This window comes from Glandiceps talaboti, chromosome 6 (assembly GCF_964340395.1).
Source record: "Glandiceps talaboti chromosome 6, keGlaTala1.1, whole genome shotgun sequence".
Classification (NCBI taxonomy): Eukaryota; Metazoa; Hemichordata; class Enteropneusta; family Spengelidae; genus Glandiceps; species Glandiceps talaboti.
Genome location: NC_135554.1, coordinates 25,073,092 through 25,124,260, shown reverse-complemented (window position 1 = coordinate 25,124,260; position 51,169 = coordinate 25,073,092). Strand labels below are relative to the sequence as shown.

General features: G+C 35.2%; 4 protein-coding genes across 4 annotated transcripts; 2 read left to right on the top strand and 2 right to left on the bottom strand.

The window, feature by feature from the left end:
• Positions 1 to 1,458: 1,458 nt before the first annotated feature.
• On the top strand, positions 1,459 to 11,133 carry LOC144437013 (uncharacterized). Its single transcript, XM_078125881.1, has 5 exons — positions 1,459 to 1,541; positions 4,311 to 4,452; positions 5,906 to 6,036; positions 9,563 to 9,674; positions 11,117 to 11,133. Exons 2-5 carry the CDS (start codon positions 4,383 to 4,385, stop codon positions 11,131 to 11,133), a joined length of 330 nt encoding a protein of 109 aa, XP_077982007.1. The 5' UTR covers positions 1,459 to 1,541; positions 4,311 to 4,382.
• Positions 11,134 to 12,860: 1,727 nt separating this feature from the next.
• LOC144436245 (uncharacterized) lies at positions 12,861 to 17,600 on the bottom strand. The gene is made up of 5 exons (XM_078124987.1): positions 17,463 to 17,600; positions 15,812 to 15,907; positions 15,298 to 15,363; positions 14,828 to 14,893; positions 12,861 to 13,826 (listed from the first exon to the last, which is right to left on the bottom strand). Exons 1-5 carry the CDS (start codon positions 17,532 to 17,534, stop codon positions 13,755 to 13,757), a joined length of 372 nt encoding a protein of 123 aa, XP_077981113.1. The 5' UTR covers positions 17,535 to 17,600; the 3' UTR covers positions 12,861 to 13,754.
• A 1,558-nt stretch (positions 17,601 to 19,158) lies between these two features.
• On the top strand, positions 19,159 to 24,275 carry LOC144436347 (uncharacterized). The gene is made up of 6 exons (XM_078125120.1): positions 19,159 to 19,175; positions 19,338 to 19,489; positions 20,871 to 20,966; positions 21,741 to 21,824; positions 22,431 to 22,499; positions 22,941 to 24,275. The coding sequence occupies exons 2-6, from the start codon at positions 19,460 to 19,462 to the stop codon at positions 23,010 to 23,012; spliced, it is 351 nt and encodes a 116-aa protein (XP_077981246.1). The 5' UTR covers positions 19,159 to 19,175; positions 19,338 to 19,459; the 3' UTR covers positions 23,013 to 24,275.
• Positions 24,276 to 32,931: 8,656 nt separating this feature from the next.
• On the bottom strand, positions 32,932 to 49,834 carry LOC144436258 (ATP-binding cassette sub-family D member 3-like). Its single transcript, XM_078125003.1, has 19 exons — positions 49,719 to 49,834; positions 47,434 to 47,520; positions 46,874 to 46,925; positions 45,721 to 45,879; positions 44,680 to 44,706; positions 43,807 to 43,877; positions 43,125 to 43,248; positions 42,238 to 42,347; positions 41,065 to 41,294; positions 40,480 to 40,577; positions 39,413 to 39,504; positions 38,419 to 38,519; positions 37,461 to 37,536; positions 35,936 to 36,077; positions 35,436 to 35,501; positions 34,936 to 35,049; positions 34,236 to 34,331; positions 33,583 to 33,744; positions 32,932 to 33,210 (listed from the first exon to the last, which is right to left on the bottom strand). Exons 1-19 carry the CDS (start codon positions 49,829 to 49,831, stop codon positions 33,133 to 33,135), a joined length of 1,998 nt encoding a protein of 665 aa, XP_077981129.1. The 5' UTR covers positions 49,832 to 49,834; the 3' UTR covers positions 32,932 to 33,132.
• Between the last annotated feature and the right edge of the window lie 1,335 nt (positions 49,835 to 51,169).

Here is a 51,169-nt window from a genome sequence, read left to right as displayed (position 1 = left end):
ATCTGTGACGCAATGGGAGTAATGGACGTATTACTGGGTTCAGGAAATGCTAGTGTATCCTTTAAAGTCAGACAGTCCATTAATTGCTACGTCTTTACCATATAAGTATTGCGTATTTGTAGACAACGTGTGAATTAATGTGTACACCGATAGCCCACATTTTGCACCAGACCATAGGTTTACTATATACATTATACAATGCATACATACATACATACATACATACATACATACATACATACATACATACACTCACCCACCTATCCATCCATCCATCTATACATCTCTCTCTTTCAGGAAACCATTTGTGCGTGTACATTTCCTTTTCGGGACAAACCAAAGTCGAAGGCTTGAAAGCTGTCGCTAATCCATGTTCCGAAAACCAAAGGCAAATTAAAGCTGGTATAAATTATGTGCCAGGAAGATATTCTTTAATGAAATCCATTTCTTCATGTCAATTTCTGAAAGCAATTAGTCGTCGCATCAGTGTAGATTAGATTTAGTTCTAATGAAATGACCTTATTTGGGTAATCCCTCATGTATATATATATACATCCTTAGGAATCTCCAAGGGCATATGTAAGCCCCGCTGATTGCTGTAAAAATGTTACCATTACATTAATTTGTAGTTAGATAAGCATTGGTATGAGGTACATGATCATATTCATGCATTTACTCCTCTCCCATGCATGTTTTACATAGGATGAAATGGCTTTGTCTTGGCAGATCTACTGCATTTGACACAACAAAGAGGGCATCATCGCATTTTAGAAATAATTCTGCACAAGATTAATTTAAAATCACATGAAAATGAATGAATGAATGAATGTGAATGAATGAATGTATGCATGCACAAATGTACAAAATGATGGGATGGGTAGATGAATATGTATGTATGTATGTATGTATGTATGTATGTATGTATGTAGGTAGGTAGGTAGGTAGGTAGGTAGGTAGGTGGGTAGGTAGGTAGGTATGTATGTATGTATGTATGTATGTATGTATGTATGTATGTATGTATGTATGTATGTAATGTTTATATGTATGTATGTATGTATGTATGTATGTATGTATGCAATGTATGTATGTATGTATGTGTGTGTGTGTGTGTATGTATGTATGTATGTATGTATGTATGTATGTATGTATGTATGTATGTACAACAAATTAAGTTTTGCAAACTAATTGTTCTTACGACATGAGGGGAGTGCGCTGCCATATCCTACGATTAGCGTAAACATTCGAACAAGCACACAGGAAAGCCGAAGAAGGATGGATACTAGATGTCAAAGCTTTCCTAGAGATACATTTGACGGTTTTCTAAGCGTATTAACGTGTCAGTCCCTAGGATCAGTAAAGCGAAATGAAATGTCATAGGGAATGGGTATCTTGCGTCACTACATTGACACGTGACCACAACACCACCAACTCACAATCATCATTGCAGCTCACTCCATCTTCTGCGATGTACGGTAAACCCTCTGTGCTTCATTTCAACACACCGGCTGTATACTCGGTATAGACAGATTATTAAGACTCAGGTATGTCTATCTGTTTATTTTCCCTACCATTCTAAACATTATTTTCTTGCTATTTCAAATCACTGACTTAGCTTATCTGGTATATCGCTACCCATTATAAACGCTTAAAAAGTGACTGCATTCGTTGAAATAATCTTTGAAAATTTCCCTATCTGATACACGCTTATGATTAACACGTGCCGTGGAAATCATGACAGAATAACGCATATCTTTTGACAGAATTCGCTTTACAATTAATTATACCTTTACTCGCCATTCCTCACACGTACGATAATGAAAGGAGGGAGTGGGAGGGGCGTTGGTGCAGTTGAGAGAGATTTGTATTCCTTTGGTTATTCCTCACGTTCTTTCCAGAAACCTATATATTTTAAAATTCTATGTTAACATGGCATGATCTTCGAATACGCTTCTGATATTCATATAGGACTCGAAACCTCTACTCTATAGATTTTTTTTATGTTAATGTTAGAAATTGTTAGTTAAAGCCTACACGATTTCCGCTTCTTAATTGCACTGACAAAAGCAATGACTTTTAACATTTTCACCGATTGGTGAAAACCCAAAAGCAAGGATAAGACTTTTAAATGTTGTACGGGTTTAACGAGTAATCAATGTTCCCTTAAGAGAGAGAGAGAGAGAGAGAGAGAGAGAGAGAGAGAGAGAGAGAGGGAGAGAGAGAGAGAGAGAGAGAGAGAGAGAGAGAGACATTTCAATGCCCAATATAGCTCCTCTATAACTTTTTAATGTGTATGACTGAAGGCAATCATTCAGAGAGATAAAGGCGAATCGTTATCGTGAAAGAAGCAAGAGATAAGGAATCAATATAATAATATTGATATCGAGGCCATGTTTCGAACATTATAACCTTTAGTATTTACACGATTGTGCTCATGCACGATGATTACTTTTTAACCGCCTCCATCGTTAACATTGTAAATGTTGTGACTGTGTGTTTGCTTTCATCAGATAGTGTTCTTTTGTGCTGAATTTCATTAAATACGGGTTGACGAATTTAGGCCTCCAATGATGAAATTGTAAATGAAAATGTATTCATAACAACTTATGCCGTTAGAAATTATTTCGTTCTTTATACACAACATGTCTCTAATCTACACGACTCCGAACTATTAAATTGGATTGTGACTTTAAATTGAGGTATCCTTTCAGTGTGTTTTTATATATCGTTTTATGCTAGTTGTTCACGTAACACACAAGTCTAATATTACAGCTTGCACTATTAGCGGATGTATGTACATCCCGTTTCAAGGAACCGTTCACCGACTCTATTTGATACAACCACACAGAAACCACTGAGAAACTGCACACGATACACTTTAAGATAGCAAGATTGAATGATATACCGTTTCTTCCGCCACTTTTTCTAAATAATAAGGTGATGCAGACATCAAATGCAGACGCCAAAACATTGGCGCCCGCTTGTCTGCATCTATAGTTGCAGTTCATAATGGCAACAACAAACTGTGTCTAGCTGTCTTAGTGCAGGATATGCAGTTTCTTATTGGTTTCTGCGTGGTTGTATCTACAGAGCCTGTGAACGGTAACTTGAAACGGACTGTACAGTGTCATGTGTTAGAAACGTTATACCATGTTAGGCTTCGATTTTAACCAAGTCAGTTGGCGAATTCTTATGAACACCAATAACTACGGTCTATTTAAAAGGCACGAATGACAATATGTTGACTCTCTCTACCTTCCTTTGTGTAACTTCGCCTTTTATCGAAAACGTTAATGGAACTGTATGTATGCCTACTATATTTAAAAAGAAACATTTGTCCTGTATTCATACTTCGTGTTTTACCTGGCTTCCGACTATTTTGCTTATGACGTATGGCATTCATGGGGTGACGTCATTCATTAGCTGTTTGTGTTATTCATACTTTTGCTTTCACTGTTGAAAATGTAACTCTTCAAATACGTTTCTTAGATAATAATTTGACTATATTCAAAATCAATCAATATAGCTTTCAGAAGGCAAATAGAAAGTCATTTGAAATGCCAATTAAGGGTAAAACAGAGCTGTAATGAAGGGTTGAAAACGTGTAAACGCATTTTGCTATAAGGGTGGGAGTATGCTATATTTTAAAACGTATGTATTGCTCACATTGTGTTGTCCAGATTCACACATTAGTGCTATCTCAACAGTGGAGCTAGAATGATATAGATCGTTTATACGCGGCCGTCTTTTCCGATAGTTCTTTGTGTTAAAGACAACTTGTTTTTTTCTTAATATCCAAATTGTAAGGCTCGTCTGACTTGCGCCCTTGAATGTTGTATTTTCATCTCTATGGAAACTAGAAGATTTCACGGTTAGCGTGAATTTAATTCCTAATCTGAGATTTTAGTCAGAAAATGGAACCACAGTCTAAATATTTAAACCAGTATCAGTGTTTTCTGTTGAAAAGATGAACCTTGTAAAACATATATGCGTAGCAAAGAATATTCATTTACGTCATACACAGGTGACCTATGATCTATCAACCAATAATCTTGTGAAAAGTACTTGCTAAATGTCACCAATAATCTAAAGTCAATTAAAGATAAAATATAAGCACAAATTAAAAGTAAATATCATCTAATCTCTTCTACTTCTCTGTAATTACATACATGCTTTCCTTAATTCACATTATCATACTTTCGGGTTTTTTGATAACATAACAGACAATGTTAAATACCACAGATGTCAGTTGCAATCAGTGTATCGATCTGTATGACATCATTCTTGTTAATATTTATGGTAATTTCTTGTAGGAGAGACCTACGTCATCGTAGTTAGACAGCTAGCAATCTAGGTGTACATGTTAAGTTGACAATCGTGTCGGGATGACACTTGTACCAATATCAGTTCTTGTCTTGTCACTTCTACCGTGGACGGTGCATGCAAGTTTAGAAGGTAAGACTGTTTTTTTTGTATTCATAATAATTGTTTAATTGTAAACTGTAGGTTTTTAATTTTGATCGTGGGTCTTAACAAAGTAGATATCTGTGGGTCGAGAGGCGAAATGATAAGAAGGTAGCTACAGTACTGTAGTCCTACGAAAAATATCAAAGTCCTAACGCGTAGTCGTGACCACGGTTTATTTTTTATGTATATTGTTCCAAGTCTTGTATCTACTATCAAAGTTAATAGCTAGAATGTATTATTTTCCGAGAGGGCAGTTACAATACTAAGTCTTTTACAACTCCAGGGGTCACCTTAAAATGTCACATCAAGCAGTACTTATTCACAAATACATCTGGAAAATAAAATCTCTACCCGAGCATCGTTGTAAAACGACAAACGTCATTGCAGTAGTAATATCAATACAAGTACCGCCACATTGAGTCAAAGCGACATCTGCTCTGTCTTATGGCTGCAACAGAGCTAATGATGCATGTCCCAGTTTGTCAATACACAAAAAAGTACCAGTGATTACTTGCACCACTGCACATACAAAAACACATTATTACATACATGTCTATGCAAAAGAGTGTGTGGTCGTTCCTTGTACACGAAAAGGTATGATCGCATAGCATGATTTTTATAGAAATTTTCGGTGGTTTTCGGATAAATATGATACTAGCAGAACCTCTCGACGCATGAGTGTCAGTGTGGGATTCAAGGGTACTTGCACTCGTGCTTGCAGTGTTTCCTGCTACACTTTCACTCCCTATACTCGTGAATATACTATATTTCGCGGAGAGAACATTTCATGCACTCATGCAAATCTCCCCTTGTGTCCCACCCTTACAATCACACGCATCACGGGGTTCTGTCTCATCCTCACATACTTAGTTAAATAGTTAAATATATGTGCTTTATGACTTATACTAATTCCTTGGCAATGAACAAATTGCGACTTTGCGCACGAAGATCTACCGGAGGTGACATGTGGAGGGCAGATAACAGCTCAGTCCGAAGGTGCAAACATCTATACTTGGGTTATAATATTTGTATTAGAACCAAGTGAATGGTTACATTGTCTGATATAATGTTATTCTTTTGATGATTAGTCAAAATATGACGATCTTTTGCGAGGTCACAATTTTTGACGAGGAACTGTTTTTTTTTCTTCTTTCACGTTGCCCTTGGGCAATATGAGCTCAGCCTGCCCAGCAAATATCTCGAATATTCATATTTGAAATAATGGCAAGACTAATTCCGACTTTTTACAGTAACAGCATTTACCTTACACTACTGTGTGATTAAGTAACATAGCAGATAGTGACAATCTTTTTAAACTTTACTGTATCAAAGGGACTGTATTCGCTGTCTACATAAATCTTCAAACCACGAGCAATATACTTTTCCATGACCTTAGGTTTTTTTCATAACATTCTGCCTGTTTGTTTTCATGTTGTTTAAGACCTCCACAAGGCCAGACAAGTCAATACAGAATTATCTGAGACGTGTTGGTTATCACAAAGGAGAACCAAAGAAGAATGCCAAATGGACTGTTTACGGGATAGCTGTTGTGAAGTGTTGGAAGCATATTCAGTAAGTAGACTTCATAATATGATCTGAATGCGAAATAGACACTGTTAACGATTTGTTACAGTCGTTGTATGTGTGTATGTGTGTATGTGTGTGTGTATGTATGTATGTATGTATGTATGTATGTATGTATGTATGTATGTATGTATGAGTGTGTGTGTATGTATGTATGTATGTATGTATGTATGTATGTATGTATGTATGTATGCATGCACATTTTGGCATAATGGTAATGGGTAATAGCGTTCAAAGTCTTATTTTTATTATGCCAAATGTTGGAACTATAATGTCTCATTCCTTAATTCAAGACAAGGTCATTTTTGAGTTGAGTATTTCCGAACATATTCTAATCTTTCTAACTAACACCAACTCTTGTTAATTTTGTAGAGATAAATTTATCATGTATTTCATGTTGATATACTTAAAATGTGACCTCAAAATACCCATCTTACCCTTCACGCTTTCTCACAAACACACTAACACACACCCCACTCTCTCTTACCTTCCCCTATCTTCCCTCTGTCCGTTAGAGAAGGTTAATTTTGTCTGTCTGTCTGTGTGTCTGTCTGTCTGTCTGTCTGTCTGTCTGTCTGTCTGTTTCTGATATTTATATATTACATGGTTATGATAACATTACTCAATGCTAAGTCAGACATTTCAATGGCGCAAGTTTGGTGCCTAATTTCCCCCAGATTGCGTTCAATACACGATACGATTCGTGAGCATCACTCTTAAGGCAACCACATACTTGCAATATCAATCATTTCTGTCTCTTGATCGAGTTCTTTTTCTGACATTATTTGGCCTCTCATCAAGTATCGATTCTACAGATAACCTTTAATGAACTGAGGTTTGATTATACATTAGTACCATGTAAAGTGATATTTTAAGAAAACACAATTTGCTAAATCTCAAAATCTAACTAATCAATTTAATTCAAAATTGTAGGATTAGTAAAAGTAATCTCCGTGTTTTGATTATAAGATCCTTTTAGGTTAATAACTTATTGCTTATAGTTGATATTCGGTTCAAGGTATGTGAGTATGGCACGTTATTAATACCTGACATCATTGGGGTTGTTGAGAATGATAGGGTGGTTTATCATGTTATCTAATCAGGATGATGACAATGACATGGCTACTAATAACCTGTATGTAATGCGTTGAACAGTTTAAATGAGATCACCTATGCAGTCAACTGAGTAAACAGGGGGTGTCACTATTAGGGCAACCCAAAAACTGTCATCATTCAATACACTTATTGAACAGACAAGTGATGTAACTTGTATTGTATCTGTTTGTTTAGTCACTATTATTCTAGTGCTGCTGATCATATGGCATGTTCGCTTACTTCCTTCTAAGCATAGAATGATAAACATGAACGACCTTAAAATGTAACTGGGAATGATTTTATATCCACTTAGTTAATCCCCTTACAAACACTTTTCAGTGATTCAGCTCACTTGCACAAAAGCAATAAATCACAAAATATTTTAATGGCTATATTAATCTAAGGCATAGGGTAATCTGCTATAGAAATAGGAATACACGAAGTCACAGTTTGCTATATTTTGGTAAATATGGAAATGTAAAATTTACATATCCAAACTATAGAACATAATAGAAGTATTGTATTTGAAGCGATGGTAGATTGTTTACTGCAGTAACATCAACGGAAAATTTGGTCCAGAAATACTACTACAGAATACAATGATTGGCATTTTATGGTGTGTTTTTCTTGCAGACGTTCTTTGACATTAGACATTGATATGATATATTTTAGGATGTGTACAGTAAAGATTTTCGCGAAGCTTTAAGTACATGCAACGATCTAATTGCAAACCAATAAGGCTATCCAATGACATTGTATTTACATATGAATTTCCTTCCTTCAGGATGTCGTTGAAAGTAGAGTTTTGTGAAAGTCTGAGGCGAATGAAGGTGACCGGGAGTATCTAACTTAATGTACACGACGTACATAACAGATAGATTAAGCCCTGTTTAATAACAGTTGTTTTAACTATTTACAATCCATAACGTAAAATGAGAGTCTTTGAAACTTTCCTTCTAACATTTGTCTGAAAATTAGAATACCAGTCGTAAATATTCAATGTCATAAAACTATATATCCATCAATACATGAGCGTGTACGCTTTTAAATATTCAAACCATACCATTTCCTTGTTGGAATAATTGAATGAAATAAATTCCAAGAGAAAGCTTTCCCGGATAAAAAGAGTCGATGTACAGCGGAGTAATATGTGTGTTGAAAAGAATGATTTGATATGTCATTTAAGTCAGTAGGGAGATGTTAAAAGCATGCCTAACCTACAAATGAATGCATCATAATGTAATAGATGATTTAACTTTAACATTTACGAGTTTGAAAACAAAACTAACCATAACGTGTGTGTGCAACCATTTGTTATTGTTATCGAATATTGCCTTTAGTAATTAAATGACGTTGATAGTTAATCGACGCATCTTTGACAAAATATTCGTGTTTCTGGAGACATGTATCAGGGGTTTGAATTGAATTTGTTATCAAATTTCTGAAAGGAGCGATTATCGCGTTGTTATAATCCACTTAGTTCAAATGGTAAAGGTGGGTGTGTATATGTGTGTTTGTAATGGCACCATTAACGATGTCATGTTTGATCACAATCTGAATAGTCGTGTTAAATAAACGAACATAATGTGGAATTATACATAGAATAAAGAGGTTTGACGCAAGTAAGCTTTACATTCTTCACTCAGTGGTTTATTTCAATAGTCTTAGAATACGTGCAACTTCTTCCATGAATGTTAGTCCGTTACCCAAATCAAACCAAACCAGGGTAATCAAACTAAACCTAACCAAACCAAATCAAACCAAACCAAACGTTGCCACAGCAATTAAAACTAAACTTAGTACGCAAATCATCCAGACCAATTTCTACCAATCTAAACCAAATCAAAAGAGACACAAAAGATAAGCCCCACAAAACAAAAGCAAATAAAAAATAAAAACAAAAAACAACCAAACCTAACCTAACCTAAGACAAAACAAATAAAAAAACCCAAAAACAACAACAACAACAACAACAACAATAATAATAATAATAATAATAATAATAATAATAATAATAATAATAATAATAATAATAATAATAATAATAATAATAATAATAATAAACAAAGTAAAAGCTTAGAGAATATAACAGAAAATAAGGATGAGAAGGTTTGGGAGTTTTTACTATTCAGCAGGCCTTCAGCGTTCAAAGTTTGTAGTCTTTTGGATCCACAATATCTCCCGGGGTGCATTTCGGATGCCTTAGAAGGGACCCAGAAAAGTCATTTTTCACAAATCCTGCACCTTACAACATAATTAAAATAGAGCTGTTTTGAATAGCTTAGAAGACGACAACTGTGAACAAATGCTAGGAACATCAGTCCTCTTCAGACACAATTGATTCAGCATTGTTTGCTATAATTCAATATGCTATTGCTTTTATCACGTTGTTACTTATTTATTTCTTCCGTTCTTTCAGGTTTTCCGAGGGGCTAAAATATTTCCATTTTACTCGTGTTACGCCTACAGAATGCCTCGGGGTAGAATTGAGTTAAAGAATTGCAATACCCGTTGTCCAGTAGAAATATGGTGTAAGTATGACGCCACTTTCGGCGAAAATAAAAAAAAAAGTTTGTTTTCGATAACTTGACTTCAGAAAACAGGGTAGGTAGGTCTGAATTTTATTTTATTTTACATTTTATCTTTGTTTTATTAATTCGTCCCGAAGACAAGGTAGTTAAGTATTGGTTGGTCACAATACTTCCGTAACAGTTGATGAGGTGTAAACAAGTAAATTAAGACAATTATGTGATTCGGAAGTAGACGAACACAATATGCAGACTGTGCTGATATAGGATGAAATGACATCTTTTCTCTCTGGACTATGATTTTCAAAAAAGTATTCAAAGATACTTTGGCGAGAAAATTAAATCTACAGGGAAAAAGAAGTAAACTGTCATAATTTTAGCTTTATGCATGTGAAACATATTTAGGGTCGACGACTATCGGAAACACACTATTTCTTGGATGGCCTTATTAGTCTTCAGGATATTAATACATTGAATTCTTTTTATGCAAAGTGTTGTATCTGAATACGTCCCCAACCGGTTGACCTGATTGGCGGCCATCTACAATTAATGCATGACCAATTCGAATTCGTTATAGGATAATATCAGCTTTGAGGCATTCGTTTCATTAATGTTGTTTATGAAGAAGGGGTTTAGAATGTTGTAAAATACTCCTTGAAAATAAAAGTCTTACATTTTGCTCTCAGTTTGTTCAAGAAAACTTTAATCCATTCGCTCGGTTAAAATCAATAGCAAAACATTAGGGATCATATTTTTGACATAGATGTTGCAATTAGTCTTGAAGTTAACCAATTTTAGAATCCAGAGTGTCCGTAGCAGACGATGACTGTTAACTCTTTTGGAAAATAAAAGATTGTTGATTCTCTTGTAAACGAGATGATGATCACCAAAATATGTTACATCATAGACCCTCCACCAACCAGTTGTAAACTTCGAAATGGTCGGAAAATTTAGTCAAAAACATGTCGGATAGCTAGCAACTATCACTGAGTCACAGTGAGTGTAAAAAACTTGGAAACGGACAGGAAATGCTTATGTAGCTTAATGTATGCAAACAAACATCGCATAGTAAACATTTAGAGAACCTTTGATGTTTAACGCAGTTGCGTATCCTGTTGGTGGATACATCAAAAGGACCTGGAATAACATTTACGTTGCAAAAGTTTGAGAGATACATTGTATGACAAACTCTGATTTTTAGGCTAGATTAGCTGAGTTTGCGCTTTCTAGAGCAGATCGGACGATTTCTTGGTTAAAAAAAAGCATTGCTGATACATGTTGTCTGTTTTCTATGTTGCTTTTGGGAAGCTGTACTCTTCATTTCACAATTTTTTTCCGATGTCGTGTACCTAATATATAGTTCTACTCCTCTTTTTGAAAAGTCATTTTGGATTTGAAAATGCCATCAAAATATTAACAACCATGTTTATTTTTCTATATTTCAGATAATTCCAAAGTTTAACTCTACTTCACTGATGTTACATCCAACTTGAACGTCTATAATGAGAAAGAAGACACTTATATTCCATAAACATTACTCTTTTAGTATAACAGACATCTACAATCTGGTAACGTCATCAGCACATTCTCCGTGCTTAAATTTTATTACGTGACGAGGAGCAATAACATAGGTGCTAAGTGTTTTCATTGATTGCCTGAAAATACAGCAAAATCTTTTACTTCATTAATCTTAGCATTGCAATGGAGATGTGTTATTAAAGTTGTACATTTACGTTGTGAAATACCGAGGATGAAAAATGCACAGTGTACGTTGCATTCTCCACCTTCTGACCAAAATGGCAGTATAAGTTATGAGAGGAAAATATTTCAGCAGACCGGGAATTGTATATCTCTTATATATCTATTTTAGCTCAAGTGGCCTTTGAAACCTACAAAATGTACATGTTTGTTCTTGGAAGAGGTACCGTGGCAATTAGGAACACAGCAGTTGGACAGCATGCACCATGCAATTTTTTAATCAAATGTTGAATCCATTGTACTATTCCGGTGTCACATGGGTCATGAATTCAAAGACGACCTTTGCATTGCATGTTCCATTGCATCCAACTGTAATTCTGATATAGATATTCTTGGGGGTGGTTGATGGGGGTGGGGGGGGAGGGGGGGAGTGAACCATGACTGTGATAAACATCAATACTGTGGATCCATGAATAATGATTTGTCGGCTATTGTGGGGACCGTGTGATTGACTTTTGTGAACACGATTTTACAGTTCTCTCCACATTGAAGACATTTCTTAAGCTTGGTATATGTATCCATCTTTGTCTCCATATCTAGGAAATGTTTAGACGAAACATATACCCATGTGGTTATATCTATTGAATAAATTACAGGTTCACTGACTGTCAACAAAGCCAAGCTTTTCTAAAGAACAGGATGGGGGAGGGACCACAATCACTGGAGAAATAAGAAACAACAACAACAACAACAACACACGTCGTAGGTTTAACTTGAACTGGTCTAATTTCTAATTAGAAATAAACAAGATACAGCACTTTGTACAGTGAAATTGCTTGTACGAAAAAAGTGCTTAAATCTATAAACGTACACTTGAAAATTACTGATGGCTGGTTGTGGCAAATAAAACTACTCAATGTTTTATACGCTTTAAGATAGAAAGATTGAATGAGTACATTTTCTTGCGACATTTTGTCTAAATGGTATGACGTAATGTGCCACTTTGCATACATCAACCAGACATCACATCATTGTCGTCCGTGTGTCTTCGTCTAGTTGCAGGTTAATTTTCATTTATAACACTTGTATCATGAAATTTGTGATATCACTGTCTTAAAAGTGTAAAATGTGCAATTTCTTTTCGGTCTCTTCGCGGTTTTATCAAACAAAGCCAGCTGCTGTGAACATTAACATGAAATCGGCGGTATATGTGTAAAGAACTTTAGCCATAGAAGTGCCCAAAAGTAAATGTACTCTTTGTTGTCAGTTATGTAACAGTGTTATTCGACAAGGATTGGGTGATGTAGATATTTTAAATCATTTCGATAACACATAATGCTCATTATGGCAAACATGTAATATAGTGAATATTTCTGGTATTACCGTACAGCAGAACACCACAATAAATATAGTTGTGACTATATGACCAGAATTATCCTTATCAATTATATAGTGTATGTATGTATGTATGTATGTATGTATGTATGTATGTATGTATACCATGCATGTATTTATATATGTTCAAATATAAAAGAACGGTAGCGAAAATGCGGCCAGCAACATTGTGTAAAAGTATTTGGAAATGCCTACACACATTCATCTCCACTACTACCACCACGCCATATTCTGTACTATCATTAGGGATTACCCTATACATACCAAGAAAGCTATCGCCGTGATGGTCAGTGACATAACAGAAAGAGTTGTGCGACATAATTTATGAGTAAGCAATCAAGCATGTAGTACTTTATTTGACCTAACTAAACTTATCATAATACTCGAACCATGACGTCAGAAATGACAACACGTGATGAGAGTGTTACAAACATTCATTTTCGACTCAAAATAACATTGGAAACTTATGGTATGTACTAATGATTCTTACTTTCCCCTTTCTCAAATCTGCATTGTCAATCAAGCATATATGTCTCTACAAGTTTTTAAACGCAAATTCAACAAGGACTTCATGTTGGCGTTACTATACTGTCCTTTTCACTAAATCATGTGTGATTTGATTAACATTGTGTATACAGCTACAACAAAACGTGTGATGCAATACAGTTTATAGTGTACGATATTACGAGTAAATTATTGTACCTAACAAAACATTGTCAAAAAACATCCCAGTTGCAGCTAGTACAGCTTGCTATACCTTGTGTCTCTACTGATTTCCATTGTTTGATGAGATTAACTTGTGTAATAAGGCTGCACTTTCCAATCTTTTAAGTTTCTTTACAGTCCCTATTCCCCGGGGGTGCTATTATAAATGCTAGTATAAATATCATGAACATATCTATTTTAGAGAGAGCTGCGATCTAAAACTATCGTAGAACGGTCTAACGTAATGGCTGTCGTCTTGTGCTTTGCGATGAATTTCGATGAACTTTAATCAACCAACGATTTTATTCTGGCTTCGAGATTAGGTGCATCCCAGTCCAGGTGTCTCTCCCCCATTACCTACAGGTGAGAGGACATACATACATACATACATACATACATACATACATACATACATACACACATACATACATACAGACAGACAGACAGACAGACAGACAGACAGACAGACAGACAGACAGACAGACAGACAGACAGACAGACAGACAGACAGACAGGAAGGGAAAGATATACAGAAAGGAAAAGGGTCCGTATAAGTAAAATAATTTAGGTAGATAAGTATTGGAAGGGATACACAATTAACTAACTATAAAGATAATATATACAATGTAGTAATGTTGTTAATATTATGTCGCGTCAGACGATAAAATGTATCAATGTCGGTAAGATTTTGTCACATCAGATGATCAAATGTAGCAATATGTTAGGTTTTAGTTGTGCAACACCACACGTTGTTTCTTGTCAAATTGCTTCCATTGTATATTACAACACGTACAGTGACAACAAATAGGAACCGACACTTTTTTGCCAGTTACTAAATATTTGTACAAAAAGTGGAATCGTTTTCGTCAAGATTGCAAGTATCTCATTACATATATAAACTCTCCACAATTTTTACGAGCTGGTGATGGGAATTTGTTTTTGTTATTGGACATAGAATGGGAAAACAGTCAGTATTCCAACAGAAACTGGTATTTCAAATGAGAAGGCAAGGGGAGAAGGGACTTCGTTTACAATGTGGACATCATTTGAACATTACTAAATCTAGTGGCGTGTAGTATGTTTGCTTTTATGGCATTATTCTAATCCAGGGTAATAACGAATATACACATGTTGTTTCAATGGAAGATACATGTACAGCTAAAGGATGAGATGGCAGTGTGGCGTCCGGTATACATATATGGGGGCAAGGGAGACGGATGCAGAATTTGGGGATAATTGGCATGTCGTAAAAATTTTCAGCGGGAGGGCGCATATGAAAGCCTTTCACTTTCTCTTTAAATCACCAATAAAACTATAAAACTAAGTCAATATTTAAGGAACAAGAAAAAGTACCTTACCTCCACTTGGTTCTTGAAGAATACGAAGGTTGGATCTTCCGTTACTTCATATCGTTGACAAATTCCCTACAGGGAAGACCAACAACAACGTATTGCCATATTGTTTACACTGTAACTAACTAGCTAGCTATTAAATGACCTTCCACACGTATGCTTAATACAACATAGACGATACAACTATAGCATATGTATATTTGTGTGTGTGTGTGTCTGTACGTACGTACGTACGTACGTATGTACGTATGTATGTATGTATGTATGTATGTATGTATGTATGTATGTATGTATGTATGTATGTATGTATGTATGTATGTATGTATGCATGCATGCATGTATGTATGTATGTATGTATGTAAATTGATAGATTTGGTTACAACGAGTTTTGTGTCAACCCAAGATCAAGAATATAAACGATAAGCACAGCAGGTTTAATCCTCTATTGATTTCTTTCGTCGTTTAGTTTTACTCACCCCGTTGTGGGATCCACTGAAATCCACTCTGAGGAATGTCGTAGTAGTAAAGTTCTTTGCCATAGGCTAAATAGAAATAAGGGGAAGAAATACGTCTATATGGTAATTATGAAAAACTATAGTGTATGTGGTGTATATACTAGAGTTCTCAGTTCACAATAATGGCCACTAAACCTGAAATAGCAAGTCGCCTGGTTAGAAATAATCTCACCAAATCTCAGAAATTTCGCATCATATCGTTATCTGGATGGACAAAAAATGTAAGTAAATTGCTACATTTGATTTCATTTTACGATGGATTCGAGCAAATAACAACAACACATATCTCTCTCTCTCTCTCTCTCTCTCTCTCTCTCTCTCTCTCTCTCTCTCTCTCTCTCTCTCTCTCTCTCTCTCTCTCTCTCTCTCTCTCTCTCTCTCTCTCTCTCTCTCTCTCTCTCTCTCTCCCATATGTTTACATTGCAGCGAATCCATAGCGAATACATTGGAGTATGTTGTCTCTGGGCACTCTTACCGGATACATATTGTGGTCGAAGTTGTTATTGCGACCCTTAGTAAAATAAACTACGATCAGTCTATCACTAGTCTTCAGTTGGAAGTCCAAATCATCCTGTATTTAAAATAAAGTTTAAAAGAAAGCTGTATACAAAAACTGATGAAATTGTACGATAAAAAGTACAGCTTGTTTTATGTCAGTATTCACTGACTGTATTCGATACAATCATGCAGAAACCAACAATAAAATGCATATTTTATACCAATATTGCAATTTCTTGCAACATTTTGTCTAAATGAATGAAACAATTTAAGCATACTACATCTAGATGCAGACACGTGGACGTCAATGTTTTGTTTGATGTCTGCATTTCATGTCCGCATAGTGGTACGTTAGTTCATTACATTTAGACAAAATGCTGCACGAAACTGATAAATTAATAAAAGTGTGACGTGTAGTTTCTTATGGTTTCTGTATGTTTGAATCAAACAGAGCTAGTGAACACTAGCATGAAACGAGCTGTAGATGGTACTGCACATGAATACATTAAACGGTGAGTAATCAGTTAGTAAGTTTGTTCAGATTTTGATGTGGTTAAAAGTCAGTGAGATTGGTCATCGTAACCATCACTATTTTGTAAACATCGTAAACATTGATTACACGAATTTTCTGTTTTAATTCTGGTTTCATACACACAGCTAAATATTACTGAATTATTACAAAGAAAGTTGATGTATGAATCAATTATATATATATATATATATATATATATATATATATTGATGTATAACTCCAAGAAGACAATTCCAATCCATTTACAGTCCAAATAATGAATAAAAAGGGTGCGATCAATGTATAAAAATTATGAATAGAGCAGAAAATATATTATCGAAATTGTCAATTTATAGAAAATCAATAGATTTGTTATTTCCTTGAAAACAAATTGTTGACTAACCAAACTTTAGTAATGATTTTAAAAAGAGATTTGAGCAAATTTAATTTTCAAACAAATTATTTCCCTGAGGCTGTGGCACATTCTCCTTTAAAGTGAATCACACTGTTGCATAATTGGTTTCTTTAATTTCTCTAAAGTTCCAAAACCTCTTGAAGTGTGCACCAAAATATTATCTTACCGATGGATGCTGCAAATTACTGGTATATGTGTTTCAGTTCGCAGAATTACATAGTAAGCAACTCTTCATATAAGGTTAAAAGTTTAGGATGTGTTTGGTATCTTTAAACCTGCGTACTAACAGCAACTGAATTTTTTTTCAAAACTTTTGTGGCTAAAGGTAATGGCTTACACTCGTAATAGCGTACAACCTGAACAGTATTGAATCCTCTGTGAATTACTTTTTTAGCTGTACGTACAATATGTAATAATAAACTGATTTTTGAATCTGCCCCTAAAATCAGCTACCTCAACGTGACTACGATTTCGACCGAGTACTATGCTACTGATGGATACGACCAACTAATAATTAACAATGCACAACATCTCATTATAGTTTTTTTTTCAACCATTTTTAGTAAAAATTAATAAATCTGCAGTTGCAGGTAGTGTCACTTTAATATTGTAGAATCTGATCAAATCAGACTCTGAAACGTATTTGAATGTAGAAATACTAAACGAATGTATTCTTTCTGGTTTAACTACTCATTGACTTACCTGGGAGCAGATTTCTTTTACGGTGCCCATAGTCGTATCAAAACCTGTATTTTTGCAGCAACAATTAAACATATCAGCAATGCCTGAAAATGAACAGTCGCTCGGGACTGCACGTGTTTATATACCTTGATGTCGTGGTATTGGTAGGGTGGCGATATATATCACCGATAATTTAACTTTTTCAAAAAGTCATTAATGTTCCTTGTTAATGGGAGAATCAAAATTAATGAGAAAGTATTTGTTTTTTATTTGTAGATCGTTACCTGGGCAACGATTAAAAGATATCATTAAATCAGTACTCAAATAATAAGACTGTATTAATTATCATTAGCCTGATCATATTTTTACTATTTGATGTGTTAATTCTTTCCTTACTTGTAACGCCAATGGTGTTCATTTATAATTCATTGTGCCTATTAATATACACAGAAACAAAACTAAGGAATAAAATCTATTATAAAATAGTCTTCATAAGTGTTGGATTTTCATTTTTTATTATCCTACTAACTGTTTTCACTTCTCCAATCTCTCGTCTTTTCTGAATGGCAATGCTTACAAGAATCTGCCTAGTGATAAAGCTCAAAGTGTTCGTACTTACATTATCGTTTGTCAGGCTAAATCTTTAACAGCAAATTACAGGAAGAGGCACTCAGCTGACAGAAAGGCGTCGAAGTCGGCGAGTTTTATGCGAATCCTAAGACAACCAACACAACGTTGACTGCTGGGGATATCCACCTGTGGGCGCGTGTGTGTGAGGGGGGGGGAGATATTACTCTGTGTGTGTGTGTGTGTGTGTGTTTGCATGTATTGAAATGTCAGTGTATGTGTGTGTGTGTGTGTGTGTGTGCATGTGTGTGTGTGTATTGTGTATTTGTATTTGTATGTATGTGTGTGTTTACATGTGTTAAAATCTCAGTACATCCCGAATACAACGCACCTATTATATTTATGGATAATTAGAACGATTCGGGATACATATACACCATCCATAGTAAAACACACAATGGCAAACTATAAAGTAGTATATCTAGGTTTAAACCAATCCTGCAATTAAGTCACAGAATAAAGAGAAATCTCGGTTTAATTTTGTTTAGCGAAGAAACATTACAAATAAACAGTTCTTCATTTTTCCCTATTCCCAGTAACATTGCTATATTTATCGTGACATGTTTAGAGCTTTTCAGCGTTCTTGGCGGATTTTTCAACATATGCCCGTAGAGTTTTTCGGGAAAAGTCATACTTTGATAGCTATCTGGAAAAGGGAAAATGAAATATAGAATAAAGCTGTTTCTTAAAGGTAAAGATACATTAAAATTAAAATTTGTCTCCTGATTTATTTAAAGACAGTTTGGTAATAAATATTAAATTGTATTGCTAATTATGGGATGGATTGTTAATTATATATACGAGAGTCTAACATGATAATTTTTTTTAGTTCAACGGCTGCATGTTAAAAGTATTATTGTTTTATAGACAAAGCGGGGTAAGATTATGTTTTGTAATGACGTAACGTTCAAACTAAATTCATAAGTATAAACAGGCATCGTACTAAAACTTTGTGACAATGATAAAAAATGTCCCTTTGCGGTCTCTTTGTGACGACAGAAAATCGTTTCCCTTTTGTGGAAACGTGACGATGGTGCTAGGTCACTAAACATTAGGCTCTGACTAAGAGAGCGTTTACTGGCATGGTTCGGCCTGAAACAAAACTAGGTTTGTCTCAATCGTTAATAATATTTTATATACAATCACCGGTTTGGTTTCGAGAGTCAAATACATAAGTTTTACAATCTGTTTGAGGAAATAATGATAAATATTTTTTTCTTTTTAAAGAGCGGGTTTTTATTATTCATTGTGATTGTCATGTTATTTTAGCAAATAACGAGGATTCAGCAGCTGTATAAATATATAAACGTTGGGAAACCTACCATCCGAGTATCAGAACACGTCTTGTATCACCAACTTGACTTGTGAAGAAATAGTATACAGGAACAACCATGGGTACCGTCACAGACGTCAATTTGCCAGTAAGTAAACCAACATCTAGTGCCTTTTTGTTTAAGATTGAAAGGGGATAATGCGCCCTGGTGGACGTGACCATTTTGTTTGAAAATTTAAGAAGCTCGAATGACTCAAATTTACAAGTTTCTTCCTTGTCTTTATTGAAATACTGACAATCATATATTTTAATTTCATGGTTATATCAGTAGTGCTAGCTGCTAACGTTCAATTTGTACTGAATATAAATAATACCAAGTAATATGTATAACAACAATCTTAAGGTTACTTTAGTCTATTTGCATTTTGATCCCGATTTTGTCCATAAGTGCGAATGGCTTGCGTTGCTTTCAAATTATATAGGGACTGGGTTGTCGATACAAGTGTCATAACTGTGATGAAAATTTCGTGTTCGTGGCATGCATATAACTAGAATTCATAGTTGACTGTTGTACAATGTTCTACCATGGATATTTCATACAGAACGATAGTTAAAGGCCAGGGTTTCGATCACAGTTTCTCGGACTAGTGTTGTCTTCTCTGTGGAGCCATAGGATTACATAGGATTATATTTGTGCATTGTACCCCCCATTCCTATTGCTCTGCCAGACAATCGTTTGTCTACATCTAATCCTAATCCAAGCAGGGCCTTTAAGTATTGCAAGGTTTAGCCATACCTAATTGTTTAACATGTAGGTAGGTGGAAATATGCCATTGTATTTACATGGAACATGTTGTAGAATATCACCAGAAATTGCTATATAGGTGAATTCTACAAAGTAAAGACTCCGAAATGAGGTTTCAAATGCATATAGAATCATTTTCACAGTTTTCCTTAGCAATTAGCCTTTACTTCAATAAGCAATACTTGGTGTGATGATCATAGACTAACTATCGGTATGTTGTTTCTGTCTTGTTCGTTTTGTTATGCAATGGGCATCGGTATGATTGTAGTTTGGAAACTTATACAACCTATACAAAGTTACACTACTCCTCGGAGTTTAGGATTGCGTTGTTCCCGTTGGCTTACTAAATGCATGTGTTCAAGACTAGAATTGATTATTGTGCTGTCACTAGTTCTCTTGTTTACGGTACATGTAGTACATATTTGTTGTTGTCTTGACTGTTTGAACTACTTACAAATGGAAGGTACAGTCATTATAGATTAAAAATCAAAATTTGAGAGTCGTAATTTCGGACAGCAGCTTAAAGTTAGAAATTCAATGAAATATCATTTGTTATAACATGAATATACATCTCAATGCTAGAAAGAAGGAACGTCGTCATTATGTATACAATAGATTTAGGTTTTAAAAGTGGGCATTGGAAATGTCTCATTTACTCATAATTTAAAGTTGAAAATGACTCAATGTCTTAACTTCGCCAAAGTAACATTTTTCAACATTACAGGATGACATGGACTACCAGCTGAAGACCAGTGATCGGTTGATTGTTGCTTATTTCACTAAAGGCCGCAATTCGAACTTCGACAACAACATGTATCCGGTAGGTGTCTCCCACCACCTATAAATGGCCCACACCTCTAGTTCAATGTACAAGGCATTAAAGGGAATGTTAATTTAATATGCAGAATATGCTGGCCACTTGAAATAAGTAATTACTCTGTTTACAATGATCGGCATGTGTGATGATTTATTACTAATAACTGCTACAGCGCTACTTTTTACTTGTGGAATGTGAAAAGCATGTGTTACACAACTGTGCATACCAGAAACGTTGTTTTTGTTGACAAAGATACGACATACGACAAGTGTTCTTGTTTCGTTACATTATCTTCTCCCTTCAAAATTAGCATACAGCAGTGCGATATTCTTTACTTCCTGATTACATGTACATCAGTTTGAGTGTATGATAAGGCCCTAAAACATGTTTTTTGTTCCGGTAACTCGACAAAGCCTAATTTTTTAATATAAACATTTTAGGTAATTAGAAAACACTATCGCAAAGTCGCACGAGAAATAGTGAGATTTGAAGATGTCATCGCCTCGTGTGATCAAAACAAAATGGCGGAATATAGCGTACAACACACTGTCTTCTGCGTATAGTACAGAAAGGGCAATTACATCGATGAGAAGTCTCTATTGACCTCTATAAATATGATGAGAACATTTGAACAGATTTTCGAAGATTTCCAACTATTTTTTTTTTACCTAACAATTTTTTTTTACCTAACCAAGGTTCTACCAAACTATTTACATTTCAAACTTGATCATAGAATAATATCATATATGCCATTTTCTTTAAAACCGCCATACTCAGGCAATGGCAAGAAACCATACGTCTGCGAAGTTCTTGAAGATCAACTTCAATATCTGTGCCAAATGTAAAGGTTGTTGTACATGGGTGAGTGAAACTAAATTATTGTGAAGATAGTTACGTAATAGATAGGTGAGAAGATAATTAGTTAGTTAGTTAATTAATTAATTAACCATCAGAATAATGAATCAGAAATATGAATAAAAAAGATTGATTAATTAATTAATTAATTACATCTTCCTAATTCTGCATATTTCATTATTTTGATGGTTACTTTTTAATAAGATTCATTACATTGCTAATATAATGTATGCCATGTGCAGTTTCTTTGGAGCACTCTACCATAGATTGTATATGCAAAGGAAATTGAAACAGGAAACCAAACAGTTACATTGGGATGTGCCTAAATTGATCACGCCACGTTTTCAATATAAGGCTCCATCACAACTAGATTCATGCCAAATAGACTACATTTCATTACAAAGTTAGTCAATAGATCAATCTCAGTAGTTTCACAAAATTACTAGTGTGACAAATTATTATAAATACGCCGTGTTAGTTCAACATAGTTGACGTTTACCCCAAAATAATGCAATTTTTATTGCAAATCATGTCAGCTTCTGAAAATTACTCCAAAGTTATTATTATATATTGTTATTACACTAATATTACAAATTTCTCCATTCCCTACAGTACAATATCGTTCAGAAGTATGAAGTGACAGAAGAGCCAACCTTCATATTCATCAAGAATCAAGCAGAGGTAAACGAATTTTTAAATTCAAAATGGGTAACTTGGATATTTGATATTTGATCAGTTTCAGGAGATATTTAATTGGACGTAAATGTCAAACAACCTACAGAGCTAGAGGGAAAGCAACGTCTGTGATATCATATTATAATGTTTTGTGCATTGTGAAACTACGTGTAGGAGTTAAGATACCAATGAACATAATGTGTTTAATTATCATCTTAGATTATCCAAGCTCAAAAAGGTAGACGGGATAAGATTTCAACAATCCCACAACCATACAACCTACACATACACATACATAGGGTCTATACAAGAACCGTGAAAGTAAGCTTATCAATGCATGCGGTCAAATAAACACGGAAAACACTGACAAAGTATATATTATGTATATTTTGTTTGGGAATGATCTTCGAAGTAGTAAATATATTTTTGTTTCTGTCTAATGTGTAGATACGAGGAGAGAGATACTTGGACTGGGATGCACCTAAACTCGAAGCAAAGATTGAATTATTGAGTGATTGAGATATGATATTACATAGTATGTCATCATATTGGCTTCAATCGATTTTCGTAGTTATTTGTAGATCACTGATACTAGTGATGCGGTCTTTAATCTAAACAGAACGGAGGTAGTAAAAGTTAAACGCAACAGCTTGAAATAATTCGTCGCTCGCCTACACCCAGACGGCCATGCTGCCACATATTACTCTATGCAAAAAAGAATGTAAGATTTAATATCAGTCCATTAGCTGGACGAAATATTGAACGTTACATTTCATCAAAGCCATCGAATTAAAGCTTAGCCGTTACTGAGGTTCATCTACAACTATCTAGCCTACCTGTGGAATTGAAGGACTAAAGCTTCTTTAGTTACGCTGGTATTAAGCGTGTCCTCGCCACACACATAATGTATACATGCAAAGCATTAGCATAAATTTGAATCGAATTTGATGTACGTGAAAAGACGAGTGGCTTAAGGGGGCTTTGTCACTACGAGTCTAACGATAAGCCTTAGACCAAGAGTATTTTACGGCTAAATGAAGAACAATATCAGAGAATAACATAATTACCAGTGCCAGTAATATCAAAGAAAAATCGGGAAAGTAATAGTCATTTTGAGCATTTTGTCTCATATTTCGAACACGGTGTCGTGACATTCATTATACCATGCACAAGCCAAGTTGAACAAAAAAACATGGAATATATAATGTGGTCGATCTGCGTCAATATATCTCTACGAGTCGCTAGGCCCCTTAGGACACTCGTAATTTCCTTGGCTGAACAAAGAAAAATATTGGGGAATAATATCTAAATATTGGACAATCATCCAGTAACTTTTCCATTAAATATTTATATTGTGTCGTATTTTCGAATACTTGAAATGTGGAACATAAACATTATTAACATGAGGCACTCTATTTTAGTTACATGTTTGCCACGAAAAACTACTTTTTTACTCTAGGGCGAGGCATAATGGGTAAGTAAACACCACTCGAAGCCTAGCTTAAACAATATTAAATCAAATTATGCAAATGATTTGTATTTTTCATTACCTACCCATGATGCTATGCCAAAGTCTACAGCACGCCATTTCAATGAAAAGTCGTAAGTTGCAGGTTTAGTTGAATTAATATATCTGACCTTCGTAAGCGGGAGGAAAGTTGTTTCATTTACTGTTGTACAAATGTCTCACCACCACTTCTGGTCAATTTACACTATAATACAAAGTTGTAAATTTTCTAATACTTGGATGGTTCAATAAAAAAGATATAGATGTGTGTTTGCTTGCATAAAAAGGTGTTGTTTTTTAAATTTCTTTCTTTCACTAGATGGCGATGTTATTACGAAGTATAGGGTAGTAGGATGACAAAGAGACATAAATAATATTGAGATGATGATGATGATGATGATGATGATGATGATGATGATGATGATGATGATGATGGGAAATGTTAGAGCAATTCCATACATGTTGTGGTGATCGTTTATACCGACAAACCTTTCAGCTTTTCATAATCTTTGTTGAAGGTCTTAAATTAATGAAAAACCTGCTACTTTAAGAACACCCCCTCCGAAAATGCGTCTTTAAAAGAAGTAGTGACTCGCCCAATTATATACGACCGTTAAAGTAATAACATAACAGTCTATGGACTGTACAGGTCTACCTAAAAATAAAGTAAATTATAAACCCATACAAGAGGGCGCAATCGTAAGTTGAGATTCCACAAACGACGTTCACTTTTGTTATATATCGAAATATATTGTTATATAATTGAAGCAGAAATTGTATGTGACATGTAGATGTTAATCACCAATACATGATTTTTCTTCATTCAGCCTAGGAAAATACGAGTGACCAGAGGGGCCTTTGTCGCTAGACTCGTAGTGACAACCCTTAGGTCAAGAGTATTTTCGGCTGAATGAAGAAAAATATTGGAGAATAACATAATTATACCAGTGTCAGTAATATCAAAGAAAAGTAGGGGAAAGTAATGGCAATTATGACTCACATCAGAAAAATTCCAAGAAAAAAGTCCCTAGTGATTTCATGATTTATGCAAGATATTTAGCTCTATATCTGTGATTTTGCAGGACCTAATGAAAGTTAGTTGTCAAAAATATTGTTCAAATGCCCGCCTCTTATTCTCAGGACAGGAAAGCTTGCCATCCTCGACTTCACTCGGCTTTCGTGATCCCCTACATACCCGGGATATGCACACCCGTTTCCAAATAATAAACAAACGAATTCAAACCCACATAACATTGCTGTAATTTACGCATCAGAAAGTTTACATACTTCATGGTAAACATCGTAACAGTTTAACAACTTTAATACAGTGAAGTGATACGGTATTATTGCCCTACTTCACTTGAAATAATACTGAAAATCAACTAACGAATTACACACAAACACGTGTGGGGCTGTAGTATGGGAATATTGTCACCACAAGTTGGAAAGAGGTACTGCACAGAAAACCAGCTGTTAGACAATGTGATTAATAAAGGGATTTGCAAAACAACTCAGTTGCAGATTATTGTCCCCGCTACTGGGACAAATAAATTAGACTTAGAAAGTAATTTTAGACAAGGCATGTATATATGGTTGCATGCCATTGGTCGGAAGGTAATAGCTTAAAGATTAAGTGAATAACAGCAACTGATTGGTAGACAGTGATCACGTGATTGGGATTGTCGAATAACGATTAGCCAACCTGTTCTGCAGTCTTGCAATTGGCCAATTCCTTCTGGATTGAGTTGATGATAACATATTGCATCTGAGGTAAGTTTTGTTTTGTTCACATTTTTCATGTGATTTTCATGATTTGTGTTCATGAAAGACTTTACTATTTTTTTTGTAAAGACTACTAATTTTGCCATTACTTCAAAAATGGGATTTGGTTGAGATAGTCCTGCAAACTATTTATATACTTCACTGTAGAGGTAAATAAGTAAATGTCAAAAAAGAAAATTAGTTAGAATTAAATATGACAATGAAAACACAAACTAAATAAGATAGATACATGTTTATCCCGATCGGAAGATATACCACACACTTTAAAGCTAGACTGTGTTTAGATACAATGCTGTGTTAAATGCGATGACTTATTACTCACAATATTGCACACCCTAAGGTGTACTGAATCATATACGTCGGGTAAACTAACGTCTGTAATTGTACACATAACACGATAAGGGAACTAATGGATTTGCATTTTACGGTACGAAGCCAAAGAAGAATACTAGAAAACGTAAGTGACAATCACTGAATGGGTAATAATATGACGTTTGAATATTCAACAATATTTTGTTTTCGTTCAGCCAAGGAAAGGGGTCTCTGTCATTACGTACAAGTCGTTAGGTCACGAGTATTTTCTGGCTGAATGAAAAAAAATTATTTCGAGAATAACATAATTATACCAGTAACAGGTATATCAAAGAAAAATCGGGAAAATTAATGGCAATTTCGAATGTTTTGACTCATATTTCGAACCCAGCAGAACCAGTGACATAGACTCGAGTTGTCGTGACGTAGAATAACCAGAGTATATATTCCATATTTTTTTTTTAAACCAAGTTTCAGCCTTATTACACAATTCAAGCTGCAGATAATATTGACCACTAATTAACAAGTGCGGTGTCTTTGCAATGAAACGTAACAATATTATATTTTTTCAATTAATGTATCAGATTTAAGATATAAGGAACGAAGACATCGTGTTACATCTTATTTAACTAGAGAAGTTACCAATAGTTTTTTTTTTTCAAATGGCACGCCAACATCCAAGGACAGTCCTGCAATACTATACTTTCCGAGTGTACCAACCATTTCGTTCAAAAGAAAAATACCAATGAGACTATACTAGTAGATTTTTTACAATGTCAACTCCAGCTAATGAGTTCAGTTTATATGATTTATACTGCATCCAAACAATAGGAGTGAGCGTGGTTTGGGGGTAGAGAAGATACGAAATGTGAACGCATCTTTCAACTGACATTTCATATTATAGGTGCGGTTTTAACTGTTTTCCGTGATGGAAAGGTAAATAGACAGTCCAATTGCAAGAAGGATAATAATTCAGCACGTAAACATAAACAAGCATTGGGGAAAACAGAGTTGAATCGACATCTGGAGGGAATTGCATTCATACAGTTAACCAGATATTGTTAGTTTAGTATCTAACGTAAACGCTGTCTCCTCTTATACCTCCATGTTCCAAAGAAGAAAAACTGGGTACATTGGACAGTTGAGGGACAAATGTCTCGTATTTTTACACTTTGCTTACGATGAGGAATAGGTGAGTATCTGACAAGGTGGAGGGGTCATATCACTTGGAATATAGTTACGTTGGAACAGTGAAACAATTCGACTTTTCGATCCGTCTTCTACTACTAGAACATTGGTGTTAGCCTGGCACACATTGTGATCGGTCTTGTAAGTTGCTGTGGTCCCCAGTTGCGATGGCCATGTCGCTTTTTGTGTGTTCTGCGAATCAGTGTTGAGAAGGCGCCTGGCCATTGACTCTCCAATAGAAAAGGGTGGGCAAGGAGGGGGGGGGGGGGTCATCCAGTACAATTTACAGAAAGCAATGTGTTAAATTAAACTAATAAGAAGAAATTACAATTTCTAAACTTACGATGAAAAATGACAATTTAAAAATTACGAAGAAAATAAAATGAGGTTCACATTCTACAATTATCATGGGAAAGTTGAGAGAAGAGCATTCTCTTATCACCAATAATATATAGCAAGTTTAAAAGTAAAGTAATGTAATTTAGGTTGAGACCACAACAACGAGGAAGAGGAGTGAAGAAAATGAAGTTACGTTTAGGAGGGTTGTCCGAAGCTGTATGGTTAGGTATGTGCAAATATTGGTGATGTCAAGTTGACAACGTTAAAGCCCATGGACTTTCCATCACGCTCGTTCATTGATGTATTTAGTTGTCAAAGAGCTAAAAGTTGTATGGAACATCTTTTACATGTATTATTTACACATTTTTGAAGGAAGGTGTTCATTTTTCAAAAAGGGACACTGTATTTTACGTCAACGCCAACAGTTTAAAGAGCATCAAGTGAAAGTGCTTAAAAGTTCAGTTTAGTGATGTATTGTGGACTTAACATGGTCATTCTATTTTATTCATCTTTTTATCTATCTTACTAATCCCGTTACTACCCTTGAATAGCGAAAAATGCACTCTACATCATTACATCATAATTAAATCAGTCCTTATTATTAAAGTGGAAAAACTAATAATAACGTTCAATCTTTTTGGTTGAAATCGCACTCACTTAACTTGCTAGTGATGAATTTCCACACCTTCAATTTACAAAGCATATATTTCCCCACCCCCTCAATGTACAGACACACTGTCCTATCAGACGTACATGTCTACAAATAAAATTCAGAATGCTAACTGTACAAAAGCTTCCCCAAAACAAAACAAAACAAAACAACATTCAAATCTTGATTTAAATGACACGAACTCTTCATACATTTTCCAACAAAGAGAAACACTGTTCAACACGTTTGACCAACACGTACAAAATGTATTGTATAGTGGTTAATACTGTAATTTCACTCATGACGATACGCTTACTTTCATTTGATATGACACAAATTGAATTTTTTTATAAACAGCTTCGCATTCACTTGGTGTTTAAAAGATGAAAACTCCACGATGTCAATTACAAAAAACAGTGATTGCACATTATTCCCTCAATGCACACATTGTCATATCAAACGTTCGTATTTTCACAGTGCAATACCGAAAACAATATGCATACCTGCATGCAAATGATATGCAAATGAGGAAGTAATTTTTCGTTACACACGAAATCGCGTAATTTAGCGCTGTATGAGTTTTATGGCAATTTGTCGTTTAGGTGAACATAATAATTAACAAAACCCCATACCACTGAATTCCAGTGTGGGTACTCAGGGGCATTTGCACCCGGGCTTGTAGTATTTTCTGTTACACTCTCACTCGCTATGCTCGTCAAAGTAAGGGCGTAGAAACCACTTCAAGCACTTAATGCAAATACAAATGTACCCCGAGTACGTACACCACAGTTGCACTTACATGTCATGGGTTCTGTCATAATATTTACCTTCCCCAAACCAGGGTATTTCCCATTATTTTGATTTAGACATTGTGAAATATTGAGAGCTTACTTGTCTGAATTCATTAAACAATGAGTACGAAATATTCCATTTTCAGGCTTTTTAATGATGGACCGGACCTACTTCGCCACTAAAATGAAAACAAAGAATGCCCATACGTCTCTCTCAAACCAAACACCGTCTTATCAGACGCCCAGACCAAGGGCATGAGGCAACAATTCTGGTGTCTATCAACAATTGAATAACATGAATAAAGACAATATCAAAAAGTTCCGTCAAGTTTATAATTACTTCATTTAATATCTTGAATCAATAATTAATATCTAATTAAAATACACAGAAAAATACATACAGTAACTTGAAACGCGCTGAAATACAAATAGAATACGGCGGACTGGGACGTAACATGCGTAATGCATGTCTAGTCTAACGTGTGTGGAGTGTACCGATTGTGTAGCGCCCCCAACGGTCATATAAATTATGTCTTGTCGCGCGCTCGCGATCGCGAGCTCGAATGATTCGAATCTTTGCAACCGTCCATAAAAGATTTTGAAAATTCCATATGCACGAGCTCGACATTTGCTCAATTTGCTCAATTGCTAAAAAAGGAAGGGTCGGACCAGGGGCATGAGGCAACAATTCTGGTGAAACCCAAAAATGATAATGATATCCATGTATTATGTAATAATTAAAGGCCCAAGTTAGCTATGAGTCACATTTGCATACTTACTTCTTTATTTGTAGTTTATTTTAATAAACTCATTATACATGTCTACACATAGTTGTTATTTTGGGTATGTATTTGTAGTAAATTTGTACACTTTCCGGTCTTTTAAAAAATGAAACATTTTTAATAATCGCAGAAAAAGTTTATATAAATATGGAAGACTCCAAAAAAAGAATAAAGGAAAGAAACTATATGGATAGATTTTGTCTGTAATGGTTTAATGGAACATGATCATGGTGCATGCAAAATTGACGCTTAGTTCGCTCGCGACAGCTGACGCCTCGATGCGTGACGTGCTGCTTGCCGTGCTCGAGCTCGAGCTCAAATGCATTCCTTGGAGGACATGCATTGACATTAAAGTTACTCCAGCTGTGATTGGTGACTGGAATGTTTTCTGAACAGTTTTGTTAAATAGAATGGCTATACACTAGTGATGGTTGTACACCTTGAACAGTAGTGAATCACCCGTAGATAAACGTAGTTGTGCTGTACAAGATACATACTGTAACAATAAATCAAACAATCAATGAGTCAGCACCCAAAAATCAGCACCAATGTGTAATCACAATTTCAAGGTCATGTTGGTTGTCTGATCGAAAAAAATAATACAGTCCACTTACTGCTAGGGTAGCTTTAAGAGTACTGTCATACCAGGATAGTTTATTCAAGGTTTTATGCAAGTATTTTTTATTCCAAGAAAAAAGTTTATAAATTTAACTCATGCCACTTTAATGTATACATCAATTATTTTGGGATTAATATCCCTAAAATAAAAGAAACTAGGAATAAAAATAGGTTGAACAGTGTCCATTGTTACATTCAAAACACAATTATTCAAAGAACATATCTTTTGTTGAAATGATAATTATTACTAATATTCAATTTTGATCTTTCTTTTTTTTTAAGGATTTCTTCTCATTATGCACACCAGGAACACACAACTATATTGACATCAACAATTTAAAAAAAAAATACATCAATCTCACCATTAGTGTGAACACAGAAAATCACAAAATATATATGTCAATATTTGAATTTCAAAAACCTGTATGTCCGCAGTTGTCAATTTAAGGAGGATGCAAATTTTGGAAACTAAAATATTTTTATTTTTTGAAAAGGAGACACTATAGTGAGAAATAATTCAACAGCTATAAAATTACAGCAGATCCACACAACGTCACAAATATCTTACAGTAAAATATATATAACTGATAAAAACAAATAAAAAACTGATGACCATAATGATGTAGGGTTTGTTTCTTAGTTTTCACTTTATCACAGACAATTATTATTTTTGTACTACTATGGAAATCAAACTATCGACAAAGTAAGCTAGACACAAGCTAAAACTATTTTGTCGCATTTACTACATTACACAAAAGAGAGTGAAGGCATTGCCTCAGTTATGTAGATATACCCACCCTGAATTCAAGACAGTGTCAACACTGAATGAGGTTTATTGTGCAGTCACATGAGGAAAACTTGCTATTAGAGATGCCAACCTTCTGTGAGTGTAATTACCTCAATGTCCATTGATAGCTTATATGGAAATGTTGCCACAATATAATATAGTTTTAGTTTGTGTCTATCTTAGTATAGGTTTACCTAAAGCTTGATTTCCGTAGTAATAAAGTGACATTCTGCAACCGTGGCCTTATTCCAACTTCAGTCCGGTAAAAACACACAATACATGCTAAAAAAATTAAAGGCCCAAATCTCAATCCTAAGCTCTCACATTAGTATAATCTTATCAGTGGAGTTGTAAGAATTAAATAGAATCATTTCCTTGTGCTGGACTAACTTTTTCTATAATTCAGTCACACACTGTTTTCACACCTAAGTTTAATCCTACTCTGAACAAAAATCTTATTAACATTGCTACATTTTATCGTCTTCCTGGACAAATATCTCTGTTGGTAACTTAAAAGATTTTTGTTGAACCAGACGTACTGTTAGTAAGATTTTTGTTGAGCCAGATGACAAAATGGAGTACTTTGGTAAGATTTTTGTTGAACAAGACAATGTTTTGTTTCAGATTTTATGACTTTAACGGTAGAATTCTTTCAGTACTATCTCAAAATGTACTTCTAGATATCTAGAAATGTTTCAGATTCAAGAACTTCTTCCATTCTAGCATTCTAGAAATGTGGTTATAGAAAATTAAACAATCAGTTCAAAATATCAGAGTAACGTTCAGCACATCCAAGCTTCAAGTTTTATATCAAAACTTTAAAATGAATGCACAAAGCATCAGTATATGTAAATATTATCACTTGATTATGTCTTTTGTAAGACCAAATGTGTGTACTTGTGCTAATTGGAGCCCATCCTTGGCTACACACAATCAGTGTAAAACGAAGTAGCGGCTCATGTTAGAGCACCTGTCTGTCTGTCTGTCTGTCTGTCTGTCTGTCTGTCTGTCTGTCTGGCTGGCTGGCTTGCTGTCTGTCTGCTTGTCTGTGTATCTGTCTATGTATGTGTCTGTCTGTCTGTCTAGCTGGCTGTCTATCTGCTTGCCTGTGTATCTGTCTATGTATGTGTCTGTCTGTCTGTCTAGCTGGCTGTCTATCTGTTTGCCTGTGTATCTGTCTATGTCTGTGTCTGTCTGTCTGTCTGTCTATCTAGCTGGCTGTCTATCTGCTTGCCTGTGTATCTGTCTATGTATGTGTCTGTCTGTCTTTCTAGCTGGCTGTCTATCTGCTTGCCTGTGTATCTGTCTATGTCTGTCTGTCTGTCTGTCTGTCTGTCTAGCTGGCTGTCTATCTGCTTGCCTGTGTATCTGTCTATGTATGTATGTGTCTGTCTGTCTGTCTAGCTGGCTGTTTGCTTGTCTGTGTATCTGTCTGTGTGTCTAGCTGTCTGTCTGTCTGCCTGCTTGTATGTGTATCTCCCTATGTATCTGCCTGGCTGACTGTCTGTCTGTCTGCTTGTCTGTGTATCTGTCTATGTGTCTAGCTGTCTGTCTAACCAAGCAACTATTCTACATAGATATTGCATTGTACAAAATGGTTACATAAAATCTAGTTTGTAGAGGGGATGGATTTTTATTTGGACAAGGCCCTCTTCACAACACCTGTACAGAAAGTTCATTACATATTGCTTAAATTGTGTCCCTCCTATTTTTATGGTACATCATATGCATTAGTTCAGTAAATTCTTATGTAACAATTCATCTAATTTTTAGAAACATACTTCTGAATGGTCATATTATTTATAAGTAAATCAACTTTGCTCTTTTAATTGGCTCATGAACAAGTGTCCACTAGGTTTTTCAATGGAGGTGTTGCATGATTATTTATGATCCAAACTCGATAGTATCATCTGTGATTTCTTTATATTCGTAATCACCACGTCCATCCATATGTAGGTAGTACTGTGAAAATATAAACAAATATACATAAATATTAACCAAAGCCTAAGCGATGCTTTAGGACATTCAGCGCTACTGAGTACAACATTGCCCTGGAGATCGGCACAACGGAAATTTGATTGATTGATTCATATTCTCTCTCGTGTTGGGAATTGTTCCCTGCAATTTTCTTTACGTGAGACATGGACACAAAGACATGCACCACAATTGTACAAATGATTCCTATGTTTAGGGTAGAGCTGAGACGACATGACATGGCTATGTTGGATATTCACCATCACTACGCTGAAGATACAAGGCTTTCCAAGTCAGTCCATAGTCTATTCTGGAGTCACTGAGGCCCAGTAGTGAAATAACAATAAACGGAAGACTTACCTCATGGTGTTTCCATAGTGACCGTCTATGTGATACAGTAAAAAGTGTAATGCCTTGTTCTTTGCAATAGTTGTACATGAAACCTTCAACATCCACACTAACAGCACTTGTACACTCATCCAGAATAGCAAACTGGGGTTTGTGATAAAACACACGGGCCATCTGAAATATCAACAAAACACAAAATACATGTTACTAATCAGCTTGTGCCCTGAGACAACAACTAAAGCATACAGGTGGCTCAGGTGTGTCCTATTGTAATGGGTACATCCTAGGATGTGATTGTTATTATGTGAAGGACTGCCCAGCTTTAAAAATGGGTACCTGGTAGGCTGTGATTGCTATGTGAAGGTTTACCTAGTTGTATAAATAGGTATCTGGTAGGATGTGATTGTTATGAGAAGGAGTAATCCTGTATACTATCACATACACATACAATTAACTATAATTCTCTATACAAGAGCATAAAACGGATGTATAGACACAGGCCTGCAAACATCAAATAATAGGGCTGAAATAATAGGGCTGACCAGCAAAGTCTCATTCAGCAATATCACAAATAAAACACTTTTAAGTACTAAATTTATTACGAGTGAATGTTGCATTTGCTTTTTTTTATAGAACTATCATAATACTGTAATCAAGCTACTTACAGCTATCCGTTGTTTCTCTCCTCCACTGAGTACATCCATCCAATCTTGGACAATGTCCCAGCCTCCTTCTCTCTCTAGTAAATATGTTAATTGAACCTGTCAATCAAAAGAGTTCAGTCAGTGACAGATAACACAATCATCCATTTTGTTGGACATTGCCGTACTCATTGTGTATAACCCCAACTCAACTCATTTATAAACCCATCCCCTTATTTTTATCCTTTTTAAACAATTCAAACACCTGGTATAACAGGTTTCTGAAAATTCATTTCTTTATAAAAGATTTCCCCAACGTTTTAATAAAGAAAATAATTTTCACAAACTTGTGCTTGAAATCGAGGTCAAAATGTTATCAAAATTAAACCATTTTAGAATCCAATATGGCCACCAAATCCAATATGGCCACCATCTACCATGGGAAATTAAAAGATTGTCAACTTGCTTGAAAAGAAGATGGTGGATCCCAATTTGTTTATTATTACTTCAAAAGGTCAAGAAGGGAGCTTCTATTTGGCAAAATTTGGAGATCTGTCCTCAAGGCATATGGGATTATTCTCAATTAACTTTCTGACTCTTGAGTAGTAATATCTTATGATCATGATTACCTACATGTACTAACACATGACACAACTTAATATTTCGGTATATCTTGTTTTTCCCATCTCAGTAGAATCTGATGATAGATTATGAGAATTCTTACTTTTTCCAGGTATTCCTGCAGATTGGCATCACTGATTCCCTTCCTGGTCATGTCATCCTTGGTATCTGGATAGATGACTTGATCGCGGAATGTTCCTAATGTCATGTAGGGTCTCTAAAAACACAAGACAAATTATTGATAAACACTTGATAGCATATTAGCTAATATAAACACCACTTTGAGTTCCTTACAAATATAAATATAAAAAACTATAAATGTGAAAATATTCAATAAAAAGTATTAGGGGCACAATAAACTTCCAAAGACGAATGTTTTCAAAAGTGATAGCCTTAAATAACACCAAATATTCCACCATATTCTCCAGATCACGTGCAGTTGAGCTTCTTAACAACGTTTTAAAGCTGAGTAAGTTACCTAATTTAAGTCCTATTTTATCACCCAAAATCATATTTAAGTTGACAGCAGTAATCAATATAAGTGTACTAAAGGCAGAAATAAGTCTGACTTGACTTTTAAACACACTGATGCAATCACATTACCTGTGGTATGTAGAACAGTTTGGCTTTTTCTGGTTTGGTCATTTTGCCACCAAATAATGGCCACAGCTGTTAATTGAAAATGAACAAAATGTAAAAATTAGTACACATGCATGAAAAAAATAATACTACGTAACACTTCAATAAACACACAGAGACACAGACAGACAGACAGACAGACAGACAGACAGATATCTGTCGATCATAGTGACAACACTTAGGTCACAAGTATTTTCTGGCTGAATGAAGAAAAAGATTGGAGAATAACATGATTATATAAGCACTAGTAGTATCAAAGAAAAATTGGGGAAAGTAAAGGTAATTTTGAATGTTTTGACATATTTCAAACACAGCAGAACCAGTGATGTAGACATGCAATGTTGTCACATAGACGTGTGTTGTTGTGACGTAGAACGACCAGAGTATATATTCCATATCTTTGATCAACTTGGCTTGTGCAAGGTATAATACAAAAAAAAATGGTAGCCAGCAAAATTACTCACCTCTCCTAGTATCCTGAACAGAGAACTCTTCCCGCATCCATTGGGTCCACAAACCAGGACATTCTTACCAGACTCCACTTCAAAGTTCATGTCTTTGATCAACACATCTCCATTTGGTGTCACCAGAGGGACATGTTCAAATCTAAAATGTGTAAATGACAGGTAAAATCATTAGTATCAAGAAGGCCTGGGGTTCAGCTTGATATGCCATATTCTGGTTATTGGAAAGACAGTTTGAATACATTAGTGTGAAGTACACAATATTCTGGTTACTGAAAAACAAAAGATTATTTAGTTTGGCCACTAGGAGTGCTGGTCAGGAGTACCTTTTGGGTCATAGAAGAATACATTAGTGTGGAATGCATCATATCCTGGTTACTGAAAAACAAAAGATTATTTACTTTGGCCACTAGGAGTGCTGTTCAGGAGTACCTTTTGAGTCATAGAAGAATACATTAGTGTGAAATGCATCATATCCTGGTTACTGAAAGACAAAAGATTATTTACTTTAGCCACTAGGAGTGCTGTTCAGGAGTACCTTTTGGGTCATAGAAGAATACATTAGTGTGAATTGCATCATATCCTGGTTACTGAAAAACAAAAGATTATTTACTTTGGCCACTAGGAGTGCTGTTCAGAAGCAGCTTTTGAAGGTGGTTAAGCCAGACTATGGCATATTATGAAACAATCGTACTAAGAAACCAATATACAGCACCGATTTAAAATATGAAGTAATCTCAATTTTGTCAAGCTATCAATCTGACAAAGTCCACTCCTCATGCACTAAAAGTTATAACAAGATACTTTCCTATGTAGTAATTAAACGACATGATATTGTTGCATTTCACATGTGTTGATTTTAAAGTGGCACAAGCTAAGTTTAGAAAACTTTCACTCAACTGTAAATACTAACATAAAAATTGTTTAAACTATTCTAGTATAATATTAATGTTGATGCATGTATTCTATGATATTCCAATTGTCATCTGGCATTGCGAGAATAGTTGACTGCCTAGTATGAAGTCCTCGACAGTTTTTGATAGGTATCAAAAAATTGCATCATCGGATCTTTTATGTTTAATATATCATAATACCGGGTTTCAGTCATTTGCAAGTGATAGCTATGTTTGCTTCTGCAAGTAGAATACTACGAGTGACTTTTAAATACACAGCATAAATCTCACCCAAAAATGTATAAACTAAGTTTGTTCCCCTTTAAAGTTGCTGATTATCTAACACAGTAAAAGCCAATAGGGCACTTGCAATCCAGACTGAGCATGCTCAGATACAATGGACTGTGGGATTATCTTTGGTTATCGTAATACCTAATCTGGAGCTACCAATAAAATAAACCTCCCATAAAGGTCAGGGTGACTATGAATTGATTATCTGTGGTTACAAACAATGTAACAATATTGTTTACAATACTAATTGATTAGCATTTATTATCCCATTTCCCATGATGCAACATTCAACATGGCAGGTTTGCAAGTGTCCTATTATGTGATCCATATGTGTTACTTACTTGATGAGTCTGTCCTTAAATATAACTTGACCACTGCCAGGAACCAATGGCTGTCTGTCATCTTCACTATCTGAATCTGAAACAATTCAAATATCAGTTGACAGGAAAACAAAGTTTGTTGTCTACTTTTGGAAGCTCTCAGAAGTGACCTTTCACATTAATGTTACATCTAATTGTCTGTAAGTCATGTTATGAATTTGTTTGACCACACAACTTTCAGACATAGGTCTCTCAAATATATGTGATAAATTTATACTTTCTGTTCTCTTGCAGTCTCATCAGTACCAACAACTAAACTCCAACCTACACATTATTATATGTGAGATGACCAACACAAAACGTACAATGTATGGCGAGGAAACTAAGTTTCTTCATTAAAGGGGAACACCAGTCCAGAAAATAAAGATATTTTCATACACTTTGGGTTCTGGCGAGTAATTTCATGATTTCACAAATATATATTTTGACTGGTTGCTCTTTTTGACTTCTGTTGTTCTTTCAGTAGAACACCATTGCATTGTGGGTCTCAGCAGACATGATTATTCATTGGGCGCACATTGAATATACATGACTATTATATGAAGGATGTAAGCCCTTTGGCAACCAAGTAAAAATTATGTGATATACATGAAATGAGTTTTCTGAAACCAAATTTTATGAATATACCTTTATTTCCTGGAGTGGTATTCTCCTTTAACTAACCAGTTTCTTAAAGCCACAGTAGCTTAAATGAATTATTTGCTATTTTTATACCAATTTTTGGTTGGTTAAAAATTCACTTAACAGTTAGTAGAGATAAAGTTACTTTTTTTGGAATCTAGTGACAACGTAACTTTCATCCAAATCACGTCATTTCTTGTACCCAATTATTCACACTAATCACAGATTGATACTTTTCAAGTTCAAGTTCAAACCACAAAACTCATAACCATAATTGTCTCTATGGTAAAGAATATACCTCTGTTTCCCATGTTAGATGTGGTTACCATGGTACGTTCATAATGTCCTCTATTCAAATCATCAAGTACAGTGATCAGTTCTGTCACTCTGGATGTAAAACTGTCATGAAAAAAAAACAATCATTGTCATGAAAACAGTTTTCACTAATTTCACATCACTAGAAACATGACAGTGTGATCAAGAGTTTTGGACTATATGTAGACCCTTTAGCATTATTCATCTACTGTTTATTTATTTCTGCATTTGTATATTTCTCATGTCATGTGTATTTCAAATCATTTGATGTGTTACATTAATTTTATCTCTCGCTTTTACATTTTACTTGCATTTTCTTTCCATGTTTTATTCAATTGGCATTTTTATTCCAATCCTTAGTTTTCAATTTTATTCACCTCTCTCTCTCTTTTTATGAGTGGACATAAAAAGCTATTTTTCATGCAATTTATGACAATAAAGTTATATTATTATTATCTTATACTTTTTATAAATTTTCATAAAAATTGTAGCATCTTGATCTAAATGGAGTCATGATGGGCAAATGGTTAGAGTAGCCAGCTTGGAATCTGCAGGTTGCAGGTTTGAACCCCATCGCTGCCATTTGTTTCTGAGTGGCTAAAGTCCTTGGGCAAGATTGAACCACAACTGTGCCTCAGTCCACCCAGCTGTATAATTAGGGACCTGGTAGGATAGAGGTTGTGATGTGAATGCTTTAATCCTATGCACTTATAAAGGCTGCAATATATTGTATGCTCCCCAGGGACTTTGGGAAGGATAAGGGGCTGTTGTGCCAATATAGATCCGAGCCAGGGGTAATAAATGTAAAGCGCTTTGAGCACAGAGTGAGAAAGCGCTACACAAAAACTAACATTATTATCATTATTAAAACTTTCATGACTATGACTAAAATCTGTCCCATGAACTTTCTGCCGAAATACCATGAAATGTTGCCATTTATCTTGTCCTTGACAAAAAAATGATATTTAAAGACGTACCCGGCAAGTCTTGTCATTTCTCTACCAGCAAGTACAATTCTTCCAATAGCTTGTGCCATTCTCACCAACATACGACCTGATTTGTAATAATCCTGTAGAGCAAATATGTATAGTTATAGACTGGATCACTGTCAATGTCAATTGGCAATTATCTATATGATAAATGGCATCATTATACCATAGATATTAGTATAGATAACATTGGACAAATTATGGTTGACTTAAAAAATGTGTGTCTTTTGTATCTCTTTTGGCAACAGAATGGGAACCTTATGCAATATTGGATGTCTGACTATCTGTGTGTGGGTCTGTCTGAGTCATCAATACCTAAATAACCCATATGACACAACACAGATAAAGCTGATATTCTCAACGTGACAGAGCGATAGTCAAATAATTGCAAGAGAATGTGATGTGTTATAAAACACTTATTGCCTGGCTATGTTTGGGCACTATTAGATATCATATTACAGCCAATGTTGTAATGTAGTGACTACTTCCATCAGCTTTCAGTCGTGAAGGAAATAAATAGTTATAACATAACAGCCTTACAAGTAATAGACATCTCCTAGTGCACTTATCGCCACGCAATAGTCGCATGTATCATGAATGTAGTTTTACCAGCCAAGTACTTATCATATTTATAAAATGTCCCCTCGCTAAGTTACCCCTTTAATGTCCCCTCACTGAGTTGCCCCTTTAATGAAAGTATTATGTATAGGATTACACCTCTACAATTTTCCTACACTTTCTCAGTTCTCAAGTTTGCTGCGAAACATGAATCCAATTTATAACTGTTTACAACTATGACTGAAAATGTTCATCATACTGCCGCCAAGTGGTCAGCTGTAACTATGGAATTTGTCATTCTGATGAGGATCATCGACCAAGAAAGCTCAATGCTAAAAAACTTTTGAATTGATTGTGTGTTATAACCTTTGTAAATAACTATATTATATATTTTTATATATTTATGACTATTTTAATGTATTATGATCATACAAAGACTAATTCCACAGTTCTCAATTTTGTTATGAATCACGTTTAAAAAAAATAACTAAACATACCTCTAGAAGTTCATTGTGTCCACTGTTAAGATGCCTTGGGTCACCAAGATTGAGAAAAGGACGACTGACAACAAGATATCCAACTACAGTTGCTACGTCTGTAAATAAGAAATAAACATGATGTCAATGACAGCATCACAAAAGTACAATTGTAAAGGTTTATTTAAGATATTGACAGGACATCCAAAATAGACAATTGATGGGGGAAAGGCTGTTTCTGGAGACCTCTGAAGCAAATTATTGCCTCGGTAACACAGCTGTACAGATGGGTAATTGGTAGGATGTGATTGTTATGTGAAAGTTTACCCAGCTGTGTAAATGGGTACCTGGTAGAATGTGATTGTAATGTGGTTTACACAGCTGTATGAATGGGTACCTGGTAGGACATGATTTTGTATGATGGGTTTACTCCTTTGGTTTTAGTGGCAAGAAGGATTGCATTTTCCTCATGGCATTGATAGAATGCAGCTAGCAGAAAGACCCCAGGTTCAAGTGAGATGTAAGGAACTGCAGTGTTGGATGACATTGTGCAAAAGTGCTAAGTAAGAAATGTACATGCATGACCACATCCTAGTACATACTTACATTTTGCTACTATGTTGTCTACAAAACCCATGTTGAATCGAAATTGTACAAAGTCGTTCAGATGGTTGATCAACTTGGCAAACGACTGTCGTATCGTTCTCTTCTCCCTTTCCCCACCTTGATAAAATGCGATTTCTTCACTGTTCGTAATCAGACGGGAATTGACATATCTGAATTCTCCCTCATATTTTTGTTCTGCTACCGTCATTTTACCAATAGGTCTACGTAGTCTGTTAACAAATGAAATGAAATTGGATTATTCATTTTTTGTTTCCGATACTTATATTTCCACCAAATGCAGTACAAAAAATACTTCATGCAAGCCAAGTTGAAAGCATTCAAACAAAAAAATAAAAAGACACATCGGAAGACAAGGGGTAAACACCATGAACAGAGCCAGGGGGGGAGGGGGGATATTAATTACATCATCTCAATGATCACTTCATCACTTATACACCACTTAGTGGCAAAGCCTGTAAATAGATCAACAGTTTGGCAAAGCCTGTTGACCCGAACAGGCGAACCATTACTTGAAAGGAAGTAGAACTCCTGGTTGTATTACAAGAACATAGGATTTATAAATTAGTCATTCTATGTCATAGTAATACATGTCATTGGTTGAGTATAGAGCTTATTAAAATACAATACTATAGTACATGTGTGTCTTAGTTATAGACTATAAATGACCTGTATTGCTGGCATTATAAAATTAGCCATGTTTTAGAAACTTGATATGGCCAAAGGATGTTTAATGTGTCTTCTACAATGACTTTTGAAATAAACAAACTGTAATTGCACACAAATATGTACTCACATGCACCCACATGCACACGCACGCATGCACACACACATGCATGAACACTCACACATGCATGTACACACACACAGACACACACACATACACAAACACATGCACACACGCAGACACACACACATCCACATGCACACACATGCACATGCACACACATGCACACACCTGTGATTTAACACATGGCATCAATTTTTGAACACAAATTAATCACACCTACCATATATCACATTACCATAGCAGTACTAGTGATGTTCACTTGTGCTTACACAGAGATACAACATGATAAATGTCAAGAATTGGCACTAATTTACTTCATAATTAACATAACCTGCACAAAAAGCTAAAAATAGATTGACACCAACCTTGTCAGAATAAGACCAGAGACTGCTAGGTATCCCATCATAGTAGCTGGACCTTGCACACCAATAGCGTTTGTCAACTCTCGTATGTAAATAACAATGTCAAGTAAAGGCTACAATGTAACAATAAATATAATCCAAAATTAACATCTTCAGTTTTCTTATTAAAACATGATAAAATCATGGTCAACAGCTTATAACAGTGTTTTTGCTGAGGGTGGTAAGTAGGTCAAATCTACCAGGGCTCCCATGTTATTTTACCTGGTTTCCCAAACAAAATTACCATAGACTCTATGTAGAAACACTGCCATCTCCTTTTCTGTTACCAGGGTTCTACAACCTTAGCAAAAACACAATGGTTGTCATAGCAACATCAGTCATGCAGAGCATGTGTAACATAATACATTAATTAAATATTCTTGATTCAATATCTCATGTTTGGTACTTATGTTTTCAGTCAGTAGTTATCTAAAATCAATCTTGTTGTTCTTGCCAAATTCATTCAAAATGAAAGATCACACATTGACAAGTAGTGAACATCTTGTAAGAAAATAGGGAACTGACAAGGATGAACACTAATTCAGTCATGGTTGAGATAGTATGTATCATTTTGAGCAAACTCACAAATGTCTGTAATTATTCTATTTCTAAAAATCATTAGACTACTGTTTTACATTTTCAAGTCTGTGTTTTCAGGCTTCCTTATGGTCCATTCTGAAAACTGCCTCTGCATTAAGTTTTTACATGGGTAGAAGAATATGGTCAAGTGTGAGTTTCCATATAGTCAGTGAACTCAAACACAAAACTTATCTGATTAGGAATGGCGCATGACATCCAAAGACAAACGTGTCTTACTAAGATTGGAGTAGAGAAACAAAAGACAAACTTACTTTACTAAGATTGGAGTAGAGATCAACCACACTATTACAGAATTTCTCGCTATCCTGAGTTAACAGCTGATCAGCATTAGATATCCTATTATCTAAATTACTCATCTTGTAGTATGTATTACCTCTGAAATAGTAGATGAAGGAGGGTTAGAGGGGAACAATTGCCTCATCATTATTTGGACAAAAAAAAAAGAGAGTAAAGCTACTAAGTAAAATATACATCAAGATGCACTGGCGCAGAGTTGAATTTCTAATACCACGTCTCCCTTTGTGGTGATGACTTGATGATATTCATTATCCAACTTCATTCCCATCTCTTATGTTCACATTTATACTCGCATTCATATTCAAACTAGGTCACATTGGTCATGCCATTTTTTTATTTGGTTCATTTCCCATAATATCCCATAATATCCCCCAGTGTAAAACAACCCTCTCTCCTGAACCAGATTTGCCAATTTTTAAAACTCTGCATTTTGAGAGGATGTACATATGATGCAAAATCAGTAAAAATCACTCTTCTTGGTCACCTAAATATATAGAAATGCAACTAAGATAAAAGCAGCCATACCTCTGTACTATCAGATTATGTAAGGATTACAAATGCAAAATCTGCTCCCATCGCCATAGACATTAATCGAAGAGATCTCTCTCTCAATCCAACATCTGTGCTATCACTTACCTTAAGTACTTCTCATAGAAATGATTTGTCAGGCGTGTACGGAATTTCAATTTTAACATATTCAATCCATACTGTGACAAAATAAACAAAATAATAATTTTGATAAAAGATATACAACCAGCTGGGGATTTGTAAAAATTAATAAAATCCATAATTCTATTAGCTTATGTATTGAATAGTAAACGTACAAATGAAATATTCATTAGTAAGAGATACATTGTCAACTAATAGGATATCATGTTCTATAGCTTTAGTACAATCATTATCATCACTCACTTATTACAAAGAAAAAAATGGGGGGGGGGGGACATTAAGTTTCCACCATGCTAATCCTTTTTCAAACAAACTAAAAATGAATCTGTCCCCATTTATGACAAAAATGAAACGAAATAAATTGAAACATGTCTGAACAAGTAAACTGTGAACTAAAGCCCAAAGGACTGATATGAGTACATTAATTAATGAACCCTTGTAAAGTTATCAAGTATATTAAATTTGACCAATTTTCACATTCAGCTTTTTAATGTATAAGATACACAGGAGCCATTACAGTGTTTCACGCTGTTAAAATCATCAGATGACTAGAACTATACCATTAGTCTTCTGATGATTGCAACAGTGTGAAATACTGTGTAACAGTTCTTGTGTATCTTACTTGATACTGTGTTATTTACACAGCTCTACATACATATGTATTGAGTACTGTTTACCATTTTACATATACTGAGTTTATTATATATATATATACTATTCTCTCCAGTGAGACACCTTACATGAATATTATAGAATAGATATTTAACCCCTTTTCATTACTCCCTCCCCCTGTACCCCCTGTACCCCCCCCCCTCCCTGTACCTGGTCCTTTCTTCTTACCTTTAGCAAGTTATTTACAACAGAGATCTGTGAAATAAACATAAAATACAATATCATTTTTTAAAACTTATTCACATAAATATGTATACTAAGAATGAAGAAATTTAGAGAAAGCTTGTCAATGCTTAGTAAACTGCTTTGTTATGAATACTAATAATGATACAAAATTCAACAAAACTACGAGTTGTCGTTTTTTTCTTGAGATCTTATTTATAGGTATATTGACTGGCGATATTTCAACTTCCCATATTATTTGGATGACACACACATACACACTCATTTGCAAAAGGTTCAATCCAACCATACATACTCAAGATCTTTTTTTTGTAAAGCGCTTTGAGCACAGAATGGGAAAGTGTTATATAAAAACAAACATTATTATTATCATTATTATTATTATTATTATTTTCACGTGATTGATGTATGTCTGTGTGTGTGTGTGTGTGTGTGTGTGTGTGTGTGTGTGTGTGTGTGTGTGTGTGTGTGTGTGTGTGTGTAGACGTATATATGTGTGTGTGCGAGTGTGTATACATACCGATATATATGTATATAGACTAAATCCAAAGAATAAGGATGTTATAAGTTGTTACTCGGAGTTTCACGCTTCCTCAGCGATCATCAGGCGAATGATTATCGTAGAGGAAATGTGAAACTCCGAGTAATGAGTTACAACATCCTTATTCTCTGGACTTAGTCTATAATGCTCTACTATAACTAATATTGCAACGAGCACTGTTCTTACCAGTGAGACACTTACATAAATAATATGTATGTGTGTATACATATATATATGTATATATGTATGTGTGTGTGTGTGTGTGTGTGTGTGTGTGTGTGTGTGTGCGTACATATATATGTATATATGTATGTGTGTGTGTACATATATATGCATGTGTGTGTGTGTGTGTGTGCTTATTATAATAAAAATGATCAAATGATCAAATGAATAGACAATGATACCACTAAAAATATGAATGTATTTTTTTAAAGTCAATTTTGATGACAAATCTTTGCTTATAATAAGTAGTAAAAGGCACTTACCATTGGCATTGCATAGATAAATTTAAAAAGATGGTGTTTAAATAAATTAACATCTCTGCCAATAATGGCACTTTCGATGGCTGTACCATTGGAAATCATCCAAACATCACAATACGTACGTGTTATCAACATAAGCGCTATTAAAATGATATAACCAGTCTGAAAATAAATACATATATAGGAGAATACAAAAGTATCAGAAATCAATGAAAACCAGTACCGGTAATAAAATCTGGGTTTTTTTTCAAGGTTTGACAACCTGTTACAAGAAAAGTGGGAGTTATGATAAAACTGGTATTGTTGCCAAAATACTGTCCCATGATTTTCGTGGGAATGCTGACAAAAATAAATAGTTAACCTAATTGCTGAAAAATAAGAAGAATTAATTATTTCTAAAAATGATATTAACTATACACCCAGTGTCAAATATGTATCACTTCGATTTTAATTCCACTGGGGACAGTACCCTCACATTCATGCAATAATTTGCAATATTACGCCCAAGCACACTTTGCCCAAATAAGGTCATATAAGCAAAATATTGTTTTATAATGTATTTCAATGTTCCATGTGATATATGATAAAACATTTACAGATCAGGTCAGATATGGGTTTTGTGGACCTCTGAAGTATGGTTTACTGGCTCATAACATTGTACAGCTTTGGGCCGCAACATTATACAGCTTTGGGCCGCAACATTGTACAGCTTTGGGCCGCAACATTGTACAGCTTTGGGCCGCAACATTGTACAGCTTTGGGCCGCAACATTGTACAGCTTTGGGCCGCAACATTGTACAGCTTTGGGCCGCAACATTGTACAGCTTTGGGCTGCAACATTGTACAGCTTTGGGCTGCAACATTGTACAGCTTTGGGCCGCAACATTGTACAGCTTTGGGCCGCAACATTGTACAGCTTTGGGCCGCAACATTGTACAGCTTTGGGCCTCAACATTGTACAGCTTTGGGCCGCAACATTGTACAGCTTTGGGCCGCAAATTCATATCCGGTCTGTAAAGATTATTAGACATGTATTAAAGTCCATTGGCTAAGTTGTCGGGTGAATAAATATAACAATATTTGTGATATATTTGTTGACTCAGTCTCAACATCTTGCGTCAAGTCAATTATAAATATCTGAGAGAAAAAAACATACCTCTGGTGTGAACCAACCTGGGACAAGAACTCGTAATATCCTCATCATACGACTATCAAACACAATAAAAAAAGACAACAATGAAAAAAGAGGCCGTAGCAAGAGATAGACCAGCATTAGGTGGAAGATTTCCATTTAGTATTTTGAAATATCCTATTGTTTTTGGTGCAACTTTTTAGTGTTTTTTTTTTTAGTTTGATAACATTGTGAATCATATGAATGCACTACCCACACATACCACTACCTATGGAAACATAGCTGAGGTGTAAATTCCAAGTGTGAACATCATTGTAGCATATTACTTAGCACTAGGTCTAGGTGCAGTACAAAGTTTAAGTCTATTTGTAAATTCATGAATATCACCTGCCTGCACCTGCCTTCATCATAATATTAACCATTCATATTACAATGTATCATTTTTACAAAGTAGCAGTCACATATGCCAAAATTTTGTTTACAAACATATACTTTCAATGAAGAATAAATTTCTAGTCATTATATAAAACTGTTTTTATTTAAAAGATGAAATATACCCAACTTTTTTATTTAAAAGTACTCACCTGATGAAAACCCCATCAAGGGCAGCCTTCTCTGACTTCTTACCATCCTTGTCTGTGATTATAAGGGGAAGAGTTGCAGCACTGGCACTACAGACAAATTATTGACGAGAAAAAAATTAGTAAGACATACTAAATACGTAATAAATTAAATGTGCTAAATATCGATATGATGGTTGTATCTGTGATTAGAGTTTACACTATTCGACGGGTACATGTAAGATTTATACAAAGCTAGGGGTTCAGAAAAGTTGCACAGTAGCCTAGGGGTACAGGGTAAAATTAAGTATTGTATTGAAAAAAGTATTGAAAATCACAATCAGGGTAACAACGACTCCTTACAGAGTAATGGATTGAATTGTAGGGCTTCTTGAAGACAATAGAAATATCAACATAACAAATCTTTCTTTGTTATATGCAATTTTTTCATAATTAGTGACAAGACTGGAGAAGAGCAGCATTTGGTGTAGATTGTAAGATATGTCGTGTCATTCCACACTTAACAGGTGTCCTCTGTGAAAGGGGTTGACTGATGTGTGAGGGCGCTTACCAGTCATAACGTCCCCGGGTCAAAACGTCCCCGGGTCAAAACGTCCCCGGGTATGACCAAAACGTCCCCGGGTCAAAACGTCCTCGGGTATGACCAAAATTTAACCAAGAGACTTGACTGTGTAACAGTTTCCGTTCCTTCCCTAAAAGTGTCAATAATTACCGTGAAAGTTGCAATTTACTTTTTCACCGACTCGCCAGTGCATACTACTTTCGTTCATCACGATTAACTATATTTGCATGATGTGCTAAATACATTGATCAATCGCAACATTCAAGTATTTGAAGCATCGCCACGCGTGACTTTAAACCTTACCGCCCTCTTCATTTGTGTTGCTAATTAGCACTTGTGTTAGCCGATCCATGGGAGCCGCATAAACATATTTTGGGCACCTGAGGTGGGTACGCAGTCACATTACTGTATTGTGATGTAAGAAATAGTAAGAAATAAGGATATAATGTAACACACACACACACACACACTCACACACAAATAGTTTGGGTCGAGGAAAATGGAAAGACGGGGACGTTTTGACCTGGGGACGTTTTGACCCGGGGACGTTTTGACATATGGAAACCGGGGACGTTTTGACCCGGGGACGTTTTGACTGGATACCGTGAGGGCGCCCTACATTTGGTGATGTTCATGGATGAAAAGAGGTACACCATAGATGTCAAATGTAGTCATCATATGCATAATGTAGAGCAATGAAATATTTGATTGTTCCTTGCACACAAAATCGCATGATCGCACAATATGACTTTTACAGAAATTTACTGTTTTGGATAAACAAATGTAATAATACAGAACCTCATGTGGGGGGGGGGGTGTTGTATTTGCACACATGAATGAACTTCAAAAGCATAAAAAAAAACAGAAAGTCCATTATATCCATCTATCTAATTATAAATGTTAAAAACAATTAATCCTTTATACAAAGAAAGACCAATTGATGCTCATTATAATTTTATATAATTAATTTGCTGAAAATGTTTTGAGCTCTTTGTCATGGATTAACTTTTGTTTCAATTTTTAAAGATGTGTAATATAGAATGAGTTTATATATATATATATATATATATATATATAATTAATTTTATAAAGTATCCTACATTTTGTATTAGACTTTGGTAAACGTACTTTGAACTACCCGGTAACAGTGTTCTACACACATGTATTAGAGTGGCGCTCGAGCCACACCGTGTCAGGTCTACAGGGTCAACACACTTTCTCTGTCACCCTGACCTCACACCTTTTGCAGAATGCGACTCCTCACAGAGACGTCGAGACCAAGTTCATGATCACCACGTTGTGGCTGTCGACTAGCCCCGGAGAACTAGCAGTGTTGATCAGTTGATTTCCGACTGTAACGACACACTATCGTATTTTCACCGGTACTGTATTATAATGAGCTCACCCGTACCCGACCCGTCTGACGCCTCTATTTACGTAATATTGATATCACCTCATGCATGTTCATGTTCAAGTCATGTTCAAAAACAACCCTGAGTAATATCGATTCATTTTATTTTTCAATTAAATATTAAAAATTAATGTTGACTGTGCCGTTAAGAACTTTGAACCGCTTCGATTGCACAGTCATTACCCGGGTGTTATCTATATCTCGGCATGACATGACCGGCTTCAAATACCGGTGTTCGAATCCGATCATCCGACGATATCACGATCGCTGACATAACACTCAAGAGCGACGTCGTCGGAGTATCTAAACACTTACCCTCTCTTCTGTTTTTGTTTCCCCTTCCTTGCCTGGTTGAGGTAATACAGAGCGATCAAACCGACCACGGCAATTGCCGAATTTTTTGACGTTAGCTTGCTGAAGACTGCCATGATTGACGATGGTAGGTAATGTAATCGAATGATCACCTAGCTGTATGAGTCAAAGGTCATAACAAAGCCCTAGATGAAGCACAGACACTAGAGGGCGTGTTTTCAGTCAAGAGTTGGTTCGTATACGGTATATCATATGTTCCCTGAACCACAGATCGCGGTGTAACCAGATAGGTGGGATGTTTCATGCTTACATTGTTGTCTACAACGACAGGGACGATAATGAAGATGCAAGAAAATAAATTCAAACAACTTTCGTGACTCTGAACCCCCACCTCCACCCCGGTGTGACCTAAGCATTGTTTCAGAAAAAGACAAAAGCGAAATCTCCTAAACTTTAAACGAAGTTATCTATTACACTAGTTTATATAAGCATCAATACTTATTATAGGCCTAATAAAAAAAATGTGTGGTTCCGATTACACCCAATTTTAGAATAGGAAGGGTAGGTAGATTTTTTGTTTTATTTTATTATTATATATTTGTTTCATGTCTAGTTCAGGTAGTTATGGTTTCTGTTCTTTTCCATATGGTTTCTGTGTTATTTTCTCATCAGATATACAGCCATATTACAGATTGGAAGAACAGTTTTGATAGTCAGTTTCCGTATCCACTATTTCTGGCGAGACTTCACAATTTTCGTGATTTTATTCGAATATGTAAAAAAAAAAAAAAAAAAAAAAGTTTAGGGTCGGCATTGAAAAAATAGGTGGGCTTGGGTAACTGGAACCGCACAACTTTTTTTAGGCCTTATCTAAAACGTAGACGGCCCGGTTTATACATTTTATCGTAATAGCATGCGCGCAGATGAGGTGAAATTTGCCAAAGCAGCACAGAACATGTACAAGACTAGCGAGCTATACCATGAGAATGGTCCCATAATATTAGGTCAATTGTCAAGGCAATCATGGCACGCGCTATCCACACGCGCAGTGTCAAAACATTTTTTTTTTAAAAGATGAAATAAGTGAATTTCTTATAATATGATGATCATATAGTTTTTCTATGAGTATTTTAGAAAGTAGATTTGTCCAATTCTCTACAGATACATCATTTTGGAAAGTTTGGAATCTGTGGTTGGAATGAAATTAGTGGACTTGTGCCGAGTTTATTTTTTTATTTTTGGGACGTACTGATAGTATATTCTGCTTAATACTCAGTGAACCATACGTAATTTATTTACTGTCGACTCAAACCTGGTAGTAACTTGTAACAAACTGATGACGTATTGATGACGAAACTTGCAAACCCGCCATGTTGAATGTTGCATCATGGGAAATGTGATGATAAATACTAATCAAATACTATATTGTAAACAATAATGTTACATTGTTTTTA

Coding starts and splice junctions, on each gene's coding strand:
- LOC144436347 (XM_078125120.1), top strand. CDS start 19,460: ATGGGTACCGTCACAGACGTCAATTTGCCA. Junction 20,967..21,740: donor TCGACAACAACATGTATCCG/GTAGGTGTCTCC, acceptor CGCCATACTCAG/GCAATGGCAAGAAACCATAC. Junction 22,500..22,940: donor TCATCAAGAATCAAGCAGAG/GTAAACGAATTT, acceptor TCTAATGTGTAG/ATACGAGGAGAGAGATACTT.
- LOC144436258 (XM_078125003.1), bottom strand. CDS start 49,831: ATGGCAGTCTTCAGCAAGCTAACGTCAAAAAATTCGGCAATTGCCGTG. Junction 41,295..42,237: donor TCTGGTCTTATTCTGACAAG/GTTGGTGTCAAT, acceptor ATTTGTTAACAG/ACTACGTAGACCTATTGGTA. Junction 38,520..39,412: donor GAAATGACAAGACTTGCCGG/GTACGTCTTTAA, acceptor TTTTCATGACAG/TTTTACATCCAGAGTGACAG.
- LOC144436245 (XM_078124987.1), bottom strand. CDS start 17,534: ATGTTTAATTGTTGCTGCAAAAATACAGGTTTTGATACGACTATGGGC. Junction 15,364..15,811: donor TCGACCACAATATGTATCCG/GTAAGAGTGCCC, acceptor ATTTCTATTTAG/CCTATGGCAAAGAACTTTAC. Junction 13,827..14,827: donor TCTTCAAGAACCAAGTGGAG/GTAAGGTACTTT, acceptor TCTCACCTGTAG/GTAATGGGGGAGAGACACCT.
- LOC144437013 (XM_078125881.1), top strand. CDS start 4,383: ATGACACTTGTACCAATATCAGTTCTTGTCTTGTCACTTCTACCGTGG. Junction 4,453..5,905: donor GGTGCATGCAAGTTTAGAAG/GTAAGACTGTTT, acceptor ATGTTGTTTAAG/ACCTCCACAAGGCCAGACAA. Junction 6,037..9,562: donor AAGTGTTGGAAGCATATTCA/GTAAGTAGACTT, acceptor CCGTTCTTTCAG/GTTTTCCGAGGGGCTAAAAT.